Genomic DNA, 55,573 nt, shown 5'->3' on the forward strand with positions numbered 1-55,573 from the left:
ATGGGCTGTACCAGTTCACACTGAATAAGGCTGCTGCTTCGGCTACTAAAAATTCACAGGCTTTCATTGGAGAAAAGACATCTCTGCACCAGTGGCATAACAGGCTAGGGCACCCTGCTCTACGCATTGTTCGACAGATTACCAGCCATTTTAATTTACCTATTAGTACTCATAAGGAGTTTAATATTTGTAATGCATGCCAACAAGGCAAGAGCCATAAATTACCATTTTTTTCATCACCTCACAGGTCCTCCGGGCCATTAGATCTGATTTACTCTGATGTATGGGGTCCTTCCCCCATTACGTCTTCAAATGGGTATCGCTATTATGTTCACTTTATTGATGATTATAGTAAATTTATATGGCTGTTTCCTATAACCCAAAAATCTGATGTACTTCCTATATTCAATAAGTTCAAGTTACTTGTTGAGAACTTACTTGACAGGAAAATTAAGCGGTTGCACAGTGACTGGGGAGGTGAGTACCGTTCTGTATCTCAATACCTGGAGGACAATGGCATTGAACACAGAATCTCTTGCCCACATACTCATGAGCAGAATGGTTCGGCTGAGAGACGTCATCGGCAAATTGTTGAGACAGGGTTGGCCCTAATGTCTCACGCTAGTATTCCAAAAACATACTGGCATCATGCATTTACTACTGCTGTGTTTCTAATTAACAGATTACCTACTGTTGTGCTTGGGAATACTTGTCCTTTATTCAAGTTATTTGGGACCCAACCGGACTACCTGACCTTGAGAGAGTCTTTGGGGCTGCCTGTTACCCACTACTTAGGCCATTCAACAAGCATAAGCTTGATTACCGCTCTGAGCTTCATGTCTTTCTTGGATACAGCTCCAGACACAGGGGGTACACTTGCTTAAATATGCGCACAAGGGCAATTATCATATCTCGGCATGTTGTTTTTGATGAGGATTGGTTTCCATTTAAAGAGGCTGCGGATAAGGTTGAACCACCCACTCCTCCCTCATCCATACTTGGCCCTCCACCACTACTTCCTCCATTTTTTGTGACATCTCAAGGCTCCACTCCGATGCCTGGTACAACAATTCCTATATCACCACAGCATACATCTAATGCTGCTCCATTAATTCACCCAACTCCATCTAATGCAACCATAAAGCCAACACACACCAATACTGCCCTTACTCTTCGTACAAACAGCACTTCCATGGACTACTCACCCTTGGCTACCCAATCTCCACCACCATCTTCATCTTCGGCTCAGCCACCTCTGGAGGTTCAACGCCATCCTATGGTAACTCGAACCCGGGATGGCACCAGACGACCAAAGATACTTCTCACCACCAAGCATCCCATACCAATATCTGTCCTAACCGAATCCGTGGCACATTCTATGGAACCAACGTGTTATACACATGCCTCTAAGGACCCTAATTGGCGTCATGCAATGGACACCGAATTTAATGCCCTCATCCATAATGGAACCTGGACTCTAGTTCCCCACCACCCTAAGATGAATGTAGTAGGGTGCAAATGGGTGTACAGGGTAAAACGACTGGCTGATGGGACTATCGAGCGCTTTAAAGCTCGCTTAGTAGCAAAAGGATTCCATCAACAAGAGGGTCTAGATTACACAGAGCCAATAACCTACACCAGGGTCGGGTTGGGGCGGGCTTTATAAAACTCTAGCCCAACCCTGAGTCCCCTAAGTTGGGCCCAAGCCCGACCTAACCTTGACTCAAGGCCTGAAAAATTAATCCTGACCTGCCCTAAGGGTTGGGTCCAGGCTGACCCTGATTGGCCCTAATCACAAGGAGGGGGGAAGGGAGATGCATGGGTTGGACTAGGCCGGGGAGAAAATTATCAATTTTACGTAAAACAACACTATAACAAAATGTGGATGATTTAAAGTTTATATATTATATCAATATCTATTTTATAGTATAACTTAAAACAAGGTCGGGCTAGGCCAGGCCAGGCTCAGCCCGAGGTCTCAACCCTAGCCTAACCCGACCCTGACTCAGTGTTAGAAATTTCTAGTCTAAACCCACCCTTAGGACAAAGATATCTCAGCCCAGGCCCTATTCAGGCTCAGGGTGGGCTAGGGCTGGTGTGGGCCGACAGGACCAAACTTGGATCTTTATCCCCTACAATTCCTTGCCCGTCCATCTTTGCAGATGGTGATACCTTGTGTAAACACACAATCATGTTACACCTTTTATGAATAGAATATGTTGTGTAATACAAGGAAAATGACTTACCAGCAATGTAATCTTATAACTCACAAGTAAGTCAAAGCACTGAGGTCATGTAAGCTAGAAGAAGCCTCCCAATGAAGACCTCAAATTTTAAAAAATCCCAAGTGGAGTTAATATATCTTAGGGAATTTCATATTTCCAAATCATGTCCACAACACACATGCCTTAGCGAATTTCATATATCAAAATCATGTATACAACATTACGACATGCCTCAACGATTTTCATGTCTTAACATGCCTTAAGTAATTTATTGTCTTAACATGTCTCAATAAATCTCCAATTTCCTTCAAGTGCTGTATATTAATCCAAATGCTTATGAGCCAAACACAGTTTCAATTGGCCCTTTTCACCATGGAAAAGTAAGCATAAAATCCATGGAAGAATTGAAATTGGTAATTGAACTCTTTCGCATGTTTTCTAAGGAGGTGGAATATAGGCAACCATTTTCCATTCAACTTGGATGCTCCCTGTTTCCCTCAAATTCCTTCTGGTCTGGAGACCGTTACAGACTGAGAAAAATAATAAAGATATTGTTGCAGACGAAGATGGGTTCTATCAGTGCCTTGGTAATCCAAGGACTTTTCAAAAAGAAATGCAAAGATTGCAATACCAAGAACAAGAAAAAGAAGCAATCAAATTAATTTTCTCTCCAGATACATCTTTGGTAAAATGAAGGACTGCAGAGATCTTCAATTTGACTTGGAATGATGCATCATTGCATCTGATAGTACTATTGGAGAGTTCCCCAATAGGTTCCTTTAAGGAAAAGAACATAAACCATTTACAATTACACTACCCCTAAAAAGAAAAATAAAAGATAAAAGTAAAGACTTTTGATTTGATTTGTGGATCTCTTCTTTGTTGTTGGGCTTCCTCTTTTATAAGCAGCCTAGTAGTTAGGGTGGTTCCTGTCAACAGTTGCTCCTATTCAAATTTGAAATTTGAATAATTCCTTGGGAGCGGTCTGCAACCATATTTGTCTAACCCGATTGTACGGCCCAATGATGACCGAAATAGGGGTGTAAACACTCCCAAGGATACAAGTGGACTTGATGTTGCTTGAAAATTATTTTTATGAAATTTGAATGTTATATATAAAACAGAAGAGCAACACCATTAACTGAATACAACAAAGAGGGTGGATAGGTAGTTTTTCTCACGTCAAATAATGAAAATAGTTAGGATTCCTCTCTAGCTATTGTCTTCTGAATCCCATGTACGATTAATAGGCACAAGGTAAAGAGGAACTTTCTTTTGAACAGTAACACCTAATTCTTCATCCATGTCTATATCTTCCTTCTTTATCCCATCAGGAAGGCCCCAATCAAAGGCATATAGAAGAGATGCCAATGTTAACTCAACTAGTGAAACACCCATGTGCATTCTAGGACAAACTCTTCGAGCTGCTCCAAATGGCAAGAACTCAAAATGTGTTCCCTTATAATCAATTGAGTTATCCATGAACCTCTCTGGCATGAACTCTTCTGGGTTCTTCCAATATTTGGGATCTCTCCCGATTGCGTAGACATTAACTTGGATCCTTGTTTTGGGGTAAATGTCATATCCGTTAATAGTAAAATGGCGCATGGTTTCTCGTGGGACCAAAAGAGGAGCTGGAGGATGCAATCTTAGAGTCTCCTTTACCACCATTTTAAGGTATTTAAGCTGATCAATAACTGCTTCAACAACCTTTCCTTTCTTACCAACAGTACTTGTAACCTCATTTTGTACTTTCTTCGTCACTTCTGGTTTCTTAACAAGCTCTGTCATTGCCCACACTATTGTAACAGCAGAAGTGTCTACGCCACCTCAAAATATATTCTGATCGAAGAAAAAAAAAAAAGAATAAAAAAAAATTATTAAGAATAATTCAACAAAAAAATAATATAAATTTTCTTTTTGGGAAGAAAGAAAAAAATGGTTGAGATTTTAAAGGTGAAAATTTTTGGATAGTATCATGAGACTCCGCCTACCAATCCACCGTACACCAACAAAATGGCATCCTATAGTATTTTGGTAAATACCATGAGATGAAATGGGTCGTGACAAGATGCCAAACACAAGGAACTGCCAAGGTATATGGTACTACCAAGTCCTGACCTTTTATCTAGAATTTTAAAAGCAACCTACCTGTTAAGGAGAGGATGCCCAAATACCATGCTTCACACCATTCTGCTCTCTCATGAAAAAATGAGGGTCTTACATATGTTTTTGTTTTATTTTTAATTTATCAATTTTGAAAATGTAGGGCTCCCATGAATTGTTTTATTTTTAATTTATCTATTTTGAAAATGTAGGGCTCCCATGGATTGATTGATACCTTTAATTTTCAGACTACTATGTAAGTCGTAACATGCACATTCCTTCTCATGCTGGTAATGTGGGAAATCCTCTCCTCTTTAGGAAGATACATGTTAAGGACTTGGGTAAAACTCATCCTTAAAAACTATCCGTTAAGGAGAGGGTGCCAAAATATCTATAAAGTCTCCACATCGGTTGGGAGGTTGATATCACATATAAGATATTTTAATTAGCCATAGATGGAGATAGGTGGCTTACCATGAGGATTCCCTTGATATGATTATTCGTAAAAGAACCTGCACCGTTATGTTCCCTAGCTATTCTGAGCAAGACATCAATGATGTCTTCCTGCTCTGATTCAGCTATCTCATTTTTCAGGTGTTCATCAATCACGTTTTGGTAGAAATCATCGAATTGATGGAAGCACTTTTCACGCCTTCCATGGAGGCCAGTGAACTTATCCAAGATCCACTCCACATAAGGGAAAAAATCGGCTCCAGTGAAGCTACCCAACAAAGCGCAAGCTTCATTTACAGTTTCTTCAAAGCCATTATTAAACTCTCTCCCCTTGTAACTCTTACCAAAAGCAACCCTACTAGTTATACCATCAGTGAGGGTGAAGAGCATCTCACTCATTAACTGGAGTTGGAGAAGATTTTGAAATTGAGCTAATCATTGAATCAACTTGTTCTTCTCTAATGGAACCAAAAGATTGAACCCTCTTCACACTAAAGAGCTCAAGAACACAGACCTTCCTCATCTCCCTCCAGTAATCATTGTAAGGCGAAAAAACAATGTCTGAGTTGTTGTATGAGAGCCTTCTAGGGCCCATCAAGTCAGGCCTACTGCAACAATCAAGATCATGAGACTTCATGATCTCACTTGCCATTTCAGCAGATGCGACTACCAGTGTAGGCTTGCGCCCAAATTGCAAAAGCATGATTGGACCATATTCCTGAGAGAGTTGCCATAGAGAGCGGTGAGGCAGCTTACTAAGTTGGTGCAAGTTACCTATTATGGGAAGCTTAGGAGGGCCAGGAGGAAGGTTGGTTCTCTTCACATGTTTGCTCTTTAGAATGAGAATCAATGGAAGGAGTGCTAGAAGGGGTAGAAGCCAAAGGGAAATCATAATGTGGCTTGATTCAAGATGAGCAATTCCCCTTATAAACACAGCTTTTGCCTCTTAAAAAATTATTAACAACTGCTAAGCAACTAGTGAGGTTGATAAGTGCCACAGTAACAAGATGCACGCATATGTAGATGGCTGACCCTTTGTGCCCTTCCCACCTCGCATTGGGACTCACATGAAGTACAGAAGCATGATTCATGAGACTCTTTGAGGTGGAATATAGGCAACCATTTCATCGTATTTAATTCCATCATAGTTCTTCTTTAATCCCATATTGGATGTGGGGGGGGAGGGGGGGTGTTGTATCTGGATTGATCATACATCAATTCTCCCACCTTTTTTGTTAATCCATATAACCTGCCATTGCAATAATTTCAGCTTCTATAGTTTTGTCTTTAAATTATAATCATATTAGGGCTGCAACAAGGTCGGGTTGGGTTAGGCTTTATAAAATTCTAGTCCAACCCTGAGTCCCCTTGGTTGGGCCTAGGCCCGACCCGACCCTGACTCAGGACCTAAAAAATTCAACCCTGACCCGTCACCCTCATGGTCGGGCCGGGCTGATCCTGATTGGCCCTGATCATGGGGAGGGGGGAAGAGAGATGCATGGGCTGGACTAGGCCGGGGAGAAAATTATCAATTTTACGTAAAATAACACTATAATAAAATGTTTATATCACTTATTATCTTCATATATAATATATTATATAACAAAATGTGGGTGATGTAAAGTTTATAATATATATTTTATACTATAACTTAAAATAGGGTCAGGTTGGGTCGGGCCAGGCTCATCCTGAGGCCTCAACCCTGGCCCGACCCGACTTTGACTTAAGGCTAGAAATTTATAGTCCTAACCCACCCTTAGGGCCGTGATATCTCAGCCCAGGGCCAGTTCGGCCTCAGGGTGGGCCAGGGCGTATTTGGGCCGATAGGGCCAAATTTGCACCCCTTTATCATAGTTTGAAATGCTTTACCAAAAAAAAAAGATTTGAAATAATGGAATTTATTTTGCCACATAATGTGGATTTTAAGGATAAGACATATATGAGCTCTTATTGGTTACTGTTTGATACGAGCCTTAACAGGTTGAGATTTGAATTGATATGCCAAATTCCTTGGTCTAATTGTTTCCCAATTTACCTGGTAAAGGCCACACTTCAGATAATCTTGTCAGATTATTAGGGATTTGCATCTTGACCGAGAACAGGGCCACCACCCCTTATGTTTTTTTATGAGGAATGGTAAGCACCACAAGTAAGTGGTGTAAGTGGGATTGGGCTCCTCTCTCCAGCGAGCCCCCCCAAGTGAGTGTCCAGTGAGGCATCCAACATCTGGGTTGCTAGGTGTAAGCGGGGATGTATACCTGCGTGAGGTTCGATGGGCGCCCAGCAACCCAGCCGCTCGCGGGAGGGGAGCCAGAACGGGGTAAGTAAACCCCCTCTGTATGATCGGACTCAAATGTGCGAGTACTATGACCCTTGTATATGTGTGATCAGAATCCCACTAGTATTTTTATCTAAAAACTAAATACATAAATAAAAGGCAAGAGATCTCTACTTGGTCACATGATCTCTACACAAGCGTCTGAGTCAATGGGTGAGCACGCCAGGGTATCTACCCAGGGGCCACTCAGGGGGCAGAGGCGTCATCTGACGGTGCCTTGTGAGAGGGCTTAGGAAACACCACCAAGTAGAGATCTTTTTCCCATAAATTTTCATGTTGTGGAAGTCACCGCTTGGTTGTGGTGTGTAGGAAAAAAGAGTTAGGAAAAAGACTTTGAGCCGCTAGCAGTGGGTTTGCTAGTAAACTCCTTCTCTAACTCTCTTTTCTTCGTATTGAAAAATCATTTAAATTCGATGTTAGAGATAATTACTTTACCCTTGGATCTATAAAAGATTCACTCATCCAAAAATGTCTCACCCTGCTTCTAAGACAATTACAGAAGCATTATCTATTTCTGGCTGAAAGCCAACTATGGAAGAAGAATTACAGGCTTTGGAGCATAACCACACTTGGGATCTTGTTCCATTGCCCCCTGGGAAGTCTGTCATTGGTTGTTGTTGGGTTTATGTTGTCAAGGTTAATGCTGATGGCTCTCTTGCTCGCCTGAAAGCTCACTTGGTGGCCAAGGACTATGCACAATTGTATGGTGTCGATTACTTGGATATATTCTCTCCGGTTGCCAAACTATCCTCCGTTTGTATCCTGATCTCTCTTGCCGCCTCTCATCGATGGCCTATGCATCAGCTGGATGTCAAGAATGCTTTCCTCCATGGTGATTTGCAGGAAGAGGTATATGTGAAGCAACCGCATGGGTTTGTTGCTCAGGAGGAGTCTGGGTTAGTTTGCAAAAAAGGGTGAACCACCATACCTTTTGATAACTATATGTTAAGGCATCATGAGACAAATATTTTGGTGCTCCTTGCTAAGGGTGAACCTGATGTCGAAATTCAAATTCATGCATCATGAAGAGAAAGAACCATTACACATGGGGTTTGATACAACTAATATAATGTGTGTTTGAACCATTCTGAATGATTTTGACTCGGTTCACTCGAAACCCTAATTGTTCTCCATGATTTTCTAACCAATCTCGTTAAGGCGCCATGGTTCTAAATTGGAAGATTTTTATTCAACCCGGCCATTGAAAATACTTTAGAATTGGGTACAAACTAGGGGTACAAGTGTACAACCAGGATGGGCTGGGTTGGGCCTGAATTTTTAGAATCCAAGCCAAACCATAGCTCCCCTTAGCTTAACTAAAGCCCAGCCTGGCCCTAGCTCGGGCTGTGATATATCTCAGCCTAGGCCTGGCCCTATTGGGCTCAACCCAACCCAGCTGGCCTTGATTAACCTTGAATGGACCGGGTTGGGCCGTGCTGGCCCTGATGGACCCTAGCAGCTCCTATTTTGTCATTCAGGCAAGGTTGGGGTAGCCCTGTTTTTTTACTATATGTATGATATTATTATATATAATTTTATATTAGATATTTATATATACACGGCCATGCATGCCGGGCTAGGTTAAACCTAGGCCAGGCCCTACCCCGGGCCTAGAAATTCCAACCCTATCTCGGCCCCTGCCAGGCTCAAGGCGGGTATGGGCGGGCACCAAACTTACACCCCTAGAATAAAATCATGAAGCTAGGTCTAACTTTGGATGATGTTTTCACATTCCATATGCACTATCATGAAACAGGATGCTTGAGGATATTAGAGTAAGTTATTGGCTTGAGTAATAATACAATGAGTGTAAAATTTGGTCTAATAACAGGTTTAGTGAAATTAGGAAACATTCCCACAGCAAAAGAAAGACCATCCATATTCCTCAGTTGGCGAGATCAAGTTTGAGGTTGACTTGTTGGACATCACTCTCAAGATTGACATTTTAAATGTAAATTGAAGGCAATAATGAGTCATTATTTTCAAGGTAGCATATGATGAAAATCACTTGAGTGATCAGCCAATAGTAAATAATAAAAAATAAAAAAGCAACTTCTTGTTTATTTATTAATTTTGTAAGCTAGAGATACACAACAAAGGGAGTCTGGATCACATTCTCATGGACCTGGCTCCTATGCATCCGGGCAGCCGGGTTACATGTGCAACGCCAGACTCAAGGTGGTGCGCTTTGACCGCCTTACCCCTACCCAAGCATCTTGCCCGAGCAAGGGTAAGGCGGTCAAAGCACGCCGCCTTGAGCTTGGCACTGCACATGCAGCCTGGCTGCCCAAATGCACAGCATCTTTTTCGCATTCTCATTTGCCCTTAGGGCGGGCGACGAGTAGATTCCATATATGTCTAAGGTGAGGGGGGGTACAAGAACCATTCTCATACAAAAATAGATGTGTCATCACGAAACCATAGGTGAAACGTTCACGTACAGGTAGGTTAAGTGATACAGATTCCAACTCCGAAGCATCAAAGTTGCTTACCTATATCCTCCTTGTTTAGTTAAAAGGTATGAAATCCTTACCTTCCCCTTCAAACGAAGGTCGATCATTTAAGGTGGCTGAATGGGTGTCAAGTCTAAATACACCTATAGAAGTTTCATTCAGACACTCCCATTTAATAACTCCAGGTTACAAAGATGAGTATAATATTAGGGTGTGGCTTTGAATAAAACAGCTGTCAATACCCAGCCCAACTTGGCAATATCTTATCCATCCCCCATTTTTTTATCCATGCATCCATCCCTGGCACTCAATTAGTCTTGACTCCCCGATAGTTTACCGTGTCTATGCCTACAACAGGGATATGTATTATACCAAGTCATGAAAATAGATGGGATCGAGACCCTCTTCAATTTCTAAAATGTGACAGTGCGGCAGTACTAGGTGGAGATAATTAAAAATAATAAATAATCAAGATGAGTTAATTGTGGAGGTGCCTAAAATGGAATTCCTCCCTGACTATCTTAACCCTTTATGAATAAAATATGTTGTGTAATACAAGAAAAATGACTTACCAGCAATGTAGTCTCATAACTCACAAGTAAGTCAAAGCAGTGATCGAGGTCATGCAAGCTAGAAGAAGCCTCCCAATGAAGACCTCAAGTTTTCAAAAATCCCAAGTGGAGTTAATATGTCTTAGGGAATTTTATATGTCCAAAAATGGTTGGTGTCTTCAATTTGAGGAAAGCTTCGTCATAAATCTCCAATTCCCTTAAAGTGTTGTATATTCGAAGTCCCCAAGGTTCTCTACCAACAAAATCCAAATGCTTATGAACCAAATACAGTTTCAATTGGCCCTTTTCGATCACTATGGAAAAGCGAGTATAAAATCCATGGAAGAATTGAAATTGTGGTACTTGTTTGCTCTTTTATCTCGAGAACCAACTCCACAAATTAACCAATTTGGAGCAAGGTGGGCAATTCCAACAATATTTTTAATGTTAACTTCACCATTAATGGAGTTCTGGAAATCCCACCTCTAGAAATTGAAGATGGAACTGATCATCTCTTTCGAAACCTAATTGCCTTTGAACAATGTTACCATGGTTGTAATGGTGAAATCACATCTTATGCATTCCTCTTGAACGATCTCATCAACTCTGTAGATGATGTTCATATACTAAAAGATAAAGGAATTTTACTTAATTAGTTGGTTGGGTTCTGATGAGGAAGTTTGTAATCGTTTTAACATGCTTTGTAATAATGTTATTACTGTGATAAATTACCATTATGTGGAGCTTCGTCAGCAGATATGATCAACAAATATTACAGAAAGGATTGGAACAAATGGAGAGCAACATTGAAGAGAAACTACTTCAACAGCCCTTGGGCAACCATTTTGTTCATTGCTGCCTCTGTACTACTGGTTCTCACGTTTCTACAAACTCTATTTACCATAAACCCTAGACCCTAGGTCACCTGTTTCAGTTATTTGTGACTGTAAATGTATTGTGTGTGTTACAAGTACTTAAATATTAGGGAAATTTATGTTTGCCACCCTTGGAATTTCATCTATTTCATAAACTTCTTTTGTATTTTGAAAGATTCTTACAAACGTACCCCCACCGTTAGATGAGATTTTAAGTGATGATGTCATCACCAAAATATTAAATAAATGCCATAATACCCTTAATGAAGGTGTTTTTACATAAGGGAAATTTACGTCTACCACCTCTGTATTTTCAAACAATTATGTCTACCACCCTTGGAATTTAAAATTTTCGTATGTACCCCTGAGTGCTAACTTTGTTAGTTTTATTTTGATAAGCCAATTTTGCTTTCTTGTTTGTTATTAATAAACTCACCTCATCCACCCTTTGTACCGTTGCATACCCTATTATCTGGAGTGACAAGGGATTGGGAGCCGACGACCTTCCATTTTACGATCACCTGCTGCTCCGGCAGAAGTGCTACGCTTGATTTTACAGAGGATGTCTGGGTGACGACTTTCCCTTTTGACATGATGGTGTCTTAAACAAATGAGGGTAAATATGTAAAAACACCTTTTTTGGTGAATGTTTTAAAAAATATTCAGGGGTGATAGACATAATTGTTTGAAACCACAGGGGTGGTAAACATAAATTTTCCTAATAACAAATAAGAAAGGGCAAAATTGTCTTTTCAAAATAAGAGTTAGCACTCAAGGGCACAGATGTAATTTTCAAAATTCCAGGAGTGATAGACGTAAATTTATGGTTCCATAATGATAATTCTAATATCATGCATGGATACTTTTGAATTCCAGCTCTCCATTATATGCTTGTATCTAGTTAACTATCCCATAAGAAAACAAAAGTGATGCTAACTTCTATTTCTTTTTGGTAAACAAAGCTTTATTATTAAGAACTTACACTACACATGGATTCCGAATTACAAGCTTCTAGAAGCCATGGAGTGAAAATTGGTCAATCAATCCTACACATCAAGGACCAATCCCTCATGGCAGAGCAGTTAGCTAAACTGTTCAATTTCCCGCCCCCCCCCCCCCTTGGAAAAAAAGCAAAAGTACATGATTCTAAACTCGATGCCAACTAAATGATATCTTGGATAATAAGGGTCATCATAATTGAAGGGTGCAATTAGTACTTGGTTGTCAGATTCTACAATTAGGTGGTCCAAAATATCTTCAATAGCTTGAAGGTTGCCTGTCCGAATTGCCATTATTTCATCAATGAGAATGGTTGAGAACATAGCCGATTCAAAAGTGGCATGTATTGGTCTGACACTATTATCACAAAAAATAAATCCAAGACCTACATTAGAATGGCAATCGAGGTGGTATACGATAGGGATGCATGAATCTCAAAATTTATTGGAGCCCTACTGAGCTTGTTAAATGACATCTTCGGGAGACCATGAATACCATTTCAAAACGAAATTGTTGCGCTCCGCAGATCTACCAAGCAATAAAGCTATAGAGAGATTTGGTCTTTTTGTATATTCTCTTCCCATGAATTCCTATAGCCACCCAATTCCAGATCCATTGTTGTATGTTTGATGAATCCATAAATAGGAAATATAGAATAGTATGTTACCAAACCATATCGCCCTTGCAAATGGGCATGCAAGAAGGACATGATCAATTGTTTCCATAGTGTCTCCACATTGAATACACTTTGTCCCCAAAGGAACTTTTTTATGGGATAAAGCCTCCGTCGTTGCTAGTTCATTTACACAAGCACGCGAAAAGAAGGATCTAATTTTTGGTAAGATTTGACAGGACCATATTTGTTTCAACACCTCCAATGGAACCAATCTTCTTGAAGAAAATGAGGCATTTCTCATGTTTTTAGCACATAGGACATGATAAGCGGACTTGACATTGTAACATCCGTTTGAGGCACCTTCCCAAATCAAAGAATCGTTCCTCTGAAATAAAGATAGAGGAATTTCAAAGATCGCCCTAATGTCACCAGGATGAAGGTAGGTTTCCATAATTTGGGCATTCCAACACCTATTCTCGTCATCAATAAGATCGGAAACAAGATGCAATGGTCATGCATCTGAACGAGGGTGTTGTAATTTGAAACAATGATGGCTTGGAACCCATTTGTCCTCCCAAACATTGATTTGGTCTACTTTTCCTACCTACTAGAGAAGGCCCATAAGAAGAACTTTGCAGTCGGCTAAGATACTTTGACATGCTCATGACAGCAGTTGTTCCAACGTGGCTTCCAAGAAATCACATCGTGGATAATAAATTTCCTTCATAAACCAAGCCCATGTTGTGTTTGGAAATTTCCACAGTCGCCAAGCTACTTTGGAAATATGTACAAGGATTTGGGTCTCTAAAACCCAATCCACCATTGAATTTCGGCTGGAATATGTTTTTTTCCAAGAGACCCAATGGATCTTATTACCTTGTGGAGTTTTCTCCCAACAGAAACGGGCTGCCTCCTTAGCAATTTTGTCATGGTCGGATGCAGGCAATTTGAAGTGTGAAGATGCAAAGGCTGACATAGAAAGACCCTTAGATTTGAGAAGAGTTTCTCGTACTGCATGTGTCAGAAATTGGTCCTTCCACCCTTGGAGTCTTTTGGCAATTTTATCATTTATATCTTGAAATAACTCAACATTTGAGACTCTAAAATCAATTGGAAGACTGAGATACTTACGTGGCCCATCCCCATAAGGAATCTTAAGGACTCTTGAGAAGCACCTGTTGAAACATGGGGTCGTATTTGGACTGAATGTGAGTCAGGATTTCTTAAGTTTGATTTCTTGTCCAGTTGCTTATCAATAAATGTTGAGACAATTCTTCAAGAAAGAAACTTCTTGGAGTTTCAACTCTGAGAATAGGAAGCAGTCATCTACAAATAAAAGATGAGTAAGAGGAGCAGATCTACCTCGAACCTTAATACCATGGATAAGGCCTGCAAATTCCGCGTTAGAGAGATAACACTAAGCGCCTGAGAGCATAGATTAAACCAAGAAGGTGCTAGATGTAGAGAAGATTTCTAAAGAATTTATGTATCGGTTGGACAGGCAAAAGTCCACCCGATCAGGCCGAAAGTACTAATTTGTCAGGGCAACTTTCGAGAGCTGTAACTTTTTCACTCGGGTGGCATTATGGAGCCATAATACCTTTTTAGAAATGTCAACCAAAGGCTGTCTAATGAATATGTTCATTCGACCACAAGTTTCGAGGTCAAATTTACACGTTTAAGGGGTGTACCGGGCCTCTGAAGTTCTATGCGTAATTTAGAAACTTTAGTTCCATTTTTTTTTATATATATTAGTTTGTTTCCTATTTTATTTATGTTTCCTTTTCCCTTTGTAATCCGACCTTATTATATAAGGAACGTTTTAGACGAAATAAAATCATCTTAAATTTTTGAATGAAGTAAGTTTGTTTTCTCTTTTTCCTCGTTGGAATTAGGGTTTTCGCTACCTTGAGGATTTGAGGGTCATGAGCACTGGAACAAGATCTAGCCCCCCATACTTCCTATTGGATCATAAGTGGCAGTGTATGGTAGTGTTATTCAGTAATTGGCAGCATGTGCCAGCATCATGGAAAGTGTAGAAGTACTTTGCACGAAAATTTTATAGGGGTTCACGTTGATGTGTCAACTTTGGAGCCAGTTTGAGTAGTCCAAATGGAAGATTTGGAAGGAGATATGAACATGGAAGTTTCAGTACGTCAAGTCTTCTTTCTAATGCAACTAAAATTGTGTTGATCTGATTCTGTATGAGGACAATATGGGGTTTTCCTTACAGTCGTAATGAAATAAATCAAAGTGAGGGAGTTTGGTCTCCAAATGTGGCTCTCGGGAAAAAATTCTTGACAAAAGAAATGGTCACAATGTCCTCTCTCTCATCAAGGCTTATTGTCTCTCCTGGCCTCGAAATTTGGAATCGTTCTCCTCTCAGGTTCCTTGCCCGGTCAGGTGCTCAGGTTCTTCTAATAAAGGGTGTGGAAATGACGACCTCACCCCCTGCCCAAACACACTGCCCGGGTGGGGTTAGGTCGTCATTTCCACCTCTCTGTGAGAGGAACCTGAGCACCTGACCGGGCAGGGAACCTGAGAGGATAAAAATTCTGAAATTTGTGCTAAAATCTCGTAAAACATGGGAGATTCTATTTCTAGACCTTTGTAGGCCTAGTGCATTAACTTATAGTAAATGCGCATACACAGGAGTGTTGGTTGAGGAAGTCAATGAATATCAGGCAGTTGTTAGAGTGGCACATCGTACATAGATTCCAATCGGATAGATGAGGTCAACACATGCGCTTCTTCTATCTTCCATGACTTCACTGCTTTGACGTACTTGTGACACTCAGACAGGGATAAGGTGGTCATTGCGCGCCTCACCGTGTCTTGACAACACAATCCTGCCGAGCAGCTCGGCAGTTTAAGGCACCTTCACAATTAACTCATCTTTATTGTTTATTCCTTTTATTTTGAAAATAAACCGGTCATCCATTTTCATCACTTGGTATAGTGCATATCCCTAATAATTATATGCATATAGGCTCGGCAAACTATCGAGAAGTCAAAGACTAATTGAGTGCCAGGGACGGATGGATGAAATATGGGGGATGGATATATAAGATATTATATTTTTAGTTGATCTTAAAAAATAGATTGGAAAGCAACTTGCAATGTACAAAAAATAAATAATGCAACTTGCATGGACTAAGGTTCTATGCATGGTTACTTAATATAATTGTAATAGTTGCTTCTGTTAATATCGATCAGGGTTATAGAATTTAAGATGCTTATGGTCATGCCAAACCTATTTTTCTTTTTATTATATATTTTATTTGTTAGTTACCAACCATATTTATTTCGGCCCATAGATTGTTCTTTGAAAGAATTTGCGAGAAAAGGACAAAAACGAAAAACAAAAAAACAAAAAAACAAAAAAATTTATGCCGAAAGGAGACTTATAGTTCCAATCATATTGTAAACAAATAAGGGCTCATATCGGTTACGCTATTCTGATATGTTTAGCCTTAAGATCTTTATTATGCTGCAAAATAAATCTCTCATTTCAAGCGAAATATGTGATTACAAAGTTATCATTTTAAAGGGATTTTCCTCTTGACACCCCTTTTTTTCGCTAAAGGGTCATTGCATTAAGGAAATAGAAAGAAAAAAGGAAAACAAACCAAGGAAAAGGGCGTAGCCCCTTACAACGAAGGAAACAGCTATAAAGAAATCAGTCAGGCAGAGGTGATCACTCTACCCGGCCCTACAAAACTCTGTAGCTAGGTAAACCCATAGCATCACAGCCCAGAAGCTCATTAATATGGCTAAGGAAGGTATGGCTATTCAGGGATGTGCCCGTTTTCGTCGCTTGCTTAGCCAAGTAGTCCGCAATATGGTTCGTTTCTCTGAAACAATGTGTAATTTTCCATTTGCAGAAGTCAAGGTACGGTTTAATCACCTGCCACCTTTGGAGAGCAAACCAGGGAATATTAGATTTCTGAATAAAGAGAACCAAAGCCGCTGAATCCGATTCGATCCAAATTTCTCTGAACCCAGTCTCCCTAGCAACAAAGAGCCCCTCCATCAGAGCTTCAATTTCAGCTTCGAAGCTATTGGAAATGCCCAGGTATTTTCCATATGAGAACACCACTTGGGCCTGGTAGTTGCGAAACATGCCCCCCGCCCCAGCCCTGCCAGGGTTGCCCAACGAACTGCCATCAATGTTGAGCTTGACCCAGTTTGAATCCGGCTTACACCAAAACACTTCCAAGATCCCCCTACCTGTGTCAATAGAAGAAACCAAACCAATAGTTTTGACACACCTCAGATCTTGAACGCTCTTGACCCCTCTAATCACAAACTTGCACTCTTGCAGCTCCCCTTTCACGCATTCCAGGACTTGCTTCATGCTCCGGAGAGTCCCCTCATGGCGCCTTTTATTTCTCTCTTCCCACAAAGTTGCACACACAACAATAGCACCTGCTGCCCACGGGTCTCTCAGATTAGATGCTCTAAGTTTTCCTTTCCACCACTCAAAAAAATCAAGGATGCTAGAGGGGTGCCCCCAAACGAAGCCAAACCAATCAGCGAAGGTATTCCAAACTCCAGCGCTAAATTCACAAGTGAGGAACAAATGGGCTGTCGACTCACACACTTTTCAGCACAGGGAGCACCGAGAAACTACGCAAACACCCCTTTTTTGTACTTCCACATCCGTAGGCATCTTCCCATGCGCTAATCTCCAACCAAGAGTGGAATGGCGAGGAAGCAGATTTTTGTGCCAAACAATGCTAGCCCAGGGGGCAATCGGCATCTTTCTTCTAATCTCCTCCCGAGCTGACGCCACAGAAAAATCACCTGACATCGAGCACCTCCACCGAATTGTATCCTCCACTCTGCAATTTGGGATCTGCAAAGTTTCAATCACCTGGAAAGCTTTAGACAAGGCCATCGAAGAAACTTGACGCAGCTTCCACCTCCTTTCTTCTAAAAATTCATGCACTTTCATAGTATCTTTGTCGAAGAAATCCTCATTCAGCCCAGTTAATTTCAAAATAGAATCCGGACCCCACCATCTATCCTTCCAAAAATTTATTTTTTCCCCATTCCCTAGGATCCATCGTTCATTATCTGTCACAAATTTCCACATTCTTCTAATCCCCGGCCAAATAAACGAAGCCGTATAACCAGGCCGAGCCTTCCCCCATTTGTTAATGAACCGATGGCGCAGGAAAGAAGAAGACACCGTCTCCTCGTTTCTGACCTTCCAGGTGAGCTTGCAGAGCAAGGCTTTATTGACGTCCCTCAGCCACCTGATCCCTAGACCTCCCTCCTCCTTGCATAGAGTGGCTTGATTCAAGACCAACATGCCCCCCCCTCTTTAAATGACACTTCTTTAGCTGTATTTAGAAATTGACAATCTTCATTTAATTGTCACTTGTCTTATTCCAAAAAGTTCTTTAAGGTAGGGGTATAAAAGTATTTTCAAAAATAATTTGAAAGTAAATTTATCATTATCTCATTATCAAAAAAAGTAATCATTGTTGTGCACATTTTTCGAGGATATCTTGTGAAATGACAATATTTACCCTCGTTGGAAAGAAAATGTGTTATACTAAAAAGGTAAAAAAGTAAAGTTACAAAATCTTGATGATCTTTTAAAACAATAAATATCCCAATCCATAAACAGTTCCAAAGAAAATGGTGAAGATTCTGATTTTATTTTATTCCAGAACACTTATAAAAGTCTTAAAATATAATTTTTTCTCTTTCAACCTATAGTTTCTATTGTTTTAATTTTAATTTAGCTAATTTCTCTTTTGTTAAAATATCTCGCCCCATTTTAAGAAAACAGTGTTCAATAGATACAAAATCTTGATGATCTTTTAAATACTCTACTTTCATCTCAACTCAATCGTCATTTCTATTTTCCAAGTATGCAAAACAGCTATCTACCATCATTCAATGTGTATTTATTAGTATTCGTTTCTATTATACTCTCTCATTACAATGTTTTATGTTATCCATCGATAATTATTGAAAAAAGTCATGTGCTTGATACAATTTTGCATATTGAGAAAGTCCCATTACCTTACAAAACCAAAATAATTTGCTCTCCAACACTTAACAAATGGTTACATATTTGCTAGTAACATAAAAATATATATACATATATATAAATTGAGTTAAGAAAAGATAAAATTTCTTACTTTCTTCTCTTCTGTTTTTTTTTTTTTTTTTTTTGTGGTTTTTTTCCTTGAATGAACGTGAAGCAGGTTTATTTTCTTGCTAAAACCCTTTTTAATCTCTCATATTGTATATTTTGAATGTGTTGAGATGACATAAATAAAATAAAAAAAGATTAACATTTTAAATGTAAATTGAAGGCAATAATGAGGCAAATTAATCCCATTTAAATAATAATCCCCACCACCCACCCACACACCCCCCCCCCCCCAAAAAAAAAACAACTTCTTGTTTATTTATTAATTTTGTAAGCTAGATACACAACAAAGGGAGTCTGGATCACATTCTCATACGAAAATGTAATCCAGTCTCCAACAAAGGAGCAATAACTTGAGAAGGTATAGAAATAATAGCTATTGGGTATTAATACGCGCTTATTGGGTGAAATAATGCAAACAGCTAGGAATCGCATCTCTCTCTCTAATTAGGGCACATCAAATTAATTAACACTTAATAATAGGCACAAGGTAAAGAGGAGTTTTCTTATGAGCAGCAAGACCGGCTTGGTCATCCATGTTTATATCTTCATTCTTCATCCCATCAGGAAGTCCCCAATCAAAGGAATAGAGAAGATTTGCCAGTGCTAGCTCAACTGTTGAAAGACCCATGTTCATCCCAGGACACATTCTTCGACCTGCTCCAAATGGCAATAACTCAAAATGTGTTCCCTTGTAATCTATTGAGCTATCCATGAACCTCTCTGGCATGAACTTTTCTGGGTTCACCCAATTTTTTGGATCTCTCCCGATTGCCCAAGCATTCACTAGTACCCTTGTTTTGGGGTAAATATTATATCCGTTAATCGTAAAATGGTTTATGGCTTCTCTTGGTAGCAATAGAGGAAGTGAAGGATGCAATCTTAGACTCTCCTTCATCACCATTTTAAAGAATTTAAGCTTATCAATGTCTGCTTCAGCAACCTTTCCTTTCTTTCCAACAGTGTTTCTAATCTCTTCTTGTACTTTATTCATCACTTCCGGGTTCTTAGCAAGCTCTGTCATTGCCCACTCCATTAAAACAGCACCAGTGTCTACTCCACCTAAAAATATATTCTGATGATGGGGGGAAAAAAAAAGAAGTAACTAAACAAAAATTATTAAGAATAATCCATTAAAAAAAAAAGTTAATTAATTAGCTGATGAAGAGAGATGAATTAGAATTGGAGTGATAGCTAGCTAGCTACGATCAGGCTTAATTAATTACCATGAGGAGTCCTTTGATATGATCATGAGTGAGAGAACCTGCACCTGTATAATCCCTTCCTACTTTGAGCAAGACATCAATGATGTCTTCATGCTCGGATTCATCCCTCTCATTTTTGAGATGTTCATCAATCACGTTTTGGTAGAAATGATCAAATTCATGGAAGCACCTCTCACGCCTTCCATGGAGGCCAGTGAATTTGTCCATAATCCACCCTACATAAGGGAAAAAATCGGCGCCGGAGAAGCTACCCAACATAGTCATGGCTTCATTAACAGCTTCTCCAAACCGTCCATTATCAAAATCTCTCCCCTTGTAACTCTTACCAAAAGCAACCCTACAAGTTATATCATCAGTGAGGGCAAAGAGCATCTCACTCAGATTAATTGGAGTTGATGAAGAAGATTTCGAAATTGAGTTGATCATTGAACCAACTCTCTCTTCTCTAATGGAATTATAAGATTGCACCCTCTTCACACTAAAGAGCTCTAGAACACAGACCTTCCTCATCTCCCTCCAATACTCATTGTAAGGCCCAAAAGCAATGTCATAGAAGTTGTATGAGAGCCTCCTAGGGCCCATCAAGTCAGGCCTGCTGCAACAATCAAGATCATGAGACTTCATCATCTCACTTGCAATTTCAGCAGATGAAACAACTACTGTTGGCATGCCCCCAAATTCCAAATGCATGATTGGACCATATTCCTTAGAGAGTAGCCGTAGAGAGCGGTGAGGAAGCTCACCAAGTTGGTGCAAGTTACCTATGATGGGAAGCTTGGGAGGGCCAGGAGGAAGGTTGGTTCTCCTCACTTGTTTGCTCTTTAGAATAAGAATCAATGGAAGGAAAGCTAGAATGGGAAGAAGCCATAGTGGCATGGTGAAAAGAGCAATCATCATAATGCGACTTCTATGTATGATCGCTATGAGAGTGGCTTGATTCAAGACCAGCATGCCCCCCCCCCCCCTTAAATAGCACAGCTCTTAAAAAAAATCTGAACAACTGCATATGTTAGGAGGCTGTCCATTTCTGTCCTTCCAACCTCAGAGGAGGCATTGGTTGTGCTTTGCCGGCCGGCAATTGGGTTGAAAAATAAATTGAGGTACCACAGGATGACATAGCCAATTTGAGGTAGGAAACCTTCTAGACCGACCATATATTAATTTTTCCAATGTTTTAAGTCCATACAATCTGAAAATTCAAAATTTAAATTTTTTTCCTCTTCTATAGTTTTACCTTGGGAATGTCTAATGACACCTCTATAGGTGTGTGTGGAAATTTACATATTCATTTAATTGCAACTTGTCTTATTCCTAAAAAATCTTTAAGTTTTGGGTATAAAAGAAATTTCAAAAATAATTTGAAAGTGATTTCATTATGTCATTATCAAAAGTTATCAATGTTTTGTACATTTCATACATGTGAAATGACAGTATTTACCCTTGTAGGGAAACTAAGAGTTTTATACTATAAGAATAAAAAAGTAAAAATAACTCAGACAACTATTACAATCATATTAAGTAACCATGCATAGAACCTTAGCCAATGCAAGTTGCCTTATTTATTTATTTTTTTTGCACATTGCAAGTTGCTTTCAAAACTATTTTTGTGTAAATAATGACTTGAAGTCTTAGTTCCAATGGATCGGGTCCTACAAAATTACTATATGTACTCATGACGACAATGGCATAATTCATGAGATTATTAAGGCTGGATCATGGGCCATCACTTAAAGGTCGTACCCAGTGCACAAGGCTCCCGCATTTAGTAGGGTCTGTGGTGGGTCAAATATACGCAGCCTTACCCATGTTTCCAAAGAGGCTGTTTTCAGGACTTGACCACGTGACCAAGCGTTCAACAAGTGAACACTTTATCCCACTTAATCATATATAATTTCATCATTTTAATTACTTAATCCCATCTTTGCTATGACAAATGAAGTATAGGGCATGATTGATTAAATGTGCAAATAACGACTTGAAATCAAAGTTCCAATTGTTCCGGCCCCTCCTAGACTGCTACTAGATGTTCTTCGATTTAGAGGCACGATTCATGAGATTATATATAGAGTGGAGGGTGGAGGAGTTACAAAACCCTTCATAATATATAATTCTATCATTCTTCTTTCTTAATCCCATACCTATTATGGAAAAAGAAAAGGGTTGATACATTATCGATCAAAAAGATCAACTAAAAATATAATATCTTATCTGAATTTAGCTCGTCTCCAGGGGGCATGCGCCCAAGGTGCTACCAGGGGTCATCTAGTGGTTGAGTTATGTCGCACACATTTTGGCACATGCCTAGGGATGTGTGCAGCACAGCCCAACGGCTGGAAGCGTCCTGGACGTTCCCTGCTCTGTAGAAACGATCCTGATCCATCTTATCCATGCATCCGTCCCTGACACTCAATTAGTCTTGACTCCCCAATAGTTTGCCGAGTCTATGCGTATAATAGGGATATGTGCCCAAAGTGACGTGCCTCCCTGACTATCTTTCCACAGCAGAGTCCCATAATGGCTCCCTAGGGCTTGCAAAGGGTGATACCTTGCGTAAACACACAATCATCGATCTTAACCCTTTATGAATAGAATATGTTGTGTAATACAAGAAAAATGACTTACCAACGATGTAGTCTCACACCTCACAAGTAAGTCAAAGCAGTACTGAGGTCATACCAGCACGAAGAAGTCATGTCTTAACATGCTTTATAGAATTTCATATATCAAAATTACATGCGCTTCGCCTTAGAGAATTTTATATTTTAACGTATCTTAGGGAATTTCATATATCAATATTATGTGATGCTTAACATGCATTAGGGAATTTCATGTTTCAAAATTATACACGCTTCGCCTTAGAGAATTTTATATTTTAACGTATCGTAGGGAATTTCATATATCAATATTATGTGTACGCTTAACATGTATTAGGGAATTTCATGTTTCAAAATTACAAACGCTTCGCCTTAGAGAATTTTATATTTTAACGTATCTTAGGGAATTTCATATATCAATATTATGTGTACGCTTAACATGTATTAGGGAATTTCATGTATCAAAATTACATGCGCTTCACCTTAGAGAATTTTATATTTTAACGTATTTTAGGGAATTTCATCAATATTATACGCTTAACATGTATAAGGGAATTTCATGTATTAAAATCAAGTATCCAATATGAGTATTTGACAGCTCCCCCTCCCCCCCCCCCCCCCAAGAGAAAAAAAAATCCTAAGCAATATTCTTTTTTTCTTTTAATAAATAGTCAACTACAAATATCGTGATTAGAATACTATGTTAGATTTTTAGTTTGAATAGAATCTTATATTCCCTATTATGGACTAATATTAAATAACCGAAAACTCAGGCTAATTATAATATTGGTCTAATTATAATCAATTGTATGATTCGATTTGGTTAGTACTTAGGGGTACAGACATAATTTTTAAAATTCCAAAGATGGTAGATGTAATTATTTGAAAACACAGATATGGTAGACGTAAATTTATGTTTCCATAATGATAATTCTAATATCATGCATGGATACTTTTGAATTCCAGCTCTCCATCATATGCTAGTATCTAGTTAACTATCCCATAAGAAAACAAAACTGATGCTAACTTCTATTTCTTTTTGGTAAACAAAGCTTTACTAATAAGAACTTACACTACACATGGATTCCGAATTACAAGCTTCTGGAAGCCATGGTGTGAAAATTGGCCAATCAGTCCTACACATCAAGGACCAATCCCTCATGGCTAAACTGTTCAATTCCCCCCCCCCCCCTGGAATAAAAGCAAAAGTACATGATTCTAAACTCGATGCCAACTAAATGATATCTTGGATAATAAGGGTCACCATAATTGAGGGGTGAAATCAGTACTTGGTTGTCAAATTCTACAATTAGGTGGTCCAACTATCTTCAATAGCTTGAAGGTTGCCTGTCCAAATTGTCATTATTCCACCAATGAGAATGGTTGAGAACATAGTCAATTCAGAAGTAGCATGTATTGGTCTGACACTATTATCACAGAAAATAAACCCAAGACCTGCATTAAAATGGCAATCGAGGTGGTATACGGTAAGGATGCATGAATCTCAAAATTCATTGAAGCACTACTGAGCTTGTTAAATGACATCATCGGGAGACCATGAATACTATTTTAAAATGAAATTGTTGCGCTCCGCCAGATATACCAAGCAATAAAACTGTAGAGAGAACTGATCTTTTTGTATATTATATTCCCATGAATTCCTATAGCCACCCAATTCTAGATCCATTGTTGTATGTTTGATGAATCCGTAAATAGGCAATATAGAATAGTATGCTACCAAATCCATTGTTGGATGTTTGATGAATCCGTAAATAGGCAATATAGAATAGTATGCTACCAAACCATATCGCCCTTGCACAAGGGCATGCAAGAAGGACATGATCAATTGTTTCCATAGTGTCTCCACATTGAATACACTTCGTCCCCAAATGAACTTTTTGATGGGATAAAGCCTTAGTCGTTGCTAGCCCATTTACACAAGCATGCCAAAAGAAGGATCTAAATTTTGGTAGGATTTGACAGGACTGTATTTGTTTCAACACCTCCCATGGAACCACTCTTCTTGATGAAAATGAAGCATTTCTCATGTTTTTAGCACATAGGGCATGATAAGCGGACTTGACATTGTAACATCCGTTTGGGGCACCTTCCCAAATTAAAGAATCGTTCTTCGGAAATAAAGATAGAGGAATTTCAAAGATCGCCCTAATGTCATCGGGATGAAGGTAGGTTTCCATAATTTGGACAGTCCAACACCTATTCTCGTCATCAATAAAATTGGAAACAAGATGCAATGGACATGCATCTGAACGAGGGTGTTGTAATTTAAAACTATCACCCATTTGTCCTTCCAAATATTGATTTGATCTACTTTTCCTACCTGCTAGAGAAGGCCCATAAGAAGAACTTTGCAATCAGCTAAGATACTTTGGCATGCCCATGACAGCTGTTGTCCCAACGTGGCTTCCAAGAAATCACATCGTGGATAATAAATTTCCTTGATAAACCGAGCCTATGTTGAGTTTGGAAATTTCCATAGTCGCCAAGCTACTTTGGAAATATATACAAGGATATGTTGTTTTGGGTCTCTAAAACCCAATCCACCATTGAATTTCAGCAGGAATATGTTTTTTTCCAAGAGACCCAATGGATCTTATTACCTTGTGGAGTTTTCTCCCAACAGAAACGGGCTACCTCCTTAGCAATTTTGTCATGGTCGGATCCAGGCTATTTGAAGTGTGAAGATGCAAAGGTTGACATAGAGAGATCCTTAGATTTGAGAAGAGTTTCTTGCACTGTATGTGTCAGAAATTGGTCCTTCCACCCTTGGAGTCTTTTGGCAATTTTATCATTTATATCTTGAAATAACTCAACATTTGAGACTCTAAAATCAATTGGGAGACCGAGATACTTACGTGGCCCATCCCCATAAGGAATCTTAAGGACTCTTGAGAAGCACCTGTTGAAACATGGGGTCGTATTTGGACTGAATGTGAGTCAGGATTTCTTAAGTTTGATTTCTTGTCCAGTTGCTTATCAATAAATGTTGAGACAATTCTTCAAGAAAGAAACTTCTTGGAGTTTCAACTCTGAGAATAGGAAGCAGTCATCTACAAATAAAAGATGAGTAAGAGGAGCAGATCTACCTCGAACCTTAATACCATGGATAAGGCCTGTAAATTTCGCGTTAGAGGGGATAACACTAAGCGCTTGAGAGCATAGCTAAACAAAGAAGGTGCTAGATGTAGAGAAGATTTCTAAAGAATTTATGTATCGATTGGACCAGCAGAAGTCCACCCGATCAGGCTGAAAGTACTAATTTGTCAAGGCAACTTTCGAGAGCTGTAACTTTTTCACTCGGGTGGCATTATGGAGCCATAATACCTTTGTAGAAATTTCAACCAAAGGCTGTCCAATAAATAAGTTCATTAGACCACAAGTTTTGAGGTCACACGTTTAAGGGGTGTACCGGGCCTCTGAAGTTCTATGCGCAATTTAGAAATTTTAGTTCCATACTTTATTTTTCTATATTAGTTTGTTTCCTATTTTATTTAGGTTTCCTTTTCCCTTTGTAATCCGACATTATTATGTAAGGATCGTTTTAGATGAAATAAAATCATCTTAAAATTTTGAATAAAGTAAGTTTGTTTTCTCTTCTTCCTCGTTGGAATTAGGGTTTTCGCTACCTTGAAGATTTGAAGGTCGTGAGCGCTAGAACAAGTTCTAGCCCGCCATACTTCCTATTGCGTCATAAGTGGCAGTTGTTTGCAAGAAATAATAACCGCAAGCGTACGGATCAATCGTAGCTACGGGTCGAACTCAAGGAGATGTATGCTACTCTATCTTACTCATTTTAAAGCAATGCAAAGTGAACCAAATTAATTAAAGTGTGAAATTAAACTAATGATAATTAAATTAATGTATCCTAACTCCCAAGCATCTAGCAAAATTACGTATCTAACGAATTGAATTGGCGTCCTAACACACATCCATCTAACCTATCAATACTAACACGGATTGGAAGGAATAAATCGCAGCCACACACCACAACCACATAAAATAAAATAAAATAAAGGAAGAATGAAACTACGAGATTAAAAAGGTGAAACCCGAAGGTGCTTGAACCGGACTGAAATTACCTGCATCTTCTAACACACTTGAAATGGCGGTACCAAATCTGAAATTAAAACAAAAATAATTAAATTAAAATCCTAACATAATGCATGATAATGATAGTGAATAAAAATAAAATCCTAAAAGCATGATTGCATTAGAAAGATAGACAATGAGAATGAAAATAAAAATAATAGAGAATGAAAATTCCTAATAGAATGGAGGGATTAATGGAGATGAGAATACTAATAAAATAAAAATAATAGAAGAAAAAATTAGAAACTAGAAGAATTAAGAGGTTAAGAAAAAGAAGCAAATAAAAATAAAAATAAGAACTAATACTCCCTTCTACAAAAGTTGAAAGTGCATGAATTAATTAAAATTGCATGAATGAAATCGATGAAGCTTGAACACTTGAATAATCCTTACATGGCTTCCTCTTCTAAATCTCCAAGTCTTCTCACAAGAATTAGAAACTTAGACTAGAAAGCTTTAAAACTAGAACTAGAATTAAGAGATTACAATCATATTGAAGACATTAATTGAAAGCATAAAATTATTACAACTATGGAATCAAACTCATAAAATCAAACTAGAACTAGAAAAGCCAAAAATTAGAAGGTGAAGAAGAAGAAAAATTCATGAAAAAATGAACTAAAACTAGCCTAAAAAATAACAAAACTAAACTAGAACTAACTAATTACAACCCAAAGGGCAAGGGGTATTTATAGGGGAAGGAGAAAAGAAGAGAGAAGAGGTAGGAGAAATATTCCCTTCTCCTTCCTTTACAAAAAGCTTGAATCCCAAGAAAAAATAGAAAACGGAAGAGATACAAAGCTTAGCTCCCTAAACCTGCTATTTTCTAAAAAGTGGACTTTCTAATTTTATTCTTGTACTTCCTTATCTTTGCGTGACTCTTCTCCAAGTAATGTGATCAAGGCATCTTCAATGTTTGACTTTGCAATCTTCCAAGGATGAGAAAATCTTCTCCAAAAGCAATCTATCCATAGTAAAATTCCTATAATGCAGCTTGGAAATTTGGAGGAGAGAGAGAGTGAGGGTAATGACTAGGATTCCCTTCAAGAATCAATTAAATCCTCATTCTGTCCTTCAAAAAACGTGGAGCATAAGATGCTTATATAGGTCTCACTGTTGCATTCCTTGCGAAAAATCACCCAAAATAGACCCAAATTTCGTTCAATTTGAAGTTCGGGAGCCCAAGATATCTCAAGTTGAAGTTGGACTGCTCCAGAGCCTTCCAAATAGAATCTTTCGGGTAACAAACAAGTCAATTCCGGATTTATCACGATGTAGGCGCGTACGCTGAACTTCTGCACCATGGCATCATTTTGGACCTTCAAATCTGCCTCTAAAAATCGGACTTAATATCAGCCTTTGGATCGGTGTCTACTTGAATTTTAAGATAACTTCTGAGAATTGTACTATGGCCCCTAGAATCTAAACTTCCACTTTACTTTGTCCCCGATCAATTTTCATTAATTACAAACAAACCCCTATCATAAAAATTGAAAACAGTGGCATGCCATATTTGTGTGTCGTTACGGAAACGGCCATAACTTCTTCGTTTCAACTCAGAATCAAGTGTCGTTTGAACAGTTACGAAGCTGACTCAATGGGCTACGCATCCATACTATTAACACCTCAAAATTATGCTAAGGGGCCCACTATACTTATATTCAAATTTGACTGATTGGTGTGATTCTTTCAGTGCTCAATCCAAACTTGATTTTCTCGACTCCTGGGCGCTTCCGACTACTGCCCAACACCACTAAACAACTTAAAAATGGCTCCTTAGCATCATTTACTCTATTTTCACAAGAATTCACCTAAAACCTGAAAACACAAAAAACCTCGAGTAGCTCCGTTCCAAGTATAAAAATGCATGCTTTATGGCCCTATGATTTCACACATAAATGTGCTCATCAGCAGTTTATGGCAGTGTTATTCAGTGATTGGCAACATGTGTCAGCATCATGGAAAGTGTATAAGTACTTTGCATGGAAATTTTATTGGTTTACGCTGATGTGTCGACTTTGGAGCCAATTTGAGTAGTCCAAATGGAAGATTTGGAAGGAGATATGAACATGGAAGTTTTAGTACGTCAAGTCTTCTTTCTAATGCAACTAAAATTACATTGATCTGATTCTATATGAGGACAATATGGGGTTTTTTGTACAGTCATACTGAAATAAACGTTCTCGTAAAACATGGGACATTGGTCTCCAAATGTAGCTCTCGGGAAAATTTTCTTGACAAAAGAAATGGTCACAATGTTCTCTCTCTCATCAAGGCTTATTCTCTCTCCTGGCCTTGAAATTTCTGCTAAACTCTCGTAAAACATGGGAGATTCTATTTCTAGATTTTTGTAGGCCTAGTGCACTAACTTATAGTACATGTGCTTACACTGGAGTGTTGGCTGAGGAAGTCCATGAATATCAGGCAGTTGTTAGAGTGGCACGTCGTATAGATTCCAATCAGATAGATGAGGTCAACATGTGCGCTTCTTCTAGCTTCCATGACTTCACCGCTTTGACTTACTTGTGATCGAGACTGCACTACTGGTAAGTTGTTTTCTTTGTAATGCAAAACATATTTTATTCATAAAGGGTTAACGTGATGTATGTTTACGCAAGGTACCACTATCTGCAAGCGCTAGGGAGCCATTATGGGACTCCGCTGTGGAAAGATCGGGAGCAATTTGGATCCTCTATTGCCGAGCTGCCCAGCAGGACCGTTCTGCCAAGAAACCGGGGGACACGCAATGACCGCCTTTGTTAAATCCGTGCCCAAAACCCTGTTTAAAGCCCGGTCTAACTGGTCTGGTTCAACTTGTGTAGAATTGATGGTGGCGTACTCTAGAGAACTATGGGCAATGATACTCAAACCATCTCACAGGATCATTGACCATACACAGGGAAGGTCATCGAGGATAGGTTCATCAACAAGGACAGGGGGAAATTTGTCGATAAAGGAGTATTTCTGGGCATCCCCTTTGCAGGCGGACCCGTAAGGCCCGTACTGGTTCCCTATACCAGTTTACGACGACTGGGGGTAAGCCATTATTCATGTATTCCACTTATGAGTGTAATTAATATTATATAGATTGCCAATTAGGCTTAGGAGTATAGAACTCTTTAATTTAGAAATAGAAATGGCCTATGGGTCTTATTGGTTATAAAGCCCAATGTCTTCAACCAAAACCTAAAGCCTATGTCTACCCAAACAAACCTTAGTCAAATAGACCTAAGAACTTACACTCCACCCAAACATGCCCTAAGGCACAATGGGTGAAGTAAATAGGAATCCAAAGATTCACTATTCACTTCACCAAGAAACCCTAAAATGAATTTGAGAGGTGAGGAAGGAGGGAGGAAGGAGGGAAGAAGAAGAAAAAGGAGAAGCAGAAAGTGGGAGGAGCACTCCCTTCACCTTGCCTCACCATTGAAGGTACACTCTTCTCCATTTCATTTACTCCCTCTCTATGTCAATCTTTGGAAGGATTCATTGAAGAACCATGTCCTACCATTAATGGAGCTCCACCTACCAAATGAGGAGTGCCATCAATGGAGGACATTAATGCTTCTATTCTTGTACTAAATGGACTATAATGGCTTCCATACTTCCATCAATGTTAGCCTAAGACCATTTAGGTAAACCCTAAGCTAAGAACTTGTGACTAAGGACCAAACCCTTGGATTTGTAAACCCTCTTGATTAAGAAACCTAAAACCCTAGTTTAAGGTAATATTCATAGTTAAGAATGTATGTTATAACCCTAGATTGTGTCCATTTGAGCCAAGAAACCAAACCCACAAAACCAAATTTAGATTTGGGCAATAAATGAAAAACGGTGGATGCAGTCGGGCAAAAATGGTAGGAGCAGCCCAGGCACCCATCTACCATTTTAGGCCTAAGCCATCTACCATTTCTATACTGCTAAGAAACGGTAGATAGAAATGGTAGATACAATCCAGAGCTACATCTACCATTTTATCACTTTGCATCTATCATTTTTCCCATTTAACCTTTTGAACCCTTTATTAATTCCTGTCCCCTTGGGGACCTTAGTATTAGTCTTTTATGTGTCTTAATGTGTACTTAGGGCACCCAAGTACAGGGGTCATCTCACATTTTAGAGCATCGGATCACTTACAGTTTGATCAAACTGAAATCCAAGGTGTGGAAATCGGATACCCGAGCCTATTTTGAAATGTCTTATACTTCGTGGTTGTGGTTTACATACATGTACATACTCAAATGATTGTCGAGATTGATTGATTTATGGTTCATATGCTGTAAGGAACATATTGACGGTTATGCTTGCAGGTTGAATGTAGATGCTAGGATGCAATTTACTTTCAATCTTTCTATTCCGATGTGATATTGGAATGAGAACATGTGGTGTGTTGATATGGATAAGGATATGTGATGAGAATAAACGTGGTAATGTGTGTCGAGAGGGATATGGATGTGTGATGTGAATAGACATGGTTATACATGAATGAGAATGAATATGGCTATATATGTGAGAATGGATGTGGTTTTATATTGAAATACGGGAATGACTAATGATTCTAGAATGTGTGAGAATGATGGGATCCAAGTGTCGTAATGTGCGCCAGTCTTGGGATCGATAAATATATTGTGATCGTATGTGTGCGTGTAAAGCTAGAGGGGGCGAGAGGATAGCGAGCCTGATGGAGGGACTATGGACTCGGCCTTTGGCCTACACGTGTACATACCCTATTATGCATTAGATGTTGTTGGTTAGGTTGGCATCGTACCCGATGCCACAACCCTTGCCAACAGGGGTCTACATGTTGGATAATCCCCCACGGAAAAACCGGCGAGCCCGATAAAGGGATTGGGAGCGGTGATTCTGATGTAGGACCGGAACCGTGGTAATGGGATTAACTCGGGGGTCTGCTAGGTAAACTAGCGATGCCTATCGAAGTACTGGGACCGGTGAACCTGATGGAGGACCGGGATTGGCAGGCTCCCTGCGCAACTCAGGTTTAACATCGCCAGATAGACCATCCGAGTGTGAGTGATGGAGGGCCGAGGATGCTACCTAGGATGTTGCAGTAACATTACACCTGACTTAGACTTTGAGTTAGGTGTACAAGTAATTATTGCATTCATGCATCATGATATTGTCATCCATGCTTATTATAACCAATTGCATGATTCAATTTGCTTATTGGGCTCAGTGGAGCTCATTCCTCGTGGAAAGCTCTTTTAGATGGTAATGCAAGTATGAAGGAGCCAAGTGGCTCAGAGTACGTGGCCCTTGAGGGCTGCAGTCGCGAGGACTAGTGGACTCCTGAGGGAGGGGAGCATGGATCAGGCTGCTACTGCGAGGCATGCTACCAGGGAGAGTAGCTTTATTGTTTGCTTGGCCGATGGCCCCCCTTTTGAACATTTGATATTTTGATATATGGTTATACTTCATCATTTTGGGTCCCATCATGAATGATGTATTAATTATATACTATTTAATACATAAGTCCTGATAGGAATATAACACAACTCTGATCATTAGTGTAATGGCTTGGAACATAGATAAACTTCGACAGTTATGGTATTTACAGTATCACATAGCTTCCGTTACTCTGAATTATAATGTTATATTTTCATCGTTACCTTATTATGTCACGTGTGGTGTGGATGAGTTAGCTTAACTACTGTATCTTAGATCCTGCAGGAGTGTGGGAGCATATTTGTACGCTCTGATCACAAATTCCGGTGATTCGGGAATCAAGGTGTGACAGCCTTACCCCCACTTGGGCAAGGCGTTCGGATAGGGGTAAGGCGATCATTGCGCGCTTCACCGTGTCTTGGCAACATGGTCCTGCCAGGCAGCTCGGCAGTAGAAGGCACCTCCACAATTAACTCATCTTGATTGTTTATTGCTTTTATTTTGAAAATAAATCGGTCATCCATTTTCATGACTTGGTATAGTGCAGATCCCTAATAATTGTGTGCATAGGCTCAGCAAACTATCGAGGAGTCAAGACTAATTGAGTGTCAGGGACGGATGGATGCAATATGGGGGATGGATAAGATATTATATTATGTGAAATTTACTAATAGCACTACTACTTGCTGTCTTCTTGATCCTTGTACGAATTTGCCATCGTAATTTTATAAAATCTCTTTTCTCATCAAAAAAAAAAAAAAAATTTAATATATATCAACCCGTGTCTTTTTATCCATAATAGATATATATGGGATTAAGAAAGAAGAATGATAGAATTACATAAGATGAAGGGTTTGTAAATGCTCCACCCTCCATCCACTCTATATATAATCTCATGAATCGTGCCGCTAAATCTATGAACAGCAGTCTAGGAGGGGCCAGAACAATTGGAACTTTGATTTTAAGTCGTTATTTGCACATTTAATTAATCATGCCCTATACTTCATTTTTCATAGCAGATATGGGATTAAGTGATTGCCCATGCTCCACCCTTAATAATCTCATGAATTATGCCCATTGTCGTCATGAGTACATATAGGACCCGATCCATTGGAACTAAGACTTAAAGTCATTATTTACACAAAAAAATAGATTGGAAAGTAACACTTGCAATGTACAAAAAATAATAATAAATAAATAAGGCAACTTGCATTGGCTAAGGTTCTATGCATGGTTACTTAATATGATTGTAATAGTTGTCTAAGTTATTATTAGGGTTATATTATATATTTCATTTGCTAGTTAGCAATGATATTTATTTCAGCCCATAAATTGTTTGAAGGGATTTTCTTCTTGACACCCCACTAAGGTGTCAATAGATTTGTAATTTTACTTTTTAACCCTTATAGTATAAAACTCTTAGTTTCCCAATAAGGGTAAATACTATCATTTCACATGTATGAAATGTATAAAACAATGATAACTTTTGATAATGACATAATGATAAATCACTTTCAAATTATTTTTGAAAATCCTTTTATACTCCAAACTTAAAGATCTTTTGGGAATAAGACAAGTTGCAATTAAATGAGTATGTAAATTTCTAAATACACCTATAGAGATGTCATTTAGACATTCTCAAGATAAAACTATAGAAGAGGAAAAATTTTTAATATGGAATTTTCAGATTGTATGGACTTGAAACATTGGGAAAATTAATATATGATCGATCCAGAAGGTTTCCTGTCTCAAATTGGCTATGTCATCCTGTGGTACCTCAATTTTTTTTTCTACCCAATTGCCGGCCGTCAGAACACAACCAATGCCTCCTCTGAGGTTGGAAGGACAGAAAGGGACAACCTTCTAACATATGCAGTTGCTCAGATTTTTTTTAAGAGTTGTGCTATTTAAAGTGGGGGGGGGGGGGGGGGCATGCTGGTCTTGAATCAAGCCACTCTCATAGAGATCATACATAGAAGTCACATTATGATGATTGCTCTTTTCACCATGCCACTATGGCTTCTCCCTATTATAGTTCTCCTTCCATTCATTCTTATTCTAAAGAGCAAACAAGTGAGGAGAACCAACCTTCCTCCTGGCCCTCCCAAGCTTCCCATCATAGGTAACTTGCACCAACTTGGTGAGCTTCCTCACCGTTCTCTACGGCAACTCTCTAAGGAATATGGTCCAATCATGCATTTGGAACTTGGGGGCATGCCTACAGTAGTTGTTTCATCTTCTGAAATTGCAAGTGAGATGATGAAGTCTCATGATCTTGATTGTTGCAGTAGGCCTGACTTGATGGGCCCTAGGAGGCTCTCATACAACTTCTATGACATTGCTTTTGGGCCTTACAGTGAGTACTGGAGGGAGATGAGGAAGGTCTGTGTTCTAGAGCTCTTTAGTGTGAAGAGGGTGCAATCTTATAATTCCGTCAGAGAAGAGAAAGTTGGTTCAATGATCAACTCAATTTCGAAATCTTCTTCATCAACTCCAATTAATCTGAGTGAGATGCTCTTTGCCCTCACTGATGATATAACTTGCCGGGTTGCTTTTGGTAAGAGTTACAAGGGGAGAGATTTTGATAATGGGCGGTTTGGAGAAGCTGTTAATGAAGCCATGACTATGTTGGGTAGCTTCTCCGGCGCCGATTTTTTCTCTTATGTAGGGTGGATCATGGACAAATTCACTGGCCTCCATGGAAGGCGTGAGAGGTGCTTCCATGAATTTGATCATTTCTACCAAAACGTGATTGATGAACATCTCAAAAATGAGAGGGATGAATCCGAGCATGAAGACATCATTGATGTCTTGCTCAAAGTAGGAAGGGATCATACAGGTGCAGGTTCTCTCACTCATGATCACATCAAAGGACTCCTCATGGTAATTAATTAAGCCTGATCGTAGCTAGCTAGCTATCACTCCAATTCTAATTCATCTCTCTTCATCAGCTAATTAATTAACTTTTTTTTAATGGATTATTCTTAATAATTTTTGTTTAATTACTTCTTTTTTTTTTCCTCGATCATCAGAATATATTTTTAGGTGGAGTAGACACTGGTGCTGTTTTAATGGAGTGGGCAATGACAGAGCTTGCTAAGAACCCGGAAGTGATGAAGAAAGTACAAGAAGAGATTAGAAACACTGTTGGAAAGAAAGGAAAGGTTGCTGAAGCAGACATTGATAACCTTAAATTCTTTAAAATGGTGATGAAGGAGAGTCTAAGATTGCATCCTTCACTTCCTCTTTTGCCGCCAAGAGAAGCCATAAACCATTTTACGATTAACGGATATAATATTTACCCCAAAACAAGGGTACTAGTGAATGCTTGGGCAATCGGGAGAGATCCAAAAAATTGGGAGAACCCAGAAAAGTTCATGCCAGAGAGGTTCATGGATAGCTCAATTGATTACAAGGGAACACATTTTGAGTTATTGCCTTTTGGAGCAGGTCGAAGAATGTGTCCTGGGATGAACATGGGTCTTTCAACGGTTGAGCTAGCACTTGCAAATCTTCTCTATTCCTTTGATTGGGAACTTCCTGATGGGATGAAGAAGGAACATATAAACATGGATGACCAAGCAGGTCTTGCTGCTCATAAGAAAACTCCTCTTTACCTTGTGCCTATTATTAAGTATTAAATAATTTGATCTGCCCTAATTAGCTAGAGAGAGGATTCCTAGCCATTTGCATTATTTCACCCAATAAGCGAGCATTAATATTTATGACCCTTCCTCCGTCTTTGTTGTGTACATGTTCAGGTTATTACTCCTTTGTTGCCAACTAAGGAATATGGATGGTCTTTCTTTTTTTATTTTATAGAAAGAAAAATATTTATTATTCAAAGAGAACAGAAATTCTGTACATCATACAAAAAAGGGGGGGATAGAGGTTCTATTAGTAATAGTAAAGAGGGCTAAAGAGCGTAGGGCTCTAAATCAAAGATTGTTTTTATGCCTTGTATTTACATTTGAAAAGTTGGAATTTAGTTCGGCAAGTTCAAGATAGGAGGGGAGGAGATTCCAGGGAATACGCATATCTCCTCGGAGATTCAAAAGACCATGTAGATCATGATTATTTATCCAAATTTCTTTGAGATGGATTTTATCCTTCAACGCGTGTTTTCACCCCTGCAAGATTCCAAAAAACTTAGCCTTCATTTTGTCCGTTGAACAAGAAAATCCTGCAGATGTTAAAACACCCTGACCATCATGCAAAAAGCAATAAGCCTATCCTATTAGTCCTATGGAAGGTTCAAAAAGTCCTGCGCAACATAAGACAGGTAAGTTCATTACATGGTTAGATGGAGAATTAGAGAGAAATTCATTTTGCGTGCATTTAAGAGGATCAACCAAATTAGTATTTATCTATAGAGGAATTAAGTTTAGATCCAAAATCCATATATTTGAAAGGACTGGATTGGGGTTAGTCGTAGCTAGACCACGAATTACTTTGTTTCTTACATGCCAAATGAAATAACATGTTATTATAACAACAGAGAAAAACCATGATGCAGTTGGTTTATCCAGGGCTTTAGATTGAAGGAGTGAAGCACAAAGCTATGCCATACAAGAGCTGCTTAGGTGCTCTGTTCTCAGTCTGAGGGGTCCACAGGCTCAGATACGCTTAGACCATTCACAAGATAGAAAGAGATGCCAGTAGTATTCATCACGAGCACCACAGAAAACACATGTAGGCTCAATCGATATCCATTTTGAGAGAGTGGCCTTGATAGGTAAACCTGCATTTAAAACACGCCAAAAAAACATTTTAAATTTTAGATCTATATTAAGTTTCCAAAAAAAAAAACACCACCATTTGGAACGTATGGGACTGTTTTGCAATGGTGGGGTTAAAAAGTTTGTTGCATGTCGAGCGGAGAAGCTTCCAAATTTTGTTAGGGAACATCTCCAGACGTCTTCAAAATCTAAAATATGCACTTTTGAAATCTCATAGTTGAAACTATTAGGGAAAAAGTGCATAAGAGACATTAAATTCAAACTTTGATTAGAGATAAGATCACTTACCATACATATTGAATTATCGTAAATTTCAGTTGGTAAACAGTGATCAGGAATAGTAGGAACCCACGGATCATGCCAGCAGTATGTAGTTCAACCATTTTCAATTTTTCTCTACACAATTTTCTTAAGATCAGGTAAAATGAAGGTGATACTATTCCATACCCATGATCCCTTTTTTCTACCCACATTGGGGTTGAAAATAGGGGTTCATGAGAAGTACTTGGATTTTAGCACCTTTGTCGAGAGAAGAATCCTCAGAGATTAGTCTCCATCCAAGCTTTAGGATTAAAGCTTTATTGTGGGTGTAGGATTTGCGATTTCCCAAACCCCCTTGTGTAGTAGGGCACAAATCTTATCCCACCCCATAAAATGAGTTTTTTTTTGTTCCAAAAATTTAGATAGATAGAATTTAATGACTGACAAGTTTTTTGGGGAAAAAGAAAATAGGACATTAGGTATGAGGGTGTACATAGAAGCAAGAATAGATTGGACCAAAATTCGTCTACCTGCATATGAAAGACAATTAGCTTTCCAAGTACTCAATTTAGTTTGGACTCTTTGAAAAATGAGATCTAAGTCCTTAACCTTTGATCTATGATAAAACAGTTTGGTTCCAAGGTATAGAGAATCAGGACTCATTTCCTTCATTTTGAGGATAGAGCAGATTCTCCTTCTCCTATCTATTTCAGTATTTTTGCTGAAATGGGCTTCACTCTTTGAGAATTTAATTTCTTGGTCAGTAAGATCAAAAAACAATTCAAGGATACCTTTGATTGAGAGGATATCAACTTCAATATTTCTACAAAAAATGAAGGTATCATCTTCAAAAAGAATGTGGGTAATATCTAGGGCACCTCTAGCATTTTTGATTCCCTTGAAAGCTCGAGTATCCCTAACAGCATCTAGCAAACGAGAAAGACCTTCCATTGTGAGAAGGAAAAGGTAAGGACTGAGGGGGCAACCTTGCTTAAGTCCTCTAAAAGGTCTGAAAAAACCAAAAGGGCTTCGATTGATTTTGAAAGAAAAGGAAGTTGTACTTACCAAAGAGTTTATCAAAGTTATCCATTTGTGGAACCCAAGAAAACCAAAGATTTTTTCAATCATAGTTGATTCAATTCTGTCATAACCTTTTGACATGTCAAGTTTAAAGGCAAAAAACCCACTTCGATCCTTCTTTATATTTTCAAGGAAATGAAAATTTTCTTGGACAATGGTAATGTTGTCAAAGATCTGTCGGCCTGGAATGAAAACAGCTTAATTAAGGGATACAAAAAGGGAGAGATGGTTCCTAAGCCTGTTGACCATGCATGATCTTGGCAATAATCATACATTGCAGAGGCTAATTGGTCTAAAATCAGAGACATATGGAATCTACTCCTCGTCCTAAGGGCGTATGAGAATGTGATTCACACTCCCTTTGTACGTTGTGTATGTAGCTTACAAAATTAATAAATAAACAAGATTTTTTTATTTATGTTTTTTTTTTTTAGGGGGAAGGGTGGGTTGGGTGTAGGGCTATAAACGGATCGGATAATGTTATATCCGCATCCGCATCCGATTAGCTATCTGACGGATTCGGATAGTGCTAAACGGATACGGATCGGATATTTTATCTGTTTACATGTAAATATAGCTTTTCGGATAGTTATAACCTATCCGTATTCGCATCCGTTTAGCTTTCGGACGGATTCAGATAGTGCTAAACGGATACAAACACGGATATGGAAATGGATTTCGACTATTCATTTACACCCCTAGTTGGGTGGTGGGGATTATTATTTACTGTTGGCTGATCATTCAAGTGATTTTCCTCATATGCTACCTCGAATTGAAATTAAATGGGAATATGACTCATTATTGCCTTCAATTTACATTTAAAATCTCAGTCTTGACTTTATTTGTAAAATGTGATAAATTAAATGGGATTGGTGATGAGAGTGATGTCCTACGAGTCAACCTCAAACTTTGATCTCGCCAACCACGAATATGGATGGTCTTTCTTTCTGTGGAATGTGTCGTAGTTTCACCAAACCTTTTATTAGACCAAATTTTACACTCTTTATATTACTCAACCCATTGACTCAGTCTAAAACCTTCAAGCTTCTTTGTTTCATGATAATGCATAGCCTCATGATTTTGTACTAGGGGTGCAAGTTTGGACCGACGAGCATGAACCCGCCCATGCTCGTCTTGAGCCTGAGAGGGGCTGAGTAAGGGTTGGAATTTTTAGGCCTGGGGTAGGGCTGACGGGGTTTAACCTAGCCCGGCAATGCTGTGTATATATAAACATCTAATATAAAATTATATATAATAATATCATACATACGGTAAAAAAAAATAGGGCTAGCCCGACCTTGCCTAGCCCTGAATGAAAAAATAGGGGCTGCTAGGGTCCATCAGGGCCAGCCTGGCCCAACCCGGTCCATTCAAGGTCAATCAAGGTTGGCTGGGTTGGGTTCAGCCCGATAGGGCTGCGCATATGACTGGTCCTAGGTTAAGCTAAGGGGCGTTAGGTAAGGGTGTTAAACAGTTCTGTTTCGGCTAAACGGTTCAGTTCAGTTCGGTTTTAACTGTTTGAGGGTAGAAACCGTAACCAGACCGTTTAGTTCTCATAATCAAAACCTGGACCGTTTGGTAAATGGTTTCGATTAAATGGTTCTATACGGTTTTACACGGTTTTGATTAGACGGTTGTGTACACATTTTCTACTCTATTTATTAATACTAGTTATTAGTTAATAGTTATTACTTATTACTTACTAAGTTATTAGATTTTTTTTGGAAAAAGGAAATCATTAATGAAGAAACATGACTGCTTAGTAGTTGTTACAGGCTAGGTTTTTATTTTTTGTTTATAAAAAAAAATATTTGTTGAGTTTTTAAATGATTAGGCGGTTTGGTTATAATCGGTTTTAATTGAATTACACGGTTTGAAACCGTTGGATTAATCGGCCTAAACCGAACCAAACCGATTAAATAAACTGTGTCATTTCTAAAACCATAACCAAAACTTTTAACTAAACGATCTGCCGGTTTCGGTTTAAACAGTTCGATTCGGTTCGGTTTCGGTTTAATTTTGACACCCTTAGCGCTAGGGTTGGGTTTGCGTTCTAAAAAATCCACCTCAACCCGGCCCGTCCTGGTTGTATCCAGTTCTAAAGTGTTTCCAAATTCCAATGGCCTGATTGAATACAAATCTTCCAATTCAAAACCATGTAGTCTTAATTGGATTGGTTTGAAAATCATGGAGAACTAAGGGTTTCAAGTGAACCTAGTCAAAATCATTCGGATTGCTTCAAACAGACATTATATTACTTGTATCAAACAAGGCGTAATGGTTCTATGTCTCTATATGATGCATGAATTCGAATTTTGACATGAGGTTCACCCTTATCAAGGAGCACCAATATATACATCTCATGATGGCATATAGTGGTCAAAAGGTATGGTGATGCATCTTTTTTTATATACCTAAAGGTACGACGCTAAGGATTGTGGTTTCTCAATGAGTGGACCACATGTCTTTGCACTAAGCTTATGACTACTTTTTTTTGCTAAAGGTCAGCAAAGTATGTATTATTAATAATAAATGTAAGTTACAAAAAAGGCACTGTGACTATCCCTACTTCAAGAGAAATAGTGGGCCAGTCACTAAGCTTATGACTACATCACACTACTAAATGAGGATAATCTTTGCAGTGGTATGTGCAATTTGTGATGCAATAATGATGCATAGCTAGCACAAACAAAACATCTATAAAAATTAAAAATAAAATCAAACTAAAAAAATATCTTTTAGAAAAAATAAAAAATACCAAACAACAACCAGAAGTTTGATAGGAATTTAGCTCGTCTCCAAGGAGTCCAACACGCCCAGACTGCTGCCAGCCGTTAGGTTGTGCCGCACACATCTCTAAGCATGCGTCAAGATGTGTGCAGCACAGTTCAACCGTTGGATGTAAATGATTAGTCAAAATTCATTTCCGTATCCGTGTCCATATCCGTTTAGCACTATCCGAATCCGTCCGAAAGCTAAACGGATACGGACACGAATAGACTATAGCTATCTGAAAAACTATATTTACATGTAAACGGATAAAATATCTAATCCGTATATGTGTCCATATCCGTTTAGCACTATCCGAATCCGTCCGAAACGTAATCGGATGCAGATGCAGATATAGCACTATCCGAGCCAAATCCAATCCCTTTATATCCCTACTGGCAGCACCCTGGGCGCACGCCTCCCTGGAGAAGATCCTAATCCAGTCCCCAGTGGAGTTGCCACTATGAGAACAACAAATGTTGGTTTCTCTTGAAAAGGGGCACCTCCTCCTTTGGGAGAGAAGCAATTAATTGATAGTCACCATTTGCTAGAATGATGGATGGAAAAATCGATGTTGCACCACAGGAGTCGCTACCTACATTTGGGGTCTGGAACCATAAATGGTGCCCTTACCTCGTAGAACGGGTGCTAAATTAACTCCAAGACTTAATGATTGGTCTGCCCCCATATCTCTGGGTAAGTGTCAGGTTATAGGATGGAATGTTGTTAGGCACTCAGCAACCTTCCAGTCAACAGTCAGTCTTCCTAGACCAAACTCTTTTCAATACAACAAGTTATGATTTAGCTTAAAGTAACATGTCTAGTATATCTTTACCTCCTTTCTAGAGTTGCAATGATAATATATACATGCCTAGCTTAGCTTAGACGCTTTCTTACATGTTCTCCAGCTACCTAGATCAAAGTTTGTTTTCAGTTGTTTATAATGTATAATACTACATAACTATTAAGCATATAGGAATTGATTTAAATAGAAGTAGATCGGCCTCCGGCCGAGCAGACTGAGTGCCTAACACTTTCCTAATCTGTAACCTAGAGCCTACCCAAAAGATTTGGGCCGACCACGTAATAAGAGAGGGTGACATTAGAAAATCAGCGGGATTTCAATCTGCCTCTGCCACAAATATTTTATACCTACAGAACCCTACCCTTTTATTCTCATTAGTATATATGAACTAGTCATTTCAATCCTTTATGAACAATGTAGAACTAAAAGGTTGTTCCTACCTTTTGTTTATGGTTATGAGTTTAACTTTCCTTGGGGTTAGCTTAGTTGGCAAGGACCAACACCTCGAAAATAAGAGATCATGATTTCAACTCTCCAAGGGGCAACCTATCCAAAAAATACAAAAAGAAGTCATAGAAGCTCTGCCTTTCTCTCCCAAAATAATATCTAAAATCTTAGGTTTAAAATGAGAGAGCAGATACGCTGGAAAGAGACATCTGGGTTCTATAGCTCAATCCTGAATATGGAGTTCTAACGGCCGGGGTGAGAGAGAACAATATCTGAGTCGCCGGACGACCACCCAAATTTAGACTAAATAATAAATGGGTTGGGCTTGAAATGAAACTAGTTCTGGTGGGCTGCTGCATCCCTTTTTCTCAGGCCCATACTCACAAGATCTGTGCAATTGTGGTATCTAGCAATATGGTGAAAATAAAAAGTTCTTAATTCCCGTATTAATGAGAAATCTTGAGAGTCTTGCAGCAAACTGAGAGCCGGTAACAATCGATGGGTGTCAAGCAACATCCGATGCAGCGGAGGATTGGATCGTTCCCCTCTTACATGCGAGATTTACTATACAAAATTAATGGGAGGAAACAGATTACTTTTGCACCACAAATGTAACTCAGCTAGGCGTTCTAAGCTCTTCCTCGCTCGAGCAAGAGCAATTTGTTCACATGTTGCAATCGGCTACCAAGTGTTTCTAAGTCACTAATGATGGTGATGGACGAACAACAACATGTAGATGAAGAGGGATTGCAATGAGTTCAAAACCCTCTAGCTAAGTGCTTTGTTTTTGTTCACCACCCATTTCCAGTGCCTCTTTGGTGCATGTTTCCAGGCTGAACCCTTCCTCCACCGTGCTTAGGCCCATAACTCCACGTGGTTTTCAGGGCGGCCCGAGCCCGCCCTGACCCGCCTTGAGATACCCTGGCTCTGAGGGTGGGTCAGGGCTAGGAATGTCTGGCTCTGAGTAAGTAGCGGCTGGCCCAGGGAGGCCTCAGGCTGAGCCTGTCCCTATCTTCTTCTTCCTCCTCTTTCTTCCTCTTCTTCTTCCTAGCCCGGCCCAGCCCAGCCCTGCATCTCCTAAAGATAATTCTAGTTGATTTATCACTATAACAACCTTAAATCAGCTGAATTTGTGTACTTTCACGCATAATAATTGATATAGTAGTATTTTAGTGGGAAAGTACTTATACCATAGCTTCATAGCCCATGGTACCTTAGGTTAAAATAGATAGAATTTCAAACCATATAGTTAAAATACCTTATCCTAAAGGTCATCCTAGTGAATATTAAAATTGTGAAACAGCTTGATATGAATTAAAATATACAAACCAAAAAGGAAGGAACTTAACTCCATAGTTGTCAAGCATGCACAATGGTCAGGGTCAGCCCGTCCCGGCCTTGAGGGCGGATCAGTGATGGATTTTTCAAGCCTTGAGTTAGGGTCGGGCCGGGCCTGGGCCCAACTAAGGGGACTTAAAGTTAGACTGGGGTTTTAAAAAGCCCGGTCCAACCCGACCCTATTGCAACCCTAGTTTTAAGGGTTCCTTTTGATAAATCATTGTCTACATGTATTATTTTGTTTATTAGATGATCTACACGTCTATTACATAATTAATATATGCTTTTTTTTTTGCTCTCGGACTTTTATAGAAAAAACATATTAGCATGTATTAAACATGTAATGTATTAATTTCATACACGCTTTTTTAATTTTAAAAAATAGATATTATTGTTGTCTACTCCGTTTAATACCCGTATGTATCGGTATCTTTTTTTGTTTCTCTTTTGTAATACTTGAACTTACTGACTATTGTTACAACAAGATTTTTCTTTTCCTTTAAATAGAAGAGGCAGTTTCCCTTAACCCACGATGAAGGAAGTATTCCTTCACCTTGGACATTAATGGGGATGGGATGAGGATCATAATGAGGGTAGGGATATTTTCGAACTTTCATCCCCACAAATACTTTAGTAAAACTTTCTCCGTAAATAAATGCCCATGGAATATTTTTTATAGATTAACCAAAAAATTGAGGTGTAAAAAATCTAAGAGGTGCTCTCAGAGTGTCACTTGATGGTCATATGGGCCAATCGAATTTAAATCCTTTGTAGTACCGGTGGGATGGCGGTGCACATTCGACAGTACAACAAAAGCCTTGTGTGCCATGTATGCGACTTGGCCTCTGTTGTTCCATCGGATGTGCACCGCCGTCCCGCCGATACTACAGAGGATCTTAGTTCAGGCTATCAGCCCTTTAAATGGATAAAATAGTTGAAACCTACAGATTCCTTATCTCGGATGCCCAGTTAGAGAACCATTTGCCTTTCCATATACTTGTTGCTTTAATAAGAGTCATCCAGATTGTCTGTTTGACATTGCTGCTTAATTTTAAGGCCACAAATTTAGTGTTTATTGTTTTATAGAGAAAGTGCCGTTTAAGGCTACAAATCTAATTGCAAACAAGGAGAGTGATAATAAATAAACTACAAGCAAGAGGAAGACAGATTACAAAATTGTTTACTTCAAACCTTCCATGTGCTTAATGGTTGGTAGGTAGTCCAATCTCATTGCTCTTAACTTATACGCTTACTTTCTTGTAACATAAGGGAAGAATAATAAGGTTGCTTTGAATGTTTTTTTGGACAAATTAACATTTGGTCTGCACCTAATCACATGCAATGCCTACACTACAATTTATCAATTTCTGACCTAAGCATCTCCTCCAGTTTTCCGACTCAGTTCTCCAGTGCTTCTAATAAGGGACAGGTGGATGTCAATTGGGCAAAATGTTTGGACAGGGGTAGGGTGGTCATTATGTCCCCCTTCTTTATTAAGGGCACTAGAAACCGTCTGAATTAAAAACTGGAAAGGATAAAGATCCGAAAAAAAGGTACCCGATTTTCAAGAAACACTCAAAACTTTCCAAAGAGTTTTGAGTTTCACTACCTAAAGAACACAATTTTGTGTTAGGTCGGCCAGTGAATCTGCCACCTGGTGGATCTAAAAATTTTCCCTTTGAAGAAATGTTTTTTCACTGTAATGGAACATAATCGGATGGTGTAAGTTGATTGGGGTAAGTGATTTATTGAACCATAAGACGGTGACAAGAGTATCACAATTTATTTTGGTTTTTGCGTGGTGCAACTCAAGTTTCAAAATCCATGTATCGGACTCAGTATTGGTCATGGCCGAAGCCTCTCTGGATCGGGATTGGATTGGTACAGATCGGTCAAGATTGGTCAAAAAAAACCCCCCAAATCCTTTTTTTATGAATTGGGTCATGTATCGACCAGAGTTAGTGGTTGTTGTGATATTGGGATCAAATCGATCAATATCGATTGTTACTGATCAGTATTGGTCAAGATAATATAAAAAACAAAAATAAAAAATAAAACTTAAAAACTTTGAAAAAATCCAAAAATATCAGTTGGATCGATCATGGATCGGATCAGATCGATCGATCCAAGGAACGATCCAGTCAAACCTTGTCATATCGGTCTAATCTTGGAATTGGCCTCGATCGATACCTATCCGATCCAGCCAATATCAGTCAATCCGATCCGAGATTACGAACCATGGTCAACTACATTTGGTTATGCCAAGCCTTTACCCATGACAATCTTACCATTCTTCATCCAAAAGAGCCCTGGTCAGGTTTCCTTACATGGAGAGTAAACAACTCTTCATGTACGGTTTCATGACAATACATATCTTTTTATTCCATATATGCCCCTCTAAATACTACCAATGGCTACATAAAAAAACATTTATAGAAGGAAAAGGACATGTGTCGGCTATGATTTAGTTCTTCATCTAAAGAGCTTTTTCCAACACCAAAACGGACGATCATGAGAGAGGGTGGGAGTTTCGAGGTTTTAAATAGGTGTGGAGACCTTATAACTTTTCCAACTCCATATGAGAAGGGACACCATGTATAAAATCTTTGCCCATAAAAATATTAATCTCATGATATTTTCTCTTTTTTTTTTTTTTTTTTTTTTTTGGAGGTGGGGAGGGGAGAAGATCCCTACAAGGCTACACCCAGACAAAGGAGCAATCGAAATGACCACCCTCTCCCTTGAAATTTAAAAAAAAACCCATCCCTAATTCCCTATAGGATATTGAGGATCAGGATCGTCTCCAGAGAGACCAGCACCCAGGGTGCTGTCAGGGGGCATTCAGCGGTTGAGCTGTGCCACACACATCTCGGCGCATGCCTAAGAATGCATGAAGCACAGCCCAATGGTTGGCAGCACCCTGGGCGTGTTGGGCTCCCTGGAGACGAGCTAAATTCGGATATTGATGCCCTATGCTAGTGCAAGGACCACGCAACCTAGCAGCGGTCTTATGCCTTTTTTTTATATTATTATTGGGCAAGAGATCTCTACTTGGTCGCATGGTCTCTAGATAAGCGTCTGAATCAATGGGAGAATATGTTTAGATATCTACTCAGGAGGTAGAGGCATCACTTCACGATGCCCTGTGAGAGGGCATAGGAAATACCTGCACCAAGTAGAGATCTTTTCCCATATTTACAAAGCTCTACATAGGCAAGCATTACATGGAGAAATAACCCATTTATCTCTGTTGCTTTCTATGTGTGATGACTGTAGTCTTCATTCTGGACAAAGGGACCACAGACAGGCGTGTGAGCCGCGTGAGGTGTTCCCGCAATCTGATGGATTGGGGTTAGGGTTGGAGTTAGAGGAGAAAGCGAAACCCTAACTGTTGAATTGAAACGTGTCGCCAAGTTAAGAATCCATTGCTTCAAAGGTTACGTGTTTATGAGGAATCATGTTGAACATCCACGTAAACAGGTCAACTTCTTGAATATGGACTCTCTAAGTTCAACTTCGTAAATACCCCCATTGTTCAGAACAATAACGTATCTGCCCCCTTATCTGATGTTTTCCAAATTGAACGTAGACTCTTTGACCAAAAAAAACTTAGACTCTTTGAAAAGACCAAAGAGATAAAATGGCAACCCAACTATGTGGAAGGAAAAGGTATCTAAGGAAGGACAGAATTGGCTCATCCACAATACTCGTAATAAATGGTGGTAAAAAACATTTACCATTTCATTATAAAAAAAAAAGGACAATTACAATCACTATCCTACACTTAGGCTATATTTATTAAAACTACCCTGTTTTTAAACTTTTACAGTTCCTTCTACTCTAATGTTTTTAAATACCTAGATTACCTTTTCTTTTCACCTATTAACCTACTAATCTATTCAACCTACCATTCTTCTTCTATTTTTTATTATTTTTATCATTAAAATAATAAAAAATGAAAGCACTCACTCGCTTCTTCTCACTCCCGTTTTTTACTTCATTCAGTTTTTTTTTCCTTCAATTTTTCTATTTAATTTTTTTATTCAACATTTCATCCTCATCGTCCTTCTTTGAATAGATCGGCTTGAACCTCACCGTGATCCAGTTCTTCTCCTTTGTCTCCGTTATAGGTGCGGTCCCTTCTCTGAAACCGATCCATCTTTCATGGATTCTCAACTGAAATTGCCAAGAAGGCAGAGACAATCCAATGATTGATCTTGTGCCATTCTATCTCATGGTTGCGAGGTTGAGGAAAGATGAAGATGGTCGCGTAGAGATCAATTGTAATGGAGAAGGAGGTTTGTCTTCTGCTTTTGCGAATATGAAGAGGGAGAAGAAGAGTGACGACTCAAGAATCGTGTTGTAGGTTAATAAAAATAAAAAACACGAAAAGATAAATTGAATAAAAAGAGGAAGAGAGGGAAGCAATGGGGTGCTTTGAAGATAATCGATCTATTCCATGGTTTTAGTGCACGGTATTGGAAAGGGTATCGGTAACCTACAAAAGCAATACGATACCGATACGGTATTGGCCTAGATCGGACAAAATTACCCCGGAATCTCCTTAAAAAATGAGTTTTCTGATCATTTACCCTTTGATCGTACCGTATCAATACGGTATCGATGACTAGCAAAACCGGTACGTATCGCCCGAATCGGGCGATACAATACCGATATTTAGAATCATGATCTCTTTGAAGAAAAACGATGAGGATGAAATGTTGAATAAAATATTAATTAAATCAAAAAATTGAAAAAAAAAAAACAACAAAAAAAATGGGAGAGAGAAGAAGCGGGTGAGTGCTTTCATTTTTTACTAATGACAAAAATAGTAAAAAATAGAAGAAGGATGATAAGTTAAATAGATTAGCAGGTTACTAGGTGAAAAGGAAGGGCAATTTAGGTATTTAAAACATGAAGGTAGAAGGAGAAATCAAAGTTTAAAAGCAGGGTAGTTTCAGAAAAGAAGTTTAAGGTAGGGTAATTTTAGTAGATATAGGTTAAGTGTAGGGTAGTGATAGTACTTACCCCAAAAAAAAAAACAAAAAGAGAGAGCGAGTTGGGAAGCGCTGGGGCCACACGTGCAGCAACAAATGAGAGTGGTTGTTCGCATTTGGGGCAGAAATTTTGCCTTTCATGGGGTTGGGACGATCATTTTGCCTCCCACTGTGTTGGAGTCGTCTGCACCCACACAAAGAACATTTTCCCTCAAAAAAAAGCTTGACAAATAAGCATTATGATTGTTGGGTAATTGTATTACAATTCCTTACAAATAATTGAAACAACACAAATTGCAATACAATAGATTAAGCAGTAGAAACTAGGCTTGACCTTTGGCTGAAATGAGAAGACCAAAGCTTGAATTTGATGTAGAACCACACCCGCAACATCTTGAACAAGCTTGAGGTTGAGTCACACTTGTGGTGCTGCCTTTAAGGTAATTGATGCCTCCTACTGCCAAAGAGTGTTCTGCACCACTACCCCAAGATAAAACAACCTCCAACTAGAAGATGAAGCAGTCCTTCTAGTCCCTTGAAGGAGCCAAGAGCTTCAACACAGCAACCCTCTAACACACTTAGAAGAAAAGAGAGAGAGAGAGAGAGAATAATACTCTTAGTGATTGCTAAGTATGGACATGAACATGTATCCAAAGATATCTCTTACAAAGCAATTGGTTGGGTTTATATAGGCCCAAGACCAATCCTTGCACTCCCTTGGAATTATCAAGAATAACCATCCACTTATGACCAAATTGAAGAATAAGATTTATGGGCATGAATATGGACATGAATTAGAGGTTAATTCCAAATTCATGGTCATTCTCCACTAAGGGTCATGAATGACCTTAAAATTCATTCATTCTCCACTAAAACCATAAAGGCCTTAAAATCCCATAAAATGGTCATTCTCCACTAAGGACCATAAAGGCCTTAATACCCATAAAGGGAGAGACATCACATATAGCCATGAATTGAGAAATCAATCTCATTCAATATCCTTGACCCACCTTCCCACTCATGATAGTGACCATGAATAGAGTTTAGGGTACCCATAGAATGTTACAATATTTGGAATTACTTCTTTGATCACATGGGTCCCACACCATAACAAAGCAATCAAAATATTTTGAAACTTAAAATAAAATAAAATATATTTTAAATCTAACAATCCCCCACAAGTTTCAAAAAGACACGAGACACACATGCTGTGACTGAATTAGACACTATAGGACACATCGTTGTAGGTGTCTTTCGGACTTGAACCTACACTAGGTCTAATGAACTACGCTACAGAGTAGAGGTGGAGTCAGACTCCTTGAACCTTTTCTCATTGGTGTAGCTGACCGTCCCATCAACCATATCCTATAGGTCGACTCTTGCGCTACCCATCATAAAATCACTTTAGACTTTTGAACCAGCCATATCCCTTATCTTAAACTCGTGAATGTTTTAGAGAACTCGCCTATAAGTTCTCATCGGCGGCGGCCACACCTCCTACATTCACTTAGGTTAGTCCCTAGTATGCACCACAACTGACACACCCCCACATTTCCTGGGATTAGACTAATTAAGAGCTTTACCGCTCAACCTCTTTCTTTGTGGTAGTACTACTTTCACCATCTACAGCTTGGAATGAATATTTATACAAGTAGTAGTACAAAATCGGTCAACCAGTGATTTCGTTTGTACCCCTTGAACCTAATTCAGATATTTAGCCTCTTCACATAGGTAGGGTGTCCATCACATGACCTATGGATTAGGCATTAACCCCATTCCTGTAGATGCACTATACAAATTCTTGACAGACATAGGCTTTGTGAACATGTCAGCTTGGTTACTTTCTGACTTCACATAATCGATAATTATCATTCCTTCATCTATGTACTGTCTCACAAGGTTGTGTCTGAGGCGTATGTGCCTCCTCTTACCATTGTATATCCGGTTCTTGGCTAGATATATAGCCGCTTGGTTATCACAATGTAGTGATACCGATGGCGTTGGTTTTTGCCACAATAGAATACCCGCCATTAAATTTCTAAGCCATTCGGCTTCCGTTCCTGCCTTTTCCAAGGCTATGAACTCAGCTTCCATGGTAGAGCCTGTCCCACAAGATTGCTTTGTGGACTTCCATGAGATTGCACCGCCTGCTAGTGTAAACACATATCCACTAGTAGCTAAGGACTTGTTTGTATCCGAAATCCAATTTGCATCACAATACCCTTCCAAAACTACTGGTTTACCACTATAGTGTAAACTATAGTTTATAGTGCCTTTTAGGTACCTTAATAACCTATCAACCGCGCTCCAATGTTTCTTACTTGGATTGTGAGTATGTTGACTCAACTTTTCTACCGTAAGGGCAATATCTGGACGCGTACAATTCATTAGATATGTGATCGAATCAATAATTTGAGCATATCTTTTTTGATTCACTGGTTCACCTAGGTTCCTTTTCAAGTGACACCCCATATCAAAAGGTGTTTTAACCGCTGAAACTTCATGGTACCCATACCTTTTAAGTATGTTTTCTGCATATCGGGCTTGGGATAATGAAATATAATTTCCTTGCTTGGTGATTTTGATTTCAAGAATCATATCAGTCTCTCCTAAGTCTTTTGTGTCGAAACTAGACATCAAAAGTTTCTTAGCTTGATTAACCATTTCCAAGTTTGTTCCCATTATGAGCATATCATCTACATATAGTAGTATGAATACACCCCTACCACCATGAAACCTGCTATATAAGCATCTTTCAGCGTCATTTACAACGAATCCATTTGAAATTAGAACCTTGTCCAATTTTTCATGCCATTGCTTCGGCGCTTGCTTCAATCCATATAAGGATTTTCGAAGTTTGCAAACCTTTCGCTCTTGGCCAATTACAACACAACCTTCTGGTTGCTTTATGTAAATTTCCTCCTCTAAGTCCCCATTAAGAAATGCCGTTTTCACATTCATTTGATGGATGACCAGGTTATATATTGACGTCATTGCCAACATAACCCTTATCGTGGCAATTCTAGACAACGGGGCAAATGTGTCAAAGTAATCAATATTAGGCTTTTGCCTAAAACCTTTGACAACAAGTCTGGCCTTGAAACGATCAAGTGACCCATCACTTTTTAATTTTTTTTGAAATATCCACTTGGTTTCCAAAGTTTTGGATCCGAATGGTAAATCCACCAATTCCCAAGTGTTATTCGCCAAGATTGAATCTAGTTCACTCTTGATTGCCTCTTTCCAAAAGACGGCATCCAGTGATGTAATAGCCTCTTTGTATATAAGAGGATCCTTGTCTACTAAATAGACAAGCCACTCATCATCTGTATATTTGGGTCTTTTGAGTCGCTTGCTCATCCTGGGCCGACTTTCGTCATCATTACTCAATTATTGATTCGTAACCCTTTCATTTGACTCCATTTCCCCATTAGTCAATTGACTATCCTTACTTATAGGTAATATGGATTTAAAGGGAAATAAATTTTCAAAAAACTCAACGTCTCTTGATTCTATGATGCTATTTGGTTCAATAACATCATCCATGGCTTTGATCACCATGAACCGGTATGCCGTACTATTTGTAGCATAACCCAAAAACACACAATCACATGTTTTTTTGTCCTAATTTTCTTTTCTTGGAATCCGGTAACAACACCTTAGCCAAACAACCCCAAACCCGTAGATGTTTTAGACTTGGTTTCCTACAAACCCATTTCTCAAATGGAACCATACCAGTCTTGCTATGTGGGATTCTATTTGATAGATAACATGCCGATAGCATGGCTTCCCCCCACATATCAAGTGGTACACCTGAACTCAATAACATAGAGTTCATCATCTCTTTAAGAGACCTATTTTTCCTTTCGGCAACCCCATTTGATTTCGGTTGGTATGGAGCGGTTGTTTCATGGATAATTCCATTTTCCTCACAAAATTTATCAAGGTTAAAGTACTCAGCCCCTCTATCAGTTCTAAGTCTCTTAACCTTCTTACCAAGTTGATTTTCAACTTCCATTTTGTAAGATATGAACGCCTTTCCGGCCTCATCCTTTGATTTGAGTAAATACACTATGGTATATCTAGAGTGGTCATCTATGAAAGTTATGACATAGTTGTTTCCTCCCCTAGACTCATATGACTTGTAGTCACATAAGTCACGATGGATTAATTCCAAAAGATTACTCTTCCTATCCATAGTCTTGTGAGATTTTTTGGTTAACTTTGCCTCTACACAAGTTATGCACTTGTTTACGGGGGATTCCACCTTATCGGTGATCATGCCTAACTTGCATAGTTTGGTGATATATTTCACACTACTATGACCCAACCTACCATGCCACAAATCAAAAAAGTTAGAAGAGACAATCATATAAGCAGAAGAAGTACTAGTTTTCTCAATTACAATATTTCCAACACTTAGTACAAACAACCCCTCACTAAGGTATCCCTTCCCCACAAAAATATTATTTTTAGTGATAACCGCCTTATCACTTTCAAAAGCCAATTTCATTCCTACTTTATTAAGCAAAGGAACTGAAATTAAATTGCGCCTAATATCCGGCACATGAAGAACATTGGTGAGAACCATAGTCTTCCCTGAAGTGAGTTTCAAAGTCACTTTTCCTTTTCCCATAACAGGAGCACTTTGGAAATTCCCCATATATACCTTTTCATCCTCTGTATTCATGGAATAAGAGGAAAACATCTTCATATCACCACAAATATGTCTTATGGCACCGGTATCCAATACCCAATCTTTTGATTTTTCAACCAAATTTGCTTCCGTGACCATAGCAATAAAGACGTTGTCTTCAACTAGGTTCACCTTTTCAGAATTTTTCTTCCTGAACCGACAATCTTTTTTGAAGTGTCCTAGCTTACCACACACAAAACAAGTAAGTTTCTTCTTCTTGAAAGAAGGCTCATCATTATCTTAACGATTCTTCCTTTTCTTGTTTTATTTGTTGGTCTCTACCAAGTTCGCTTTTAGGCGTCTTTCCCCAAGGTCTTTTTCAGCCTTGTCCTTGTGCCGATTCTTCTCCTCAATTTTGATCCTTACAGTCAATTAGTCTAGAGTCAACTCCGTCTTCTTATGTTTCATAGACGCCTTAAAGGCATCCCAAGAAGATGGAAGCTTTTCAATCAAGGCACCGGTCACAAATTCTTCCGGTAGAACCATATTTTCCTTTGCTAGCTTTCCAACCAAAATTTGAAATTGATCAATTTGGCTTGAGACGGTGTCACTATCTTTCATAGCAAAGTTTAGAAAGTTAGCCACCAAGTACTTCCTTGAACCAGCATCCTCAAGAAAGTACTTTTTTACCAACGCATTCCAAATCGAACATGCATACTCCAAAGAACTATACACATGGTATAGGTCATTTGATAATGCATTCAAAATTCGATTCTTGCATTGGTAATCCGCTTGAATCCAAGCCACCCTTTTGCCCTCTTTTTCAGGATCATTACTTTTTTTCGGCATGGGTTCAGTCAAGGTAAATACCACCCCAATTTGGGCTAATGCAAACAACATCATTTGCCTCCATCGTTTGAAGTTTTGACCTCCAAACTGTTCGATCTTGTCAAATTCAGAGATAATCCTCATCTTACCTAAATGCGGGATAAGCTCCGTCATCGATGGGATAACATTGGTGGGAATTGAGTCAACGATAGGAAAAAAAAGAATCTCCTTACCATTGCGGCTAACAGGAACTCCGCCTTCTTGGTTATTGATTGCTCCTTCAATACTTGTGTTTGAAGGATTTCCTTCATTGGCAGCTCCATCAGCGGTGTTATTGTTCAAAGCATCACCCTTGTTGCTTACGACTCCAAGATCAGCCATGAGATCTTATAATATCAATTGCCTTAAACTTGTTGGGTAATTGTAATACAATTCCTTACAAATAATTGAAACAACACGAATTGCAATACAATAGATTAAGCAGTAGAAACTAGGCTTGACCTTTGGCTGAAATGAGAAGACCAAAGCTTGAATTTGATGTAGAACCACACCCGCAACAACTTGAACAAGCTTGAGGTTGAGTCACACTTATGGTGCTGCCTTTAAGATAATTGATGCCTCCTACTGCCAAGGAGTGTTCTGCACCACTACCCCAAGATAAAACAACCTCCAACTAGAAGATGAAGCAGTCCTTCTAGTCCCTTGAAGGAGCCAAGAGCTTCAACACAGCAACCCTTTAACACACTTAGAAGAAAAGAGAGAGAGAGAGAATAATACTCTTAGTGATTGCTAAGTATGGACATGAACATGTATCCAAAGATATCTCTTACAAAGCAATTGGTTGGGTTTATATAGGCCCAAGACCAATCCTTGCACTCCCTTGGAATTCTCAAGAATAACCATCCACTTATGACCAAATTGAAGAATAAGATTTATGGGCATGAATATGGACATGAATTGGAGGTTAATTTCAAATTCATGGTCATTCCCCACTAAGGGTCATGAATGACCTTAAAATTCATTCATTCTCCACTAAGACCATAAAGACCTTAAAACCCCATAAAATGGTCATTCTCCACTAAGGACCATAAAGGCCTTAATACCCATAAAGGGAGAGACATCACATATGGCCATGAATTGATAAATCAATCTCATTCAATATCCTTGACCCACCTTCCCACTCATGATAATGACCATGAATAGAGTTTAGGGTACCCATAAAATGTTACAACCTTTAGAATTACTTCTTTGATCACATGGGTCCCACACCATAACAAAGCAATCAAAATATTTTGAAACTTAAAATAAAATAAAATATATTTTAAATCTAACAATGATAATAAACCAAATCGAAACCAAGGACAAAAGTATCATATTTATTCGAGTTTGAGTGATCCCGATCCATATCGGCTGATCCAGCCTTTACCGAGATCACAAACCATGGTGGTCGCATGTCTGAAGACATTTCTAAGAAAGTGGAAGAATGTCATCAAGCACGCTTCACAAGATTGGAAGATCAACTCAAGTTTGGATTACATTTCACATGAAGTGT

At 38.9% G+C, this 55,573-nt stretch overlaps 2 protein-coding genes across 2 annotated transcripts; one reads left to right on the top strand and one right to left on the bottom strand.

The window, feature by feature from the left end:
- Positions 1-3,437: 3,437 nt before the first annotated feature.
- Positions 3,438-26,291, bottom strand: LOC122665881 (cytochrome P450 71B10-like). Its single transcript, XM_043862013.1, has 4 exons — positions 26,288-26,291; positions 20,015-20,918; positions 19,732-19,863; positions 3,438-3,935 (listed from the first exon to the last, which is right to left on the bottom strand). Exons 2-4 carry the CDS (start codon positions 20,909-20,911, stop codon positions 3,438-3,440), a joined length of 1,527 nt encoding a protein of 508 aa, XP_043717948.1. The 5' UTR covers positions 20,912-20,918; positions 26,288-26,291.
- A 7,819-nt stretch (positions 26,292-34,110) lies between these two features.
- LOC122665882 (cytochrome P450 71B10-like) lies at positions 34,111-35,762 on the top strand. The gene is made up of 2 exons (XM_043862014.1): positions 34,111-35,004; positions 35,154-35,762. Exons 1-2 carry the CDS (start codon positions 34,111-34,113, stop codon positions 35,760-35,762), a joined length of 1,503 nt encoding a protein of 500 aa, XP_043717949.1.
- The last annotated feature ends 19,811 nt before the right edge of the window (positions 35,763-55,573 follow it).

Source organism: Telopea speciosissima, chromosome 6, assembly GCF_018873765.1.
Source record: "Telopea speciosissima isolate NSW1024214 ecotype Mountain lineage chromosome 6, Tspe_v1, whole genome shotgun sequence".
NCBI lineage: Eukaryota > Viridiplantae > Streptophyta > Magnoliopsida > Proteales > Proteaceae > Telopea > Telopea speciosissima.

What these genes read in the sequence shown, in the direction of transcription:
- LOC122665882 (XM_043862014.1), top strand. Translation starts at nt 34,111, where the DNA reads ATGATTGCTCTTTTCACCATGCCACTATGGCTTCTCCCTATTATAGTT. An exon ending in ACATCAAAGGACTCCTCATG is followed by an intron (nt 35,005 to 35,153) that starts GTAATTAATTAA and finishes CTCGATCATCAG; the next exon opens with AATATATTTTTAGGTGGAGT.
- LOC122665881 (XM_043862013.1), bottom strand. Translation starts at nt 20,911, where the DNA reads ATGATGATTGCTCTTTTCACCATGCCACTATGGCTTCTTCCCATTCTA. An exon ending in ATATCAAAGGACTCCTCATG is followed by an intron (nt 19,864 to 20,014) that starts GTAATTAATTAA and finishes CCCCATCATCAG; the next exon opens with AATATATTTTTAGGTGGAGT. An exon ending in CTGTTGGAAAGAAAGGAAAG is followed by an intron (nt 3,936 to 19,731) that starts GTTGCTGAAGCA and finishes AAGAAAGGAAAG; the next exon opens with GTTGTTGAAGCAGTTATTGA.